This window comes from Hetaerina americana, unplaced genomic scaffold (assembly GCF_022747635.1).
Source record: "Hetaerina americana unplaced genomic scaffold, ioHetAmer1.1.p SCAF_8, whole genome shotgun sequence".
In the NCBI taxonomy this organism is placed as follows: domain Eukaryota; kingdom Metazoa; phylum Arthropoda; class Insecta; order Odonata; family Calopterygidae; genus Hetaerina; species Hetaerina americana.
In genome coordinates, this window is record NW_027287427.1 from 82,243,529 (window position 1) to 82,315,617 (window position 72,089).

A 72,089-nucleotide genomic window follows, 5' to 3' on the forward strand; every position below is an offset into this window, starting at 1 on the left:
AAGCATGGAATGAATAACAGCATGAAAGTATTATCTATCAACTTTAAAAAAAAAGGTTCACATCTCTGCAAATTAAATTTTATAAAGATTTTCCTAAAATAAAGGTGTTAGATGAAATGCGATCTCTCACTTAAAATTTATATATGTATACTGAATGCAACAAAGTAAGTGAATTGAAAATGGCTATCAAAGGAATGAATTTGAATGAAAAAATAATAATGTCCATTTAGCTTATAATCAAAGTTTAGGATATTTCTTTAAGAAATAATACCACTGGAATCAAAGTCATTTTACAATCCCTCAAATGTTTAGCATTATAGGTACAAGGAGATCCCGGGCATGACCTGTTTTGCTAACTGTTGTATTATTGAGGGCCCTGGAAGCAATTAAATTGAATCAACTAAAGAGGGAGAAGTTTACAGTTGAGTATCCCTTTTATACTGATAACTAATGAACAAACTGAAGGTTTAAATACAAAACAGCATTTAAAATGCATAAAATATTATTATTAAAATAGAGAACAATGTCAATAAGTAATGATTATAGTTTAAGTATTCACCATAAATCATTCTGAAGATTTTCAGCATAGACAAATTTGGGGAAAAACTTAAGGGTGACACAGGAACAAATAGAAAGGTGTGAGGTAGTAGGAAAACCAAAAGATTTACAGATTTGCTGCAGGTTTCTCAAACCACCCAATTTTCTCTAGAAGTAGGTATTGAGGACTTGAAGGCCCCTGCCTACTTTTTTATGATCTACTTTGCCAATAGATCATGTCTCTGAGAAATAGAATTTTGCTACATCTGAAAAGAATATTGTCATACACTGATTTCTTGTTTGTTATGATATCTCATTTGGGAGCAGTAGTTGTCCCTAGATCCACAACCATCCAATTTTGACCTTGCCTGAATCTCCTTTTTTTTTAACTTACTTCATCAGATGTTATGATACCTTTAAGGTAAGTGAACTCCCCTTATTTGAATTTCTCTCTTCATAGCCCATCATCTACATTCAGCTTCTTTAGTATTTTTAGTATATGAACTAATATTTTAGCTTTCTCCTTCTCAATTATGTCTGAGGAGCACAGAAAGCATTGTTTTCAAGAGTGCATGCTGGATTAATCACTACTCTCCTCTGAATTTCATTTCATCTACAAAACTCACCTCCTATTAAAACCATTCTCACAGAATTCTCCATTAATCAATAACTGAAGTTTTAAAAGTTATTTATACATAAACCTCAAAGACCCCAGTGGACATATTCTTGAAGAAATCCAATAATTTCTAGAAGAGGTAGAGAGAGGGAAAAACATTAGAAATTTTCATATTTTTCCAATTGACATTCTGTCTGACTCTACTCTAATTTATATTGATTGAATCCTATGAGTGGGTCTCAAGTTGAGGTGAAAGACACTCTGTAATAACATATGTGACAACAGTTTTTACACCCTGGTCTTGTGAGAATTGGTCATTAAATGTGATGCTAATTAACATATTCCATTTGTTTTTTTTTTTTTGAGGTCTACATACTTATGCAAGCTGTGCTGGTACTTTAATTATTGAGTAAAATTTACAAAATACCTTTTTCAATGAAGCAAAAATCATTTTGATCAGTTGGTAACTGTCCAATCAATGGCTTGGATTTATCTAGCATCTTGAGGGTTGAAATCATTAGAGCAAATCATTAAAGTAGGTAATCATTTGGGGATAAAACTAAATTGAGATCCTAATCCTTCTTCAGAATGAGATTCATAGGTGGCTAACCCAATCAAACATTGTATGAAAACCCTCAGGTGAGTATGCAGAGGATGGAGGCAAGAAGTCTGGCTTCCACGAGAATGGTGACTTCTTTGGAGACCACCACGAAGGGCACAAGGGCAAGAAGGAAGCGGGCTTTGAGGAAGAGGGGGCCTTCAAGAAGGGACACAGCACCAAGGGAACCCACGAGGTGCACCGCAAGGATGAGTACTCAAAGAAGCATGAGTTCTTCGATGAGGATGGAGAGGAAGGGCACCATGAGAAGGAAGGTGGGCATAAGGAGGAGTACGGAGGGAAGAAGGGAGGCCACCACAAAGGCGAGCATCACAAGTCAGGGTTGCACCATGACCACTATGGGAAGAAGGGTCACCATGCCAAGGGGAACTACTACAATGAGGAGGAGGGTCATGACCACCACGATGGCCACGAGAAACACCATGGGCACAAAGAGGAGTATGGGAAGAAGGGTGGCAAGGCAGGTCACAAGAAGCATGGATACAGTGAGGGAGGAGGTGGGGGCGGTGGAGGAGGTCACGGGGGCGGTGGAGGAGGTCACGGGGGCGGTGGAGGAGGTCACGGGGGCGGTGGAGGAGGTCACGGGGGCGGTGGAGGAGGTCACGGGGGTGGTGGAGGAGGTCACGTGGGCGGTGGAGGAGGTCACGGGGGCGGTGGTGGTCATGGGCATGGTAGAAGGAGATAAAGGGAATGCCTGATAAGAGAAAATTGAATTTTTTCATGGGGCTCTACAAATGCGTCTCTATTTCTGCCACGAGTTGTGTCGCATACTGTCCAAGCTGAATCTTATCATTCCAAGAATGAGCACCATTTGTCATTTTTGGGAGCATTTCCAAATAAACTGCTGTGAAGAGAAAGACTGTATAATGAATTATGAATAATAATGGCATGGATATAAGGTAGTAAAAGGCTGTATAGTTATTCAAGCTCTGTGGTCAGCTATGGCTTTGTATGATATCTATTTTAGCCATGTAATATAGGTAATAAGTCACTTGCACCCCAGCCCAACGTGACTCGATCCAAATACATTACCACATTATTGACATGAAGTTCATGTATCCCTTTCTTTAATTTGTGGCTGAGGTCCATTGTTCATGGTGTATGCCATAGGTGGATAATCTCATTCTTATTTCCTGTCGTGTTGCATGGTATCATTGCTCTACATCAATAATATGTCCCTATACTTTATTTTTTTGATTAATTTTACATGTAATTCAATATTTAGCAATAGTTGACCTCGCAAGAGTTTTCCCACTTCTCTTGAATTGCTTGGCCATGGTATTAGTCAGGAGAGATATTTTAATGCTGAACTAGAGAAATAAATGTAGAATTTATTTAAAATTTTGATTCTCAAACAAACATATTTAAAACAGTGATACCCAAAAACTACCATTCTTCTAATTCTATTTCTGCCATGTTTCCCAAGAGCCCATTATAATGCTTTGTGAAAGCTCTAAGTAACCTTCTAAAGATGACTTCATTTTTTATCCTGGAAAATTGACTGTAAAAAATTAAAAATATTAACTGGCATATTTAGACAAACCCTAGTGTAGCAGTTTAGGAAAGAATTGAAAATTGGGTGGGAAATAAATAACATAAATATTATATTGTCAAATGACAATATGCTTGTATGAGTTTATTTACATTTAGGTTATGCATTCTCTTAATCAAGGTACGGCAAAACAAACTGTTTTGGGGTGCTCTGTAATAAGAAACATTCTCTGTTCTATTAATATCTATTTCTTTCATCCCTATCAATATTTCTTTGAAATATAATGGGATTATGGGGTTAAAAATAATGGGAATGTAGATTTGATGCAATATTCACCAATGATGAATGGAATATTTTTTATTTAGAATTGTTACTAATATTAAATGTGAGTCTATTTCCTTTATCCTTTTATTTTGCTCGCTATGAATGTTTTATGGCACATTATATTTTTATAATTTCCATAATAATATATGCTGTTTTAAAAATGTATGGTGATCCCTTCCTCCATGTTGCATTGTTGTCCTACATTGTTCATGGAAAATTCCATTGCAGCTCTTGATTCTTTTGTCATATGATATAAAGATTTTTTTTGACCATATGATAAAAAGTATTGTTCAGGTAGTACCTCATTATTTCATTGTTGATTTTTTTGCTAAGGTATTACGACATGATTTAACTATGAAAATGTCTGTAAATAAGATAATATTAGCAGAAAGTTGAAAAAGCATTCTGTATTTTTTAAAGTTAATAAACATTTTGATTACATTCTTGCTATAACAATTGATAAAAAAACTTTGGGCCGCGCCTTCAGTTTTCATAATGATGAAGCCAGCCACATTATAATTAATGAACAAAAAATAATCTCTGTAATTATCCCTTTGCTTGACTTCATAAGTTAAGGCAGAGCTCAATATTTAAATGTTACACATAAAGGCAGGAGGACCAGTTGCTGTCCCTATGCTGCCCGTTGTTTCCTAGAAAGATATGCTATCAAGAAATAATACAACTTGCATAGAACTAAAGATGCCCAGAGAGGTTGCCCAGAATCAAATTCAGGCCCTTGCCAGAAGCCAAGCATTCTATCCCCTTGGTTACATGATCCAATTTGTTGACAGCAAAGAAAATAACTTTTCTCTCCATCTACAATATTAAATTTCAAAAAAATGGTACGCAAACTAGGGTTGCTTTCAACATCCTACATCTCTTCCAGATGAAAGGATATAATGCAGTGTAATAAATTACAATATATTAGGAAGCAAGAGTTGCAGAAAATCTGACATCATACAAAGAATGTGCAAAATTTGCAAGTTAGGCTTGACAGCAATCAAAAATTAGTTTACTTCAACCCTTCAGTGCATAGAAGGACAAAAGTCAACTTTATATTTGATAACATTCATTCAAATTTGGAAAATTCCTGCGACTATGTGGAGAAACAAATGGGTACTTTTGGTCATTATCATATATCCTCTCAGTTGAAGAAGAGGAAAAGGAGAGAACACCTCTGCGACCAGAGTAGGAACCAATTATAGCACAATATGTAGGGACTAATCTACGATAATTCAGTCTTTTGGACATGTCTGTTCACATTGAGATTCTGTGAGCCCCCTTAACAAGTAAATATACTGCTTTATACAAAGACTTGATTGGGTGACATTGAGACCTTACAGTCCCTTCTTCTACCTAACCCTAACACCCAAGACCTGGGTGGTGGAAAAGCCACTTCGGACCCACGGCCTCTGAGTTGGGAGGTGAGGACATTACCCTGCCACCAATGGAGCCCTACTTTAGAGAATGGAGAGAGACTGAGGCGGTGAGGCTTCTTGGTGTTCTACTCAACCTCATGGCTACATTTAGGTAGTGGGTCACGGTAGTCCAGGGGTAGGGGGTTTGACTACTGACCAGAGGACACAGGTTCGATTCCCCACCGAGATTTTTTGAGCACCCTCAGCTCAACCCAAGCTGTGTGATTTTTCAGATACCAGCTCTTCTGGGGAAACCATAACCAGCATAGGGAAAGGAACTGACCCCCCTACCCTGATGTGCAAATTTTCGCATGCCGTTGGGCTTAGAAATGCATGAACTCCAAAGCAAACCAAACTGACCTTCGGGTTGACTACTGTGTTTATGGTTTATATTCAGGTGCTGTGTATGTGTAAACAGCCAATCAGTCTTAACTTGAAGGAAAGAATGAAGATCAAATATTAAACTGGCAAAGAAATCATGCAAATTTGAATAGGACACAGGGAGTTTAGATCGTACTTCAAGAGAATAGGGGAAAAAAAGGAAGGGACTTGTGGGTGCATGATGGAGGAGGACACAGCAATTCACAGAGTCCTTTATTGCCTAATTTATGCCAAAGAAAGATGCAAACTGGAAGCTATCCTTGGATATCTGCATAACGTCCAACAAATTGGGAATTATCTACACGAGTAACCGATTAGGAATTGGATATTGGATAGATTTATCAACAAAAGATGAAGTGGAAACAGGGAGACTGACAGAAAGGAATGGTATGTAACTCATATTTTAACTCATATTTAACTCATAATGAAATTGTATTGGTTTAAATATAAGGTACCCCAAAAATATTGATTAAAAAATTGCCCAATTCTTATCGAACTGGCCAAATTATTGCTGGGTGTATCAGCTGGGCTGGCAGCTTAAAAGTTTTTTCACTCCACCCTTAGAATTTTATTTTTATCCCATTTGGAGTACACCAAAGAACTGTTGGAGGGACAATAGATCAAGGCAAATGTCGCTTACCTTTTGTAATTAATGCAAATTTTATTCCAGTACACTGACCCCTGCAGTTGTCTTAAATAACTCCCAATCTATACTAATGAACTTTTATTGTTTCCTGATCTGAACCTTACAAAAGTTTATGAGCACCATGTGGATTTTGGTGAGTGTATGGATTATTTTAAGGATTTAGTTTTGTTATCTCTCTGATGCCTAAGACAAGCCTGCTTCTGGTTCTGCCTGCTTGATCTTTTTGGCAGAATTAAAAGAATCAGCTCCAAAATGTGGGCTTCTAAGTTGATACATCTGATAATGAATTTATTTAATACAATGCTTTTCTGGGATCAAAATAGAGGTTGTGACAATTTCCATATTCAGAGAATATTTTGGAGGAAAATTGGATGTTGGTAGATTAGGAGAAGCATATGCATTAGTGGAACAAAGATGAGCATGGGACAGAGAGTTTTGATGACAGGAATTTAATATCAAGATGCAATAAAAGGATTAATTCTTAGCAATCAGCCTGAAGGTTGGCTTGATAGATGATGGCACAGCTCACCTAACATTTAGCTCTACGACATGTGAAATTCACCCTTCATGGTATAGGGCCATTCCTTTGCTTTGCTCTTGGTGGTTTCCTTGAAGATCAAGTACCTGAAACATCACACAACTCTGGTGAAGCTGAGGGTGCCGAGAGGTATCCCCCAGAATCAAACTCAGGTCAGCAGTTGAACATCCCATCCATGGGGCTCCTATATCCCTAAGAGAAAAAATCATACATATGCCTTCCCCATAGAATATGGTTCTGCATGGATCTGAAATTTGGTGTTTAGGGCAAGATTATGGGCATAGATTAGAGACTTTTGAGATGTAAGTATATAGAGGGATGAGGAAAATAAATTGGCTAAAGAAGGAGGCTAATAACAAAGTTTCAACTGTGGCAAGAGAGGAGAGGGAGTTGTTACATGGAATATCCAAGGAGAAAATGCTGTTTGACATGTTATTAAGAGGGAATCAAGATGATCAGTGCCTATGATAACCAGAGGAAGAACATTGAGTGAGTTAGGAAGAATAAGGGAGAGATCACAGGCTTCTCAAATGGCAATAATGGAATAGTAAATATGAGAAACTCTAATGAAGTAAATAATATGCAATAAGCAAGAGTTAAGGCCAATAGAAATCTACCTGATGTTATATAGTTTTTAGGGATGTCCAACACCTCCTGAGTGGGACGTATTTTGATGATGAATGGATACTTCTCTTTCATTGCATTTCAATAAATCATTGGCCCAGCTTTGATCACCACTCTTTCAATGGTTCCAAAACACTCGGTTGATTATTCAATATCTTAATCCCTTTTATTGATAAATTATTACTAATATAAAGTCAGGTGTGGGTATCATAGTTCAGTGGGTCAAGTAATGGGTTTCTGACCAGAGGTTCCAGATTCAATTCTAGGTGATACCTCTGGGTACCCTCAACTTCACTTGAGCTGTTGATTTTGCTGACACCACATCTTTATGGGAAATTTGCGACACAGAGGAATGAACTGTCTCCTTGCACTGATGCGCAAAATTCACATGCCATATGGAGCTCAGTATGTGGTGAGCTCTGCCTTCTCCTATCAAACCTACCTTAACATTGATTATTGTGATTGAAATAATAAGGGATCATTGCCATCCATATTTATTGATCCTTGGGCTTACAAGCATATCATCAGTTTATCATCGATTAGTCTTGGCTTTTGATGGTGGAATGCAAATAATAGTCTGTTCAACTTTTCTATGGGAGATCATGCCTTAATTATTCTAGTTAAAACTGAGCCTTTCTCATTTTTCTGCTGCTTCCATCATGTGAACTGGCAAGGCAGTGCAGAGTAGGGAGAGCATATGGATACCAACCATAGAATCCCTGGTTCTAATCCATGTGTTATATCCCTGGGCATGAACATCTTCACCCAAATCGTATGTTTTCTGGATACCATACCATCCTTGGAAACTGAAAGCAACAAAGAAAAATTGTCCAATACCTTAAAGCATGAATTTAAAATGTGGTTGAAGTTAATGAGAGGGTTAAGTTACAGAGCCAGCAAAGAATTCTATTTGGGTTCTCTGTTGGGTCAAGTTCTCCATTGCTGCTGATGGTCAAGTCATCCATCATCTTCAGGGCTGCAAATCATGACAATGGTATTTGGTTAGTTTATATGCAGCCGGGATGGGTCCAGTCGTTATTCATGGACTTCGATTTTGATGGTTTCCTTTGTTAATCTCTCCCAGAACCTATCCTCAGGACTTAGAATTGCAGTCTCATCCCTGAAAATGGTGTGGATCATGGAACATTGGAGACACTACAGGCTTTGTAAGCCTGAGAAATCAGTTGTGGCTGAACATAGTATCACATTCAGTCATGCCATTCCCTTGCATGAGACCAACATTCTGAGCCATGAGGATATTTTCTGGGAGAGATTTAAAAAGGAATCCATTGAAATCGATATCTAGGAGAAAACCATAAATCAAGACACTCTTAGCAACTCATGAATACCCATGCTGAGCACGATCCAAAGCAAGATAAAAAGGTGTGAAACAGCAGACCAATCACAAGTCACCTGGACAGAGCCCAATAGCATGCAAACCAGGCGAATTCCATTGTCATGACATGCAGCCCTGAAGATGATGGATGACTTGGCCATTGAAACGTTGGTAGATATAGAGAGCTTGACCCAGCTGAGAATAGAATTCATGAATAGCATACCAGGGAACACATTAGATATTTCTTCTGTAAAGCCTCCCAATGGATGGACAACTGAAGCCATCATATGCATCTAAAATTATCACAACTATAGAAACTTAACTTCAATCATATACCCTCCTGACTAGTTTTATGATAATGAGATTAATTTAATATTATTTGATGCTTGTATTTAATAGCCTCTTCTGGTAGAAAACCTTCTGCAACTTAGATGGGAACATTTGGTCCCTAAAAGAAGCATCTGGGGTCTATTAATGTTATTTAAATCTTAAATCAGTTATTTGTATTTTTTAATTGATTAGTAACTTTTATAAAAAGATATCAGTTACTTTTCATAAAATTTCAAAAGCAAACATGAGTGAAATGAGTACGTATTGTTATGCTCTTTGTTTACATGATGTTACTATTTTAGCTGCAGTTAATTCATTTTAATACCGATTACCATAAATCAAGCTAAATGACAAATGAATCCGCATGTACGTATTCAAAAATGTCATTAAAATTCACTAGAATATTACATGTTATGATAACTCAACGTTTTCTTGTAAGTAGGTTTTTAAACTTCTGCCTTTGATATTAATAGTGCTCGCCCGCCAGAAGTAGTGAATAATTGCGACAAAACTGTGAATAAATTAACCATGCGATATTGAAATAAAAAATTATCCGGCGCTTGGAAGTATAGTTCGCTGTCCTTACGCGACAGTTGAGTCGCCGGCGTCATACATTCTTACAAAAGGAACGACGTAAAAATGAAGAAAAACTATTTCGTGGCAAGATGTCTGAGGCGTCTAAAACGAAGTCGTGCGTGTTAATACCTGTAGCAATTCGTTTCAAAACCTCTCTCCCTAAAATCTCCAGCAACTGTTGGGTCGCAAAAAAGAAACCAGGCCAATAAAGAGCGCGTGCAATTTGTGCCTTCGTTCTCTCTGTAACAGACCGTGCGGTAAAGTTCGGAGTTCCTCCCACGCTCTCCTCCGATGCAATTAATCCAAAAGCTTCCTTGCTGCTTTCTCTGCGCGCGATTTCTTCTTCGCAGTCGACTAAGTGCACGTGACCGACTTATACATGGCTTGTATAACAAGTATCGGGAAAAGTTTCGGAAAAATAGATTTTTTACAGATAATGCTACAATGCCTCAAATTCTTCCAAGTACATCCCTTGAGTTGTAAGTGGACTACACACTTTTACCAGTTGCTTTCCGCCGCTCGAAGGCTCCCTAGTAGGCGGATTCCGGAAGGTCCTTAAGGATACACGTGCAAGCTTCTTTGTTGGCACTAAGGGTCCCATGGTGGTGTCCTTTGAGGAAGGATTTCACTGTTGGGAATAGGAAATAGTCTGCTGGTGCCAAGTCGGAACTGTAAGGGGAGTGGGGAATCGTCACAATGTCGTTGCAGAAGGTCTTCGCAAGCAGACACTCGACTCTGCTTCTGCCAGTCCGGAAGATATTCGGGACGAGTTTAGTGAAGATCTTTCGCATCGCCAAATTTTCAGTGATAATGGTGTGCACTGTCATCATATCAATGCCAATACGCTCTGCAATCATGCGTACACTTAACTGACGGTCTGAATTCAATACTTCACGCTTACGTCAGGAAAAAAGTGTTGCGGGCACTATTTATGCAAATCTTGTAGTTGCTAGGAGAATCACTTCGGTACGCACCAACGCTTTCCGTCCCTGAGAATTAGTGGCATTTAGAGTGAGAACTTTTGTCTGTCGTTCATACTCTCTCCCTCACAAGCAATCTTCAGAAATTTCATCGACTACTGAAATCTTAAAGTCATTTAAATGGAAAGGTTTTAGACAACCGAGTTTTTTTTAATTTTTTGGATAAAAGAATAAGAGTGTGGACTTAAGCTTTTAAAATATGAGGATGGTACGTAAGAAGGTTTTCTCTTTCGACTTCGTGTTTGTGGGTCTGGAGAAGAATGGATTTAATAAATAATATATACGATACAATTGATGAGAGGGAAAACAAACAAAGAAGCATGGGGAATGATAGGGGAAGTGAGATGGTTATTGAGAGATATTCTAAGGAGGCAGGAAATGAGGATGCAGAGGATTTTGGGAGACAATGATTCGTTGAATACTGATAGAGAATGTTGAAACTGGCATTGTAGTACAAGCGAGGTAGTAAGAGATGAAGACCATGTATTTCATGCGGCGTGCAGGGAGATACAAAGTATGTGGCGCTGAAGAGTGGTTCATTTTAATGCATTTGGTGACGGCGTTCATTGTAATTTGAAGAAGTCCTCATAAATGATTAGATCCTAAGAGAACCGTGGCCTGACGTGACAGTTCTTCTGAGTCCATCACAAACTTACCGATCATCAGTGGTAATACGAGTGTATTAATATGTAATTTCCTCACCATTTAATACAAGCTTTTGTTGCTTGCATATCACAGCTAGATAACTCTGTTGAAACATTAGCTAAAATTATTTGTGTAGTTATTTAGTCCAAATTAAAGTCGTCATTCAGACTTCCCCATTAATAATGGTTTAAAAACACTTTCGAGTAGGTTGTCCAGTGAAGCCGAATGACGGCTATCAGCCTCTTATTCTACAATCGCAGGAAAGGAATATGTTTGGAAGCCCTTATTTGGGGAATTTGGAGGCAGGAAAGTCGCGTGGAGGATCATTTGGGACTCGTGATACGTTATATGCCGAGTAGTTCGGAGAGAGTGTGGGATATCCAATCCTCTCTCACCGAGAGAGGATTGTTTGTCATTATTGATTGGAAAGTTGTCATTATTTCCAAGTTTAATAATATTCTAAGCTATCATAGCAATGGACTGACCCCTCGTTGCGTACTCCTATGAATGTTATCAGAATTATATCTTCTATTCGTCTTACATTGTCAAACAAATATCCTTTTGAGGTGTGGATGTAAATCTACATCTCAAGGTCCTCCAAACTACCAATCTACGACTTCCCTTTCGACTCATTGACTAAATTTCCGCGCCGTACGAAACCGCACTTCATGCGTTTATTATACATAGATTAAACGAGTATTTTCTAAGAAATCCTTATTCGATGCCCCCTGTAGCGTTCGTTTCTGGTGATCAAAGTTAGGCCAGAGAAAGAGGCGCGCCACTCACCGAAGGATTTCAATAAGGGCCGAAAATATCTTCTCCATCATGACGTACGTATATTTGAAGTCATCTTTCAAATTTTCCATATGAGTAGTAAACTTTATGCTACTACATAATAACTTTTCTTATAATATGTCCGGTGGAGATTTTCTAATTTTTCAGTGAATCGATAATTTTCTGCATTATTTTTGACATGTGACAGCTTTCCCCCGACTGTCCTGTCTCCTAAAACTTCGATCATTTCGAGTTAATGACGTTCAGCACGTGGTATGAGAAATGGATACGCTGAAGCCAAGGACTTGGGTAAAAAAAAGAATAACAGCAAGAACTGTCACGCGTGTCTTCTTACACTTCCTTGCAGATACTTGGTTGACGCGATTTCTAGGAACCTGGTTTCTTCCCACATATTTTTTCTTTGTATTTATCAGCTCTTTGTCTTCGTAGATCTATTTTCGTATCCACCAAGTATGAACAATCGCACTAGTTCATAGAAAATGTATTGGACTAATCTAACATCTCCATCTGGAGAAACGCGTGGTGTGACTAAATTTTCTTTGGAAGAGTTAATTGTTATTTTTAATGGGTATTCATAATTTCTACGAAGCGCTATATTTTCTTTTTTTTGCAAATTCTACCTTCAACCTTGTCTGAATTAATCAATTTGGCTAAGTCATTTCTAATGTTTATGGCCTGAGTTTGTAGAATAAAGGTTTGGCTATGAAAGATTAAATTAACCTAGGGTGCGGTTTCATCTCATCAACGCCTACATTGAGGCATGTAAGTAAAATCTATTCGAGGCAAACCCATAATTACCTAGATTGACAGGAGGTGGCAAAGGAAAACGGAAGTACTACAGAGGGATGAAAATAAGATTAACAGGAAGGGAATCGCGCGATGGAAGAATAACGGTGAGGGGATTTAGGGATGACGATGTTTGAAAGCCCAAGCAAGACTCGAGTAAAAGTTTTAGCCAGATGTGTAAAACAATAGAGTTCCAAAAAAGTGGCAAATTTAACTCGTATTTTCAAAGTTCTTTTTTTTAACTGCAATCAACATGATTTTAACCTTTAATGTTTTACATATTGCTGAAAAATGTAGGGGGTGAACTTTTATAGCATTTATAAAAGGGAACGTCCTATTCGTGTCTCTAATAAATGATTACTTTTAAATGTTACCCTTCGGTCTTTAATTATGTTTCTACTCACCATCACCATTTCGCCATTGTACTTATTTGACATGCCACAGATACCCTCTTGACACCCTCCAAACCTTTATCCTTGTTTGACCCTTCATCCCTTGTTGCCCCGACTCAAATCCTTCCTCCCATCAGGAAACCCTAAACCATTTACACCTCATCTTCACCTACCTAATTCTCAGAATTTCCCTGTTTTCCTTAACCTCCCTCCTTTTACTTAAAGTATGGGAGATTACCTCGTACATATTCTGCACTTGTTATGCAATGATACTTAAATGCCCGAGTGGAAGGTTAATGAAACTGTGTGACAAGTGCAATGGATATGATTCTTGAGCAGCAATTATTTTATTAGCCACTGTAGTTTTACCAAACATTATTTTATAAAGACAGCAAAGCTGATGCACACAACACTTACACCTTACTATGACTTTTATAACTAATCTTCCCAGTGAATGTGATTTATAAATTATTTTTTGGTTTTGTATTGCTTTTGATACTCTTTTTGAAGCACTTTTAAATAGAACTGAATCTTTGACAAATAGGCCGCAGTAATAAAAGCCGCCTGCAAATCAACTAGTAGTAGTAGATTACTCTTTAAGGATTAAGAAGGTTTAATTCATCTGGCGTGTCTCATTTAGCTTTTTCCTTCCTGGGTGATCTAACATTTCTCTCCGTGATTAACGATAAATTTCGCTTGGACATAAAGTTAATGCCAATGGCAAGGGAAGACACAACAGTATGAAATTAGATACGTCATTGATTCCACTTGAAGTTATTACATGCCTCTTCATACCGAGGTAATGTTGCTCATTTATCCGGTGAAGTATGGCTGTCAATAAAAAACGATTTTCTTCCGAGTCTTAGAATAGGCATTGGTTTCCTTTCTTTCTACAGCACTGCCTGGCTATCGATTAAGACCCGCGGGTTCCACGCCTGCTGCAAGCCTCAAAGGCTTTATGCAAGTTGGAAAGAGGTCGTGGCGACCTTCCCGCGGGACTGTTTACACGTTGCTAAGGCAGGTCAAATGGCCGTACCGGCACCGACTTGCACGGCCGTCTTCATTGGGCTCCACCGTTTCTGAGTGCTGGCCGTTCTTTCCGGCGAAGTGTCGAGATGACGGTTGATTCACAAAATTTAACCTAAAGGCAGTATAGTGACCGTTTGAAATTCATCTTAGGCATTCGAAGTGAAGAACTTCTCCGGAAGAGTTATGTGCAGCATTGAAGGAATAAATCATACTTAATCTTTAACTCAAGATTTTGGTGCGCAAATAGAGGTAAGTAATGGTCTTTTTTAAATGTAGGATCATAAGTGTTAATAAGATTTAAAATTCCAGAAAATTTTACTGCTTATTGACGATTGGAAGAAGGCTCAGCCGCAAACTGCTTTTACTGCGTGGGATCTGGTAAGCCATAGCGATAGCCCTGCTAGATAGAAAGATTAATAATAGTTGGCACAGGTGAATTTTGTGAAGTTGAATTGGACTTTGGAGTTTATTTACTCCTTGACAAATAATAATTTTTTTCTACCTCAATTGATCTGATTTCCTTCCATTTATGCGACAAATAAGCCTAAAATTAATAACTTTCTTGCAATGATCATCCACTGTAACCATCCCCGAACTAAGCCATGGAGCGTTTTAAATATACGAACCCAGGAATTATTGGAGAGGTTCATTTTCCTACGCCACATTTGTTTTTCCACGATTTTTTATTAAGCATACGTAAATTCACACCGTTCTGGCTAAAGATGGTGTTATCCAAAGGTACCTCCCAGGAATGGAACCCAAAACGTAATCTATCTTCCCACTAGGCTATCACTACGGTCCACGTAACGATAGTGTATCGAAATATTCACCACCAGCCAATTAAATACAGGCGGAAAAGTTTGATGAGCCTTTTAATATTTTGGAGACAGATTTTCTCAAAATACCTGTATAGTTGGAAAATCAGTAAGAATTGGGATCCCAATTAGGTGGGATATTTCGTAAAATATTTGAGAACTTAATAACTATTTTATTCCGCTATGAAAGATTGATCAAAAAAGGAAATACATTCTGAATTTGGGAGAAAAGTAGTTTTTATCGAACAGGTAACCTATGCGCAGATTATTTGAAACCACCTTCAAAGACTTACGAAAATTAATAGATATCGACAATGTGCGTTTATTCCTGGCGTGTGAGTTATATAAGAGGATCCATTCGCATTTAATTTTTCAGCAAGAATTTAGGATAAGTGTAAACGTAATAAAAGATTGGAAATACTCCAAAGCATTGATTAAAGTGTGAATGAACTGTAACCGTTTGAGTCCCTTCCGAAGCGTGAAAATGGTATACCTCCGTTCATAACATTGACAGATGTCCGGATCCATGCAAATGAGTGGGAGGGGTAAAGAACCCTAAAATGGCCTCATGTAATGGCTCTTCGTGGGTTTGAATTATTCTCTGTGTCTTGAGGAACCATAGGAAGATCTGGAGGCTGAACAATCGCACGGTTCATTTGAACCTAGGGGTGCCCTGAGGCGTCATATCGAGCACTGGAAACCCGGTCAGTAGCCCAGCGCTCAAACGGATATCCGCGCAGTCACGACCCTCCCTAATGTATTAAGGGGCCGTTAATTATTAAAATATGTTCAAAGTTTGAAAATAAGGGATGTTATTTACTAAACGTCCAGCGCCATTCTTTGTTCCTTCACAGGTCCCGCCCGACAAGGGAGTCGCAGGGCCGTCCCTGATGGCACCCCACGCGTCATTCTCGCGCCACCCTCAGAGCCAGCGGCCCACATCGCCCCACGAGAACACGGCGATGGGCTCGGTGCCCGAGGGAGCCAGCGGCGTCGCAGATCGCAGTCACCAAATGCTCAACCCATCGCCCCTCCTGCCCACCTCCGACTGGCTGCCCATGGAGCTCACGATGCCCGAGTACCTCGTGAGTGAAGGGTGATGGTGTCCCGTGCGGTAGCGAATCGTGCCACATGATTACTTGGCACGCTCTGATACCGTGGTGCCACAGTGTTCAAAATGGTCGGAATGAAAATGTTCTATTCTTCTTGATTGTATTCAACAATTAGCAATTATATGATTCCATATAGTAATGTGCAGCCTTACCTACGAACATGAATATTTGGCAACGATATTTTTGCTTTAAAATCGAGAAATAAATATCGAAAATAAATAAAATTATTTCTGTCCCTCGAGAACACAGTTTCAATATTTCCGAACGATTTCGCTTCACTCTAGCATCGTCAATTCAATGCCTTCACTACATGATACACTGTAGTTTCTCACGTCAGTCCAAAGATTCTACACTATAGCGTTACATGTTGAATGTAAAACTGCTTATTCAGTGGAAATGAAATTAATTTTATTTATTGTTAATCATGAATTTCCAGAGAAGCTTCGGCTTTCAAATCAACTATACTCGGATAAGGTCTGGCTCAAAAGTGGTACGCCTGAGTCGATAACAAAAAATGTTCTGCGTAATTGAAACATTCACTCACGTCTCGTACGCCTTCTGAGAGGCGGCGTTCGGAATGCTGCTGAGTTCCCTCGTCGCGGCCTGTTTTAACGCTTCCACCAAGCCGTGGTGACGTCCTTCCAGCACGGATTTGAGACGGGGGAAGAGGAAGAAATCTCGTGGGGCATCGTCTAAAAAATTTGAATCCTCACTCACATGGTCGAGTAGCTCTTGGCAGATCCCCCTGCGAGTTTGCTTTTGTTCGTCCGAGAGCATTCGCATTAACAACTTCACACACACCTTAGTCATCCCCTTCTTTTCGGTCACAAGTCGATGAACATCGCTTCTAGGGATGCCAAGTTCATCAGAAGCCATGCGAACACTTAATCTGCAAACCAACAAAGCCATCAGTCTTGCAATATTTTCGTCACTTGTTTGAGGTCAAAGGGCGTCCTGAACGTTCGGTTTCTTCAACAACTTCTCTAACACCCCTGGAACGACTTGTGCTACTCAAAAACACCAAATCTACCCATGGCGTTATCATCATAAGCTGCCTTGAGCATGCCATGAAGGTCTTTCCCGGGTTTTTCACGTGCCACGCAAAATTTGTTGGCATAGCGTTGTTCTAATAACCGGTTGATGACGGAGCGTTACGAGGTAACGTTATAGAGGTTTCGCAGACGAACGATCTGCACTTCCCAAAGGCTGGGAGTCAGCTGCCACCGGTCTCCAGCCTTTCCTGAAACTCCTCTCCCTCAAACTCAGCCAGAGAAACCACTACCTGTCCATCCGTCTATCCGGGAAAAAATAAGTCATACTACTTTGGGGGCAGACCTTGTATGTGAAATTTAAAGTATTGCTTTCGGTGACAGTCCAAAGGGTCGCGAGTTGCATGCGCTTCCACTTACGTTTTTCTCAATCTTTACCTTAGAGGAGCGTGACTGGCGTGGAGGACCTCCGGCTACTAAAGCACTTGAAGATCCGCGTGATCGCCCGGGAAGCCAGCATCCAAAGAATCGGCATCTACGCACCGAACCTCCTGCGGCTCGACCTCCAAGGGAGCTTCCTCGGATCCCTAAGGTAGGCTCGATCGTGATTCCCCAAGCGTGCGGAGAAATTTCTCGCCGGATCAATATCTATCTAACTATTAATATCGCATTCCTCTAGGCCAAAACTGTATCCAGGCTGCAGCTATTTCATTTTTATTTTAACCTAATGTCCTACGCAGGAGATAAGTGATGTAAATGGGCAGATAAGGTATATAATACACTAAAACATAGTTCGCCATCGCGGAGACTTTAAAAGTATACATAACCATCTACTGTGGTACATGAAACCCTGCAAAGCCTCCGCTAAGGTGGGAGTAATGGGGTGATGTCTGAATCAATATAAATAAATAAATATCAGTTCTTCAATTGTGTATATTTCCTCCCTCTCTTCATCCCGTCCAACTTCCCTATCTTACTTTCACCCCTTCCTCGCATGCTTAACATTCTCCCCTCCATCACAGACTTAAGCATCCCATTGCCAATCAAAATGCTCTGCGTCCAACTTGCATGCACCCTCTGATTTTCTCGCAGCAACCGCCTCCCCTCCCCCGCATTGCCTATCACTTCCTCTTTGGTTTCCCTTTCTTTCATTTCATCTTTCCCATCCTTCTCTTCCAGACTCTCCGAACTATGCTTATCACCTTACTTCAATGGCCAATGTTTCCGCGCCGTACAATATCACGTCAAAGTTTCGGCGGGCCTTTTCTTAACATTCTTAGTCAGCATCTCTTTCATCAATTCCCTCCCCCTTGTGGAAGCTTCCATGCCCAAAGAAATTCTTCTTATGTCTCTACTACTTTGATCATTGAATTGCTTGCGTCAGCCCTCCAAACTATCCTTTTCCCTACCTATCTCATATTTCCCTCCTTCGCACCAACATTCGCCATAACCTCCTTCTTTTAGTGAGTCCTTGGCATTCCAGTCTTAACTATTTCCTTCAGTTATGGTCTTCAGTAACCTGTCATGCATTGGGTTGTATCCGACTAGTTTCCCCCTTTTTTGGGTTCATCCTTCGCATTATTTCTATCGTTCCTCTCCTTTCGCGCCATACTTGAAACTTCGTCGTTATCCTTACCCTCTGTCCATATTATTGCCTCAATCCTTCGCCATGTGAACATCTTGAAGGCCTCCATTTACGATTATCTTACTGCCTCAAAGATTAGGTTTCGAATTCGATTCCGACCTCCAAACCCCATTTTCTTCCTCGACGTATGCCACGACTCCTCCGCCCTCTCCCCTTCATTTTTTTCCTTCCCACTCACCTCCTTCCTGTCCACCTCGCTGTCCGTCGACGATACGAGGAATGTCCAGGGAGTAACCTCCACTATGCTATAAAAAGTACACTGGAATAGATACAGAAAATTCATTATTGTCATCTCAAAACTACGAGGGTCATCCGGAAAGTAGTACCCGTTCGTGCCGCATGAAGTGCTGACGACGCGAGTAGCCGCTGGACGAGGTCAGATAGCTTCAGTGGCTTGTCTGCCTTCTCTGAGCCAAGTTGCGTGACGCTAGCATTGCCTGTGTTGTTTCTGTGATTGTTTACAATGTTTAAAAAAATTGAGAACGCCGCCAGTTGTGAAGTGAGGGCAGTGATTAAATTCCTCAATGCAAGAAACGTTCGCCCATGTGATATTCATCGCCAATTAAAGGAGGTGTATGGAGACAATGTAATGGACGAGTCGTCTGTTCGGCGGTGGTGTCGCAACTTCAACATGGGGAGGGGGAACACACACGACGATGAGCGCTCGGGGAGACCGTCTGTCATTACAGACCAACTGGTGAGCTCAGTTGACGAATTCGTGAGGAACGATCGGCGCGTCACAATTGATGACATCTGTGAGCATTTTCCCAATGTTTCTCGAACAATTGTTCATGAAATTGTTAAACACCATCTGCATTATGCAAAAATTTGTGCAAGATGGGTCCCTCGCGTATCTCAATGAGCTGGCGGCGAAGGACTATGCAGCAGGAATACAGAAACTTGTCACACGTTATGACAAATGCCTTAATTTGCTTGGAGATTATGTTGAGAAGTAGTTTAAAGTATCCTCTTTCAAATAAAATTTTTTATGTTTGTTAATATTTACTTTTGTGTCTTTATTTCACGAACGGGTACTACTTTCCGGATGACCCTCGTACATATCTCAACTGCTTTATACATATTCCCAAAACATATTTAAACATTTGTCATATCTCTGAACTAGTTTTCAAATTCATTCAGCATAAAATTCTGCCGCCTGAGATCGCAGCCAAACGATGACGGCATCTTGAATTTCCTCGTCAAGATGAGTACAAAACATGTAGTAGCCTAACTTTTCAGTCGTGTTTCCATACAACAGAGTCGTAGACATCTGTGGAAAATTTTCTTAAGATTACAAATATAGAAAAACGTCGGGTATCACGAACTTTTCGTCGATGTTCAAGTGCAGTCCAATTCACCACAGACGAGCGACTACTTCTGTCATCATCACGGACATTCGTGTTCACTCTTAAACGAACGACAACACTGGAACACAACTCTTGTCACTCATCCCCATACTGAGGACAAATTTCCCGATGAATGTCAGCAGCTTTGAAGTTTTTTTATGAATAAAACCCTTATCACTGAAAGAAATTCACATTTGACGTGAATTTCAATTGGATCGTTCATTTTGACTCGCTGTTGTAAACAAACGACACGCGGCACGATCTTCCAACCACTGCATCTCGAGGCACACTGACCAGCAACCATTTGGCCCCCCCCTCCACTAATTCTCACGCCCTGCGAAAACGTAGACTACTTTCTGGACAGCCCTCGTCATTACTATGGACATGCATTCGTACCCCGTAAGAGGCTGCGACCACGAGGTGGAAGAAAAGGGCGAAGTTGATGAAAGCGGGGCGTTAAGAGGAAAGGGAAACGGTCCAACGAGCGTCTCCCGTCCGCCGCGATACCCCGTTACCTCCATTCGTCGAGATGAGTGGGCAAAACTGGGCGATATTCATTTCCCAGTGGCGACCTCCAATTCGAATAAAACACCGAGGTGGAGACGAGATATCGATGCATATAATCGACGGGTATTTCAGGTTAACTTAAATTAACCTCCATTCGTTTTTGTTTCCTTACAATCATGTCGTCGGCATCATCCGTGTATCGAGGAGGATGTGATGCCAACGTCACAGGGATGTAATTACCATTGTCATGGTGAACGTTGTCCCAACAATCTTCTCAACTTTGGCATTCCGAACATTGCGTTAATTGTCTTCATTTGTCTATTGTTCATGACGTCCATATCTTCGTGGCGGTATTATGTACCACGTCATCGTATAGATGACAATTTTATACTCTCGACACACATGTTCCATTAACCTAGAGACATCGATCAGTCAATATAATCTCGTTTCGATGCATCGATTCGCATCGTTCGGCCCCAGATGGGTGATGCGTAGAAGGGTCTTCCCGTTTCGGGTTCTCGCCCGTTACGCGACCACTACAGGGGAGGTAGGGTTTGGGGGGCAAGGAGGATGAGCTTCCGCCTTTCTCCACGCATGACCGCGTAGTTCCTTTCCACGCTCCGCCGCGCGATCGCGTCTCCCGATATTGCCCTCTCCTTCTTGCAGTCGAGACTTTGGAAAGTCGTGGGCGACTTTCGGCGATGCGTTTTTCAAGATTTTACTTGGTCCGGGGCAGGCGGGAGATATTTCCCTCCATGCAAGCAAACGTCATTACAGAGGTACAGAGACAAATGATGCAAATTTCCCGGAATAATTTTTGATTTTTATGTAAACTAATGACTCCTGTTGCATTCACTTGATATACGACGCATCTCAATACTTGAATCGTAATTGCAAGCCATAAATTCAGAAATACTTTTGAAAAGTTCATCTACAGCTACATCAATACCCTGCGAGCCACCAAAAAGGTGTGTGGCAGGGGGTACAGCACCAGGAGGAAAGGGTAAGGGATGAGGGGGTTAGAGTTTTTCAAATGGATGGGGAAAGGAGGGGGAACCAGCAAAAAATTATACATAAATACACTCGTATAACCACGCGCAGTCCCAACCTTGTAGGTTATTGTGTCGTACTTACTCCCGGGGGATTTCGACTACAAGCATTCTGGTCTTTTATTGTTCGTGGAAGAAATTGTATTTTAAACCTGTCATTCTTGCAGTCTATCTCTCTAATCTTATATTCAAATATCTAAAGTTATGTTTATCTCCCCTCCTCGGACTACAATCTTGACGTGGTGGAAGGGCTTGTGCGTTCCGATGACCCCTAGAGCTGTGCTGGCGGGAGTAATAATTATTGCTCCTGGTAGGGTCACCCATGCCAGATACGTCGAAGGTTAGGAGCCAGACGAAAGGTAGTCCACGCAGCGTCTGTTCCTCAGTGAGGCGGCTGCAATGGCGTCTGACCCCAGTGGGGCAGCCAGTAAGTGATGGTGTCACGTTAAAAACCCTATTGAGGAAGGCAACGGGAAACCACCTCAATGATCATTCCCAAGATTAACATGATGGACTATACAGAGATTTTGATTCCTGGCAACTACGGAACTCAGCCCAATCGGCCGTGTGTCGTGCCCGGCAGCAGGGGAGGCAAGGCTTCCGCGATCGTCATCCCACGAAACCCTTGCAAGGGAAAACCAGCAGCAGCAGGACAGAAGACGCAGGAGAAGAAGACCAAATTAGTTAGAATAGGAACGTGGAATGTTAGGACAATGATGAGGACAGGGAAATTGGAGAACGTTAAGCGAGAGATGGAAAGGGGAAATATAAATATTTTAGGTCGATGCGAGGTGAGATGGAAAGATAGTGGGGATTACTGGAGTGATAAGTAGAGAATAATATACAGCGGTGGGGACGAGAGCCAACGAGGGGTTGCCATAGTATTAAATGAAGAGGTAGGAAGAAGCGTAGTAAACATAGAGCAGGTAACGGATAGATTATTACTAATAGAGATAAAAGCGAACCGACGAACTTGGTTATTATTCAGGCATACATACACCGAGCAACCATAAGGAAGAAGAGGTCGATAGGATATACCATCAGTAAGAGGACATAAGGATCCTTGACCTGAGGACGCCAGCAGGATAGCTGGCGAAACTGTTGTGCATTTAAACGACATACGCGGACGCAGCCCGAAAAATGTGGAAATCACCTACTCATCGCCGCGGAAACCTGCGAACGAACATGTATAATTAACATCATCACACTACGGTAGGAGAGAACATATCAATATCATTAGAGAGATTAAGTGTAGAACAGATAGTTTTAAGATATATTTTTTCCACGAATGATGAGGGATCAGAATAACCTTGTCCGATCGCGATAGGGTCATATTCAGGTCAAATTATTCGTCGGGTGTGTATTCATCCCCTGCCACACACCTAAGTGGTGGCTTGAATTATCAATACCGATTCCAATTTGTCTCGAAGTGTGCCCTTATCCGCTTCTTCTCCTTCCTATCGCTTTTGATAATGTTTATCCCAGCTGCAGTTCCGTGAACTAACTTTCCATTTCTTACTTTACTTTGCAACTTGACCCTCAGTATCAGCCGTCAGTGCTAGGGTTCGAAGGCGTCTTTTCTTCTCTGTTCTGATTTCCCGAAGTGTCACGCTTCAGATCAATCGAGTGCAATACTCCGACTGAACGCTTTCTAGTGGATTTTTTAAAGTCTATCTTCATTGTGCATTGTAGTTCTATCTTCGCGGCAAACGTTTTTCTTAGTTCGAACTAAATCTTCTTTCATCTCATGCTACTCTACTTCCAAAATAGGGGAACGATTCCACCTGTTCTAATTGCTTTCGTCCCAGGCGCAACAGTTGCCAGCAATTCCGCTCTTTCCTTCCTTCAGTTGGATTCTTCACTTTTCCAGCTATGTCATCTGAGAAAACGGAGCTAGCTTATTTCTTCCCCGTTCACCTTAATCCCAATCCTTCAACTACTTTTATTGCCTCTTCCAGGTGCACATTGAAAAATGCTGGTTAGAGTTTAGAGAGGGAGCATTAATTAATTCTATCGAAAAATAGAACATTTTTAATTTAGATAGCTAAAGCCTGAAACTTTAGAGTACATAGACTAAGAGATAATTTTTTTAATTAAATCTTGATATATGGGAAAAACATTGTTCCTTTAAAACCTAATCATATCATTATTTTGATGCTTACGTGTCTTTGCACATACAAAATAGTAACGCCAAACAGACGTACACTTGTATACGACATATCTGCGCACAAATATTTATTTTTCTTGTTGGAACCCCTAAAGTTATATTTTATGGTTGATACTGCATTTCTTATCATTGTAGAGAAGACACTATTTTCGAATTTCATGCATATTTCTATTAACAAAGCAGACATGTATGCATCCAAATTTGAAACGAAGGTATTATGAAGAAATAATGCAGTTGAATTTTTCGATTGTGGCGCCAAAGAAAAACAGGAGAAATATAAGCTATAGCATATATTTTGAGAGGCTTATACGTGCGTAGAAAACCCATATAGTGAGGAGATACGCAATATATGTCTGCGACAAAAGATTTTGCGATATTTTCTAACAATTCCAATAATTATTCTCTCGAGCTAATACCCAATGTCTTACAATGTTACCAAATCTGTTTCTATTCCTTATTCTTTTCATAATATCTGGAAATACATTAAGTGCTTTCATTCCTTCAAAATGATCTTTTATGTGACAAAAAAATTGGTTTGGAAGCATAGTATTGCACCCCTTACGTTAATTACAGGTTAATTTTCAACAATTGCGAGAGCATTTTTGCTTCGCACGTAAAAAATGTTTTAAAAAATGTGCATGTGTTTCAATACTTTACAATAAAACACAACTTAAAGGATATACATATTTCGAGGAAAAACACGTTAAGAATAATCGTAAAAACTTGAATATTGAAATCGTAATTAATTTCATTTAGAAGTAATTTAATGTTGTGCTTGCTAAAACGTACAATTTTTTTTTGAAAGAAGAGAAATCGCTTATTTTGCATAAACTAGGTTTTATACGCAAGATCCTGAGAACATGGTTAGATATTATTAATTCAAGTTATTGTCTAAAATAACTCCTAAATACAGGTATGTTCTCCCACTAATCTGCTCTGTCGTTCGACAGCCACGTTTCTGTTTCCCACCATCCCCAGAATAATGTAACAGATTGACATAGAGTAGATGTAGAATGGCAGATAACACAGGAGTGCTCCATCCTCCAGGGACCTGGGCTGCGACCTCGTTTGCCTCGAGGTGCTGAGCGTCAGCCGCTGCGGCCTCGTCTCCCTCGACGGCACGCTCGGATTCCCCGCCCTCAAGGACCTCACCGCGTCCTACAACAGGATAAGGGACGTCGGGCCATGCGCAGCCATCGAGCATCTGAGGTTCTTGGATTTGAAGGGGTAAGTGAAGACTTCTCCCTCCCCCGCCCCCCTTCCCTCCCCACCATCCGAAATGTTTGCCCATTGTTCACGTCATGCTTCGCGACGTTGGAGAGGCGGAACACATTCATGCATGCGGTTGCCATATATTTAGAAACACATTCAGATGTCTTCAAAACAACAGTACTTTTACACCTTTCATGGTATATGAGTCGAGTGACTCGGTGCAAGCGCAAAATGCAGCAAACGATTGAACAGCGGTACGCCATCAAATTTTGTCTTGGACTGGTGAAATCGGGTACGGACACGTTGGGCATGATTTGACAAGTATTGAAAAACGGAATCATGTCTCAATCTGAAGTTTTTAAGTGGCACAACCTCTTCAAAGATGGCCGAGAGAGTGTGGAGGACGAGCCCCGCGCTGGACGACCGTCGACGTCAAGAACCGACGATAATATGCAACGTGAACGTGAGGTGATGAATTCAGACCGCCGGTCCAGTGTGCGCTTGATCGCAGGTCGGATTGACATTGATAGGATGACAGTGCACATCATTATCACTGAAATTTCGGAGATTCGAAAGGTCCTTGCCACAAACCCGTCCCGCAGGTCTAGACGGACGACCAAGAGCAGAGTCGATTGTCTGCTTGCGAAGACTTTCTGCAACGTCATCGTGGCAATTTCACAACCCCCTTACAACCCCGACTTGGCACCAGCGGACTATTTTCTGTTCCTAAAAGCGAAATCTTCCCTCAAAGGACACCACCATGCGACCCTAAGTGCCGTCAAAGAAGCTCTGGCCGGAATGATTTTATTTCTTTATACTTGATGCGCCTTTTTTTGGGTGGTCGTTTCATTTTGGACGAAAATTCTCGCCAGAATTAGCTTGCGTTTTAAAAAACTTCTGTTTTTTTCGGAAATTTATTACCCACAATAAATGTCACATTTCAGCAGGACAGAAAATATGCACTCATTCTCGCACGTCAGACATCTTATGCTGTTGGACAGGGAGCAATAGACAATTGGGAAAATTATTTCAATACCTAAACACAGTGCTTAAATCTTTAAAGTTCACCATGGAGCCAGGAGTCGATGGGAGAATAAATTTCCTTGACCTGACCATCGATTTTCGAGAGAGTAAACACGTGTTTGGAATCTACAGGAAACCCTCTCATACTGACTTGGTGATTCCCGCAGATTCATGCCACCCCATTTCCCATAAACTAGCCAGCTTCCACTCCATGATAAATAGGTTGATCAAAAGCCCCATGCCTAAAGCACATTATGACCACGAACTAAATATAATTAAACGGATCGCCGTCAACAATGGCTACAAGGAGGTTTTGATGAACTCCTTACTCCGGAGGAAAAGGACCAAGCTTGTCACTAACATAACAACCTCCCTATAAATAGAATGGACCACGGAAACTCGAAAGTGGTGCAAAATCCCCTTAATCAACAACTCATCATACCATTTAGCGAATGCACTCCCGAAGGACAAATTTAGTCTCTTTTTACACCCCCTTCAACATATCGAAACTGCTCTGCAAATACAAGGATACATCGACAATACAAGGAAGAGTGGTGTGTATGCCATACAGTGCGGGTGTGGTGCCATATATGTGGGCCAAACGGGTCGGAATTTCTCCAGCCGAATCAAAGAACACTAGAAGCGCACGATCTTAGGCAACACCACATCAATGATCGCCAAACACTTACACGAGACTAACCACACCTGTGATTTTAAATTAAAAGTGCTTCATGTGTCAAATAAATGCAGAAAGTTAGACGCGTTGGAACAATTAGAAATTGTCCAACGAGTTCAGAAGAAAGCCCCTCCTCTCAATGACTTGCAGTTCACTTCCTCCTCCCCCCTCCTGTCCATCAACTTTCGTCAGTAAACTTTGACCACGCGTGACACACAACCACCTCCTTCCTTGAGTGCTTTCTCCTCCCCCCCCCAGTGAGTGAGTTAAGGGGGGTATTCCACCACCACTCTTCCAGAAGGGCCTAATCCTTGGCCTCCAAACCCAGCCCGTCTACTGGTTTCGTCCCGGCCACCAATGGTTTATTGGCGACTGCCGCCATCCACCCAATAGGACCACTTCGAACCCTAAAGACTATATACTGTGTGTTTTTTAACAAGGTCAATACGCTGTTTCCGCTATTTCTTGTAAATGTCTCCCTTGTCTTTCCCTTCCCCCTCCATTCCCCCCCTCCCCCTCTCCAACCCCCCTCGTTTCCTACCACGTCCTCTCCACCCCTTCCGGAATGTATATAAGCTTGAACACAACTTCAGTTGGTTACCTGATGATGATGTAATACATCGAAACCCGGTCGTAAAATAAAAAATTTTATCAAGTGGAAAAGTGCTTCAATCAGTTATTCATTATGTTCGAATTCCACCACATCACGCCTGAAGCTACCCCGTTTTCTTATATTTAAATATTGGAAGCTAATAGTAATGCTTTACGTATACTGCACCATCTGCTGGCCTTTCCGAAGTCACTGAAGCAATCGTTTGCCTGAATGTGAATGTAAATGATAATGTCCTGTCCGCGGAAATCGTTACTCCCGCAAGTTGCGAAGTGCGTGCTGTGATCCGTATTTAGTTTGCAGTGGGATCATCTGCGGCCCAAATGTATCGGAAGTTGTGCCTTGTTTATGGACCTACAGTGAAGATTGAAGGAATGGTTAGGCATTTCAAATATGGCGTGCACAAATGTTCATGATGAAGAGCAGGATGGCAGGCCCAGAATCCAGACCGATGAAATCATTCAACTAGTGGACCAAGAACTGTGACCTGAGAGAAAATTGATGATTATGGTTCTGGCAGATAAATTTCCTTTCGTTATATACACCACTATTATTACGGAAAAGCTCGAATATCACACATTTTATGCAAGGTGCAATTCAAGCAATGACAACGCTCTTTCTCCTGAATACTCCAAATACTCAGCGCACGAACCTTGGGCTTTCTAATCGTCAATTTGATTACCGTTCGCCCTTAGCTGACAGAACAAGGCCTTCCAACTGACCAATGGCAGGGTCCTCGAAAACCTTCCCCTTTTAATCCTCGACCATGTGTTTCCATGCAAAAGTATCTTATTGGTTACGAAATGTTAAATTAGATGAACAGAATAGATTATGCTGAAATGAAGCAGTACTCCATTCTCTTAAGTAATACCTCTCTGACACAGGAATCTAATAGGCGACGTGGAGCGCATTGGATTCCTCAGCATCTGCCCAAAATTGGAAGAACTGATCTTGGCGGAATGTCCGGTGGCCGGTGTGCGCAACTACCGCCGCGCGATCCTCAAGATGCTGCCGACGCTGCGCCTCTTGGACGGCATTCTGAGCGAGCACGCCACTTCCTCGAATGAAGGTCAGTTGAGCCCCCACATAGAAACCATGACCAAGATGTGCAGTCCCGGTCACATCACGCGCTACTCTCCGTTGCTCAATGAATATTGTAAAACGGAAATGTTGAAAATGCATTCGAATGCGTCTGCCGCAAAAAACGGGAAGGCACTTTCGGGTTTATTTCTAAAATATTGTAAGATTTCAAAACGTAAAATTTGAAAATAAATTCCTAAATCGACCAGATGTCTAATTCGCTTATGATTGGTCAAGTTTAATTCCTACCTTATGGCGCAAGGTCTGTCCCAAAAGTAGTATGACTTATTTTTTCCCGGATGGACGGGTAGTGGTTTCTCTGGCTGAGTTTGAGAGAGAGAGGAGTTTCAGGAAAGGCTGGAGACCGGTGGCAGCTGACTCCCAGCCTTTGGGAAGTGCAGATCTTTCGTTTGCAAAACCTCGTTTTGCAAACGAAAGATCTGCACGTTCCTCGTTACGCTCCGTCATAAACCATTTACTATAGTAGCGCTACGCCAAAAATTTTTGTGTGATACTTGAAAAACCCGAGAAATGCACTCGTGACATGCTCAAGGTAGCTTATGATGATAGCGCTATGATCGGGTGTTTTTGCGTGGCAAAAGTTGTCCCGGAATTTTGAAGACGGCGAACGCTCAGGACGCCCTTCGACCTCAAAAGTTGACAACAATCTTGCAAGAGTGAAGGATTATTTGGACAGGGATCGTTGATTAAGGGTTCTCATGGTTTCTGATGAACTTGGCATCCCTAAAAGTGATTTACATCGACTTGTTGCCAAAAACGTGAGAATGAGAAAGGTGTGGGCGAAGTTGGTATTACGAATGCTCTCGGACGAACAAAAGGAAACTCGCAGGCGGATCTGCCAAGAGCTACTCGACCATGTGAGTGACGATTGAAATTTTTTAGACGATGCCCCACTAGATTTCTTTCTCTCCGCCGTCTCAAATTCGTGCTGAAAGGACGTTACCATGGCTTGGTGGAAGCGTTACAACAGGCCGCGACGAGGGAACTCAGCAGCATTCCGGACGCCGCCTCTCAGAAGGCGTACGAGACGTGGATGTGACAATTCTCCCTATATTTTTTTTAAATTGACTCAGTCCTACTACTTTTGAGACAAACCTTATATCTGCACGTACCCAATTGTTAGAACGAATCAAGCGCTAAGCACAATAAATAATTTCTTTCGAAACGCTGTTTTCGTATATAAGGTTTATGTAACCGTATCCTTGGGTGAGTTCTGGTTTCCATCGATCTATAGCATTTTACTGACTATGATCCCAGCTAAAACCAAAGGTCCTGCGTCTGTAAATAAGGAGTATCTCTATGAAGGACCACGTTTGCCATCTAAATGGTTAATGGCATTCGATTGACCGTGTCTCTTATTTTCATTTTTCATCAATTAAGGATGACTTCTGTTTTTTTAGAAGGACCAAATTTTAACAGAATAAGATATCCTACCGACATTTCAATGATTACTAATAAAAGAACAGAAGTAGAGAAGGCAATATATAATATTTATAGTATTTATAGTATTTGAGAGGCCTATAGCATGAAATGTGATACAGAGTAAAAGTATGGCCACGGTGATTCGATGGGGAATTAATTTAAAATGTGAAATTAGAATGAAATGTACGATAATTAAATAAGACATGTATTTAGACATTTAGGATTTCTCACCTTTGAAGACGAAAGGAGTAAAAGAGTTCATTTTTAATGATATTTCATGCAACCCCGCTCTTAGCGCCTTAGTTTGTGCTATTTGCCGACATCTACACCAATCGAAATCAAAAAACTTTCCGACGCGTCTTGAAGTCAGGCATGCTTGTGTGTCATAATAATTATTCCTCGGAGTACTCCTTTATAAGATTAAAAATACACCAGAGCAATATTTCTGAAAGAGAAATTAAAAATTCCATCCGAATGAATCGAAGGATATCGACTTGATTACGCATTCCGTTTTGCAGGACAGGGAGTTTTTTTAAAAACTATTTCGATGAATTATGTCATGGTTAAAAAGCACCTCATGAGGCAACCGTTCAGCTAAATGTGGGAAAAAGGAATTTCGACCATTAGCCTCTGTAATGAGCGCCTCTCTCTCCGCTTCCGCAGCTCTGATGGTCTCCGAAGAGGACGGCGAGGATTCGGGGTTGTCCAGCTGGGAGGAAAGCGAGTTGTCGGGAGGGGGTGCCAGCGGGGAAGTGCCCGGAGCCGGGAGGCCGAGGAGGGCGGCGAGCGCGGTCGCCCGGCTGCAGGGTGGCGCGGCGGCCGTCTCAACGGGGGCGAGGACCAAGCGGCCCCAGACGGCGAGGCTCTGGAAGCCTCCTGCGGCAGGTGAGAGCGGACATCTGAGCGGGCGGGGAAACGGTACTCCCCGGGAAAACTGAGGACTCCCGTTTGAACCCGTGACATCCGAATACGTAAGAGTGGCACGTGATTGAGGTGAATGTCGTCACCACCCGCCTTGCTTTATGCACTGATCGTTGTAAATGTCAGTTTTTTTAAACCAGGTCTACGTGCACAGCTGGAGCACCGCCGCCGCGGCGCGCAGCATAATGTGGTGAGACATTGTAAATATTTTGAAGGGTTTCAGACCGACAGTCACAAATATATAGAAGAAGAAGCCCGTACAACTAATTATTTGGTAGTGTTTTTATATGGACACAGACTGGACTGCCCTACATTTCTTAGCCTCGCCTAACCAGACACAACCTTGTCAAATATCCTGTCATGAAGATTGGGTATCATATCGAATGACTTAATTATAATTCAAACGTAGTGCGAGACCTGGGAGCCGGAATTAAATTTGAAGCAGTGTGTTTCAATCGATTTTTTGAAGGAAAAGTATTTCACCCGAAAACACACACCATACAGGGAACCAATATAACAAATGCAGAATCGATGAAAAGCCTGGGTGTAAAGATATGCACCGGGGAAAGCACATTCGTGAAAAATACGGAATAGCAAGTAAAAAGTTCGGTTTCATGAAAAGGATACTTGGGAAATGTAATGGAACAATTGTTAAACTTTGCTATTTCACGTTTGTTAGGCCCCACCTAGAGTATGCTGCGGGTGCTTGGGATCCTCACGAGGTAGGCTTTGTTTTCGAACTAGAACGAGTGCAAGGTAGAGTAGCTAGGATTTTGAACGTTGTTATGGACAAGGTAGCAGTGTCACGACACTGTCGGAAGATTGAGAATGGGGGTCACTAGTTGACTGAAGGTTGACCGGTTAAATGTACTGAATAAATATGAGGCTGGATCCATATCTGAGGATGTGAAAAACATACCACACTTACTAAGGTAATAGATCAGATCACGTACGTAAAATTAGAGAGATGGACAGTAGAACGGATAGATTTAAAATGTCATTTTTTACTCGTGACGTTAGGGATATAAATATAGTATGACCGCAGGAGGAGATAATTAATATTGGTAGTGTATGTATGTATTTTTTCGATATCCTGCATGTTTTTTAATGGACCCATCTTACCCCAGCGCAATTTTCAACATTGGAGTGTTAAATATCACACCTTAATTTCTGTCTATATGTGGTAGAGGAGACTACATACTAGTAGTCTCAATCTCGCCCCAAAATAAAGACAGCTATGCATTTCTCCGCCCTGCTCTCCATATGAACCTTGTCTCATGGTCGTTGGCAGGAGGAGAGGACCTCAGCGACCCCGGGTCCTTCGCGCTGCCCGACGAGGCGCCTAGCTCCTTGACCTCCGGCATCACGCTCTGCGGGAACATTGCGGCGGCCCTCCTATCCGGTCGGATGATTGCCCGGAAGAGCCAGGAGAAACGGCGGGCCGCCCAGGTAGCGTCCTCCGCCGCCGACGCTGCCTGGCGCGGAGGGTTGTCACAAGGGGCGGTGACGGCTGCGTGCCGCACCCATGCTCCCGGCGCCCCTCCCCGAAGCGACATCCTGGAAGCGTCGAGGAAGTGGCGGGAGGCCTACGCCAGCTTCCGAGAGAGGAACAGGTGAAATCCCGTCCCTCAGATAGATGAGGCACCTCTCGACTATTTCGCTCAAAGAGAAGATTATGCTTGCGTATTTCTTCTATTCAACTTTTGTCATTAATTATTTTCAGGCGTCGTTTCGTGAGCCTGGCCGGTCACGTGACGCGAGATGTCAAATAAGGGCAGGAGAAGGTTAAACTTAAGTTGTCGTCTGATGTTCTTTTACATGCGTTCTCCAGAAGTAGAGAGGATAAGTTTACCATTCAAATTATGACTGATACTATTATAATTGTTTCCATTTTGAATTATGCTGTAATAATTGGTGATACTCACGCAAGTGACGAGACGGTACTATAATTAATGCTCGATCACCGTTATTTCCTGATCTCACTATTTTTTTAGTTTCACCACTGTCAATAGAAGCTGGTCCATTTTTATGTTGTCGGTCAATGGCCAACAAAATGCCTACATAACTGCTTATCGATTCATTTCAATTATGACAGTCTTGCAAAATGACCTAAGCGGCCGACGTACCGTAGATATAACTACTGCAATAACTACAATCACTAGTTAATTCTTTATAATTCATTTAATATAAAAATTACCTTTTGACCAAGTAATTCCAAATCAACCAAGGGTGGCTGGTGGAACGCCGCCTGCGTTGCAATCTAATTCATCGGCGGGCGATGCTTGCGGTGCGTCTCAGCTCGAAGCCTTCATTTGTCAGGTGGTGCACTGCCCCCCCCCCGTGTGTCCTCTTGCCCCATTTCCAGGGAGAAGTGGGCGCGTGAGGACGAGGAGGACGACGAGGAGGAGGACAAAGAGAAGAATCAGCCGGCGGAGAGGGGACCAAGAGGCGGGGCGGACCCCACACCACGGAGCCTGGTTCCCCCCCATGGCCTCCGGGCAGTTGACGGAGACCACAACTTGGACCTGGAGTGGAAGCAATTGTAAGGTTGATCGGGAAAACACCGAGTGAACGTCCTCTTTGATTGATTCCATTTGGCATCAACGTGGATTGAGTCGCTCGCATGTTCATCGGTGCATTTGACTGAGTCCCTAAAGTTCGATTCAAGTGATGCTACCCTAGAGTGCCAGCTATTGAGAAATGGATTGCTGATATTTAAACTACCATCACCATGGACTTTTTGCGGCATTTTTATTTGAGTGTTCGCGTCTAAATAGTGTGATGTACCTATAATAATGTTGACTTATGTTTTTTGTCCGGGGAAATTTATTTATACTGGAGGAGTAATGGCAATGTGTGTTTTAATAGCATCTAATGCGTAAAATCGTGCTAGGGATAAATTAGGAATGGGGATGCTTTAGAATATTTCACTCTTGGGACCTTCACAGAGTACCCCGGAGTTCGGCGTGGTCGTATGACGATTGGTTTTTAAAACGCGGGTCCGGTGCCGCAGGGCGGTTGGGAGGAGACAGGTGAGGGACGAGTTATGGAGGACCAATATAGGGGGGTGATACTGGCATGAATTTTAACTTTCCTTCTTGTTAGGAGAAAGGACACGGCGTAGTCAAGCATCGCTTGGGATGGGAGATGATTTTTGGAATTGATGGTGAAGTTCCAAAGGGAAGAGGAGGGAGGATTTTTGAATGAGGTGAAGAATCTTTTCTCCTGAAGAGCAAGGAGTCCATTAATCACGTAAACGCCCACTTGTCGAGAAGTTGGTTGTTTTTGTGACAACGGTGCGCTGAGATGGTTTGCCGAATAATTTCATTTTTGCCTCCGTGGTTGTTTTATACGAGTCATAAATAACGAAGGTGCTCAGATCCCGCGAATTTCTGTGGGACGAATGATTGGCACATATATATTAATTTTATTTTTGGTGTATACTAATGGTACTTTCACGGCTCAATATAGAGTAAGAAAAATTGCTGCATAGAAGTAGATATTGAAGCCAGTTTACTTTTGATTTGAAGGTTGTTTGAATATTTATTTTGGAGTCTAAAATAATACTCTGGAATAATGCGTGCTCTCTAGTGGGAGTGAGAGAGTTATTAAAATGAAGCGGGGGATGAGTCTTGGTTTTCCATTGAGATGACTGAAGGGAATTTCTGTGCCTTTGTCTTGCTTGGTGGAAGTATTTCCATATTTTTATGCTGACGTTGGGTTTGCGTGCTCTGTTTCGCGAATGTGTAATTGAAGTTCAGAAGAGAGTAGTTCGGGAGAGCTGTTTGGGCTGAATTCGGACATAGAGTGGGCGTTGGTTATGCACGAGTTGATTTGCGAGATGACTTGACCGAAAGAGGCGCATAGCGGATTGATTATCATAATCGTGGAATGTTGGTGCTTCGGGTTGCTTTCAGCAACGGTTGTCTATTTTCCCCTTTTCTTGCGTTTGAGGTTGAATGACGGGGTGAAAATTTGGTTTCGGTCTAAAAAAGAGAAAACATGTATTATTAAAGGAACCCTTATCTGACTCTACCAGCGAAATCGGGTTGCACAGAGGATGCAAGGGAACTGTCGGGAAGCTCTTGAGTAATCTAGTGAACGTGAGTGGATGGTTTGCTTGAGGTGAGTTGATGGAGGCAAAATGGGGTAACTACGTATGTATTGGCAAAGTACGCCTTCAATCCTACATACAGGTATGTCGTGTGTTTGGCGTTCGCCGAGTGTAAGGACAGTGGTATTGTGTAGAAAAAGTACGTAAACGAGACGGATGGACACGATATTAATGGCAGTGTCTTTGAAGAGCATTTTTACGCCGAAGTTTCTGTATCAGTTAATGGAAGACGTGGAAGTATAGGTCGGGTGATATGGGGTTTTTAATGAGAATAGCCGCTCCACCACTCCGAATTTTGGAAGATGGATTCAGTAAAGCCTGTGTGCACAGTATCCTTGGTTTCGACTGAGCATAAAAGAGTGATCGGCAAGAATGAGGGAAATGATCATTCTGCATTGCTATGTAATATCGACTGAGGTATGTCGTCCACTGAAAGAGATACGTCAACTGTGCGGAACCAAATGGATTCTGTAGCGTGCTAAAAGTAGTCTATCTCTAAGAGTCATTTTGGCGGGCGTGATGGATGGAGCACTCAATTTGCGATCATCTTCAGCGCTGGTTAGTCTAAGATTCGCGCAAAAGACTCTCATTTCCGGGTCAACATTAGTCGCTCGTATGTTGACTGGTTGAGAGACTTCAACTACACTGCTTGGATGCTACTAACTGAGGAGTGCATAGTGCATTCATTCAATGCATGTATTTTTTAAATAATTGGTGGTCCATCCTCCTACGTGGTCTCCCCTTGTTAGTAAAGTGCGGTTGAACAAAAGACGGCATAGCTTTCGGTGAATACAAATCATTTAAAAGAATATGTTGTGAGAGATGAGTGTCGTTGGAAACGTGCGATCGTTAAGTTTTCCGTCACGAAAATTTTGTCATTCCTGTGAGTTAAACGTCTGGACATTGTACACTACCCCAAAGCGAGCGCATCAGATATATTTTCGTTTTGTTTATTCTTAAAGTAAACTACCCTATTTTGTTCCAGGAAGTATTATATTTGAGTTGTATTTAATTGAACAGTTGGGACTTCCCTGTTCGTATATTATTGGTCACCCAAAACGCATGGAACAAAATGGCGTGATTCAACTGTTATGTTCGAACAGTTTTAACATGTTGAATTTTGGTCGACTTCTTGAGAAACAAACGATTTGCATTGTGCGTAAGAGAAAATCCTAGCTCTGTCACGTCGGCACCAAATTGTTTGTAACGTCGCGACACCAATTCATCAACACATACTTTCAGAGACTCAGACAATCCATTAGTAACTTGTTGCGACTGAGGAGATTCTAAATGTGCGCATGTTATCTTCACCTTTGATAACGGGATGGACAACGAAGACTTTATCGACATTATTTACATTTCGACTTAAGGAACCCAGAACAGCTCAATTCCAAGTGTTACCGTGAATCATCGGAGCTGGGTTGCCAGAGCCATGATCGCGCGCAACACAGGTTTTGTTTGAGGCCGCTTCAATGACTGCTGCTGACTTGAGTTCATAATGCCAGCCTCAATTCAATTCTTCGTTTTCTGAATTCTGCAGATGGGAGTTTCTCGCCTAAAAAGTCCGCGAGAGGTATCGGGCGAAGGGTAATGCCCTGGAGCCATACCCTAAATGTAGATGCAGTGAATCTATATGAAGCTGTAGTGAAGTAATATCTGGAATCGGACTGGATTTTGTTGCCTGGAGGAATGACCTAGAAGCTTCCTGTAAGCGGGCGAAAAATGGAGGTTCACCTGACAGCCCCTCGTAGCATGTGTAGTTTATGCCAGACCACGTCGGCGAGGCGTATATCATTCTCGGACAGATGAAGGCTCGTAACAGGGGAGTGTGTTCGGATATAGGCACCTTCACTAACGAGGCCACCCGCTGGCGAAGCGCCGACATAATCAATGCAAGTCACTGCATGGCACGATTTAATCATTGGTTGGTTTTCGATATGCAGTCGGATGAGAAGGAAAACGAAATAAAATGAAGCAATAGATAGTACGAGGAAAATTAAGGGTTCATTTCTTGTAGGCTGAAAGTATTAAAAAAAGGTCTGTTCCATGCGTCTTTTTCAGGACGACAAGGAATTTTTCACAAATTCTGATTATCTAAAAGACCCTATGACAAATCACTTTTGGTGGTTCACGACTTGAATGGGAGAAAATTTAAGATTGGGCTTATAAAGATTATAATTTAATTAACACATAAGAATTATTGCATTGATCAAAAACTTTGTTTTTACGAAAATACATTTAAAAAATTGTGGTACTAAGTATTATTCGAAAATTTTCATTTTTCTGGCCGTGGATGATGGGGCTGTAATCGCATGTTGCCTACCTTCCCCTCGCCGCCATCGGTGGTCTATTCAGTGCGCAGCGAAGGTCCATTCAGTCCAGGAAATTGGTATTCTGCAGGGCGCGTCACTGACAGTGACATTGTCTAGTAGCGCGGGATGCAGCGTGACTCTCCGCTCCCACGGCGATTCTAATTAATAGTATCCGCCACTCGTGTGAGCACCACCATTTGAGTGCATCGCCTGCTACAAGTGATGTCACTCGAAAGCGCCAACGGGTGGCACCACTCGTGTGAGGATTCCATCGACTTTCCTCGAGTGGGCCGAGGGGGAGGGCATGCGACAGAACCCTGATACAGGTTTCAGGCGAGAATTCCTTGCCAAAAACAAGGCTTCTTTTCCACTTCCCGCATGTTAGTGAAGGACAGTTCCCCTGCCGACACGGTTGTACTACTCTCTACCCCAGCCCCTTCTTATAGGATATAACGACCCTCGGGGTTCAGTTGACCATCAGGTCGGTGGAAGTGGCTATGATAATTGAAGGGTGAGAGATTAGATCACTTTTTCCGCATGCGAAATGAAATAATTGATCAAATAGCAAGAGGCTCGTGGTAAGTGGTACAACGCTCGTGATTACAGGGCTGGGCTACTGACTTCAAGGCCCAGTTTCGATTCTGGGCTCTATAGACTCCTCAGGTTTACCCAAACGGTGTCATTTTGCGGGTACCAGATCTTCTTGGTCCCAACGTGTTGTGTTATTATGTGAGATTTTTTCTCGTTTATCGAACCAACCTTTTACTTGATGACTGTGGTTGGAATTATCAAGTATGATATTCGATCAATGAAATCTAAATTATTTGTTTACCTCCCACTTGGGGAAACCGAGTTTTTTTTCTATATCGCGGGCTTGGTCTTTTCTAAGTTACAAAAAGAACGAATTACTCGCAGACGAGCCCACTGAAATCGTGCTGTAAGTAATGTATTGGAGTAATTACGCTTTTATTTCGGCAAGGCAATGCTCTGTTTTTTTGCAAAGTTCCTCGACCGAATGGAACACCCCCTGCCACACACCTTTTTGGTGGCTCGCAAGGTATTAATGTAGATGTAGAAATAGAAAAGAAATGCCAGACGTTTCCTCCCGGGGATGAAATTAAAGTTATTTTTGTACATCATACGCACCGCTTCAGATATCTGCTCAAATTAAGCATATTATTAATGTCCAGTAATGCATGTTGATGCCTTCATTAGGTAGTTAAGTTGTCTCTTAAAACTGAGTCACTTTCTATTGAGGTGTGCTTATCCACTTAAATGAAACCACGAAATTAAACTCACAATTCATATCGGACTGTGAATCATAATCCGAACAAAGTAATTTAATGTAAATAATATTTTTTAGTATTCTATAATGCATTGTTGTTTAGATATGTTAAATGAAGTATCGCTCAATCACCAACAGTATCGGCTTGATGTTTTGAGACTTATATGCAGTTGTCATGTTTCTTGTGAACAATTAAACAAAATTCGCAACACAATAGACCCTTTTTTTACTCTACCCTTTGAAGTTTAACCTACTCTCTGCTCGTGTGTTGGCATTGATTTTACAGTGCCCTTACAGTGTATCTTTTATCGGTGTGTTGCAGGATGAGATTCATTGACCTTTAAGCTGGGGCCGGATTCCATTAACGCAGAATTAAAAAATATACTGTTTATCATAGGTTCCACACTAAATGTAGGTTTGAGCGGTAGGTAGGGGAGATATTATTCCAACTACTCATTTCGAGGCTCGGGTGACACACTGACCCGATGTGCTCCCAAGCCCACGTGCTTCCCCAGTTTGACTTATTTCCAGTATGTATTAGAAGACTGATCGCACTCTATATAAGTTCAACCAGCGCCATTGCGATAAACGAAACTAATGTTTCATGCTCATTACTAATTTGAAAATGGATTAAATGCAGCAATAACGATCATTTTTCAATTGCAATTTACAGATATGCATACATACAAGGATTGCATAAAAAGTATCGGTAACTTTTTCCTGACGTGACTGCACGTCGCAGCCGGCTCGCACCACGCAGGTTCGGAGGGCGGGGAGGTCTTACTAGATCGTGTTTTTAGTGGACCCTTGTCGAGTGACTCCGTGCAAGCGCAAAATGCAGCAAACGATTGAACAGCGGTACGCCATCAAATTTTGTCTTGGACTGGTGAAATCGGGTACGGACACGTTGGGCATGATTTGACAAGTATTGAAAAACGGAATCATGTCTCAATCTGAAGTTTTTAAGTGGCACAACCTCTTCAAAGATGGCCGAGAGAGTGTGGAGGACGAGCCCCGCGCTGGACGACCGTCGACGTCAAGAACCGACGATAAAATGCAACGTGAACGTGAAGTGCTGAATTCAGACCGTCGGTCAAGTGTGCGCTTGATCGCAGGTCGGATTGACATTGATAGGATGACAGTGCACATCATTATCACTGAAATTTCGGAGATTCGAAAGGTCCTTGCCACAAACCCGTCCCGCAGGTCTAGACGGACGACCAAGAGCAGAGTCGATTGTCTGCTTACGAAGACCTTCTGTAACGTCATCGCGGCAATTCCACAACCCCCTAACAGCCCCGACTCGGCACCAGCGGACTATTTTCTGTTCCTAAAGGTGAAATCCTCCATTAAAGGACACCACCATGGAGGGACGTAGCTAAGTGCCATCAAAGAAGCTTGCGTACCCTTAAGGACCTTCCGGAATCCGCCTACCAGGGAGCTTTCGAGTCGTGGAAAAGCCGCTGGCAAAAGTGTGTCGACGTTCAAGGGATGTACTTTGAAAAATTTTGGGGCATCGTAGCAATATCTGAAATAAATATATTTTTCCGAAACCTTTCCCGATACTTTTTATGCAAACCTTGCACGTAGAGTGTAAAATGATCTCTGTGTATTACGGGAGGAAATGGGTCGTGCGGAGGAAATATGAAAAAATCCAAGATGTCGACATTTAATTCTAAAATAGCTCATGAATAAGGATAGAGTTACATCATGATGCTGCAATAATCAGTGACAAAAACAATTATCAGTGTATTTCGCGGTTTTTTTACGATTCTTTATATTTATCCTTTACCTAGTTTATGCCTACCCTTGCGTTTTGATAGATTATTTTAGTGTGTAATTCTGCTCACGGGTAACAAAATATGTGTATTTTAACCAATAAATTTTAAAAAGAAGAAATGCCTTTTTAATACGTTTTATTTTCTTGACTTACTGGGTATCGACAGATAAGGCATTCAAGATTATCAGCCTTTGTAACTCCAAACATAATCGGTGACAGCCCAATCACTAATCAGATCTTTGAAAGGAGAGTAAACTGTGTGTGAGGGGAAGTGCTGATCGAGAATTTATGGGTGAAATATCGGTCAAATACCCTGAAGAGTAGATGTATTGTATTCGTATATGTTGACTGCCGAAGGAAACTTCCAGGGAATCACTCTGATGTACACCCGTGCGAGAGCTACGCATAATAGAGAGTTGAAATTTTAAGCATGCTGTCGCTGTGTGTGTGGGTCGCGTTAGTCCAGAGGTAGACCATTTGACTATCGACTCGAAGGCCCGGGTTCCCGGGAAAGTCTCTCTGACCACCCTCAGCTCCACCCAAGCTGCGATTGTGATTCTTCGAGGACCAAATCTTCCTGGGAAACAAACCATAGCCAGCACAGAGAAAGGAATTGAGTGAATTTCATACGCTGTCGGACTTAGCACTGGGTGAATTCTACCATCACATATCAAACCGACCTTCGAATCGATTAGCCTGTTATGTCATCTCATTTTATTTTATCTGTATACAAAATGGGAACACTTGAAGAAGAAATAGAGGGAATGATTTCTCTAAGAACACGTTTCATTTGCTAATTTTTTGCGAGGTCTGTCCATTAAGTAACTTACGTTTCGGTCTAGCGTGACAGTGGGTGGGGGTAGAGTCACTATCTTGATATCTAAACGTCCCTAAACTTAGTACGCATCCTCATGTGGTAGTCTGCAGACTGTGGTTCTTCCAATTTGCTCAATTCGAACTGTTAAAATAGAAAATCCCACGAGTTGTGAAGTGCTATCTGTTTAGGTTTTTACTGGCAAAAAAACGCAAGCCAATTGAAATTCATGGGCAATTTCGAGAAGTGTACGCAGACGGAATAATAAGTGAAGGCAGAGTGAGAGAATGTTGCATTCAGTTTTAAAATGGCTGCAGCACCAATATCAACGACGTGGACCGCAGTGCTAGATGAACTGACGCGAAAAAAGTCGCGAAAATCGCTGGATTAAGATTACGAATCTCTCGCTAGACCTGTCTTACAACACAGCCCTTTGAAAATGACGCAGCATTGAATGTCGATGTAAACAAGTAGTTAAAATGTAAGGCGGCAGGTTTCTTCAGAGACCGAATTGAAAAGCTTGTGTATCGTGATGATAAATACCTAAATTTGAATAGAGACTGTGTAGAAAAATAGTTTGAGAATGTACCTTTAAAATCTATACAATAAAAATTTGTCTTGTCACTAGGTACATATTTTACTTCAAAACGTAAGTTACTTTCTGGACCGCCGTCGCTCACAACTCGGTGGATTTTCTATTGCAGCGCACATTTTAACAGTTCGTAATATGAGCAATATAGAAGAGCCACTGTCTGCACACTACTACAGCAGGATGGCCATTGAGTGTAGGAACGTTTAGACACCAACGTAAGATATTTTCTTGACAGCCATCGTATAATTATAGGTAAACGTGAGGCGAGTTTTTTTCCTAAACCTGAGAACAGCTTCATAACCCAAGAGTTAAGTTTAATTTTTACCATACAGTGCCATGAACAATCTTGAATTTCTACAACCGCGGGCACTCTCCCGAACCTGTCCTAGTGTTTGTGTTATAATCTGAAAGTAAACTGAGAAGTTTCATGTTCGTGGTCTTTCAAAATTTTTATGAGACTTTCCCCGATTTTTCGACATTGATTACGGAACTCATCACACCTCGCAATAGGGTAGTCGATTACAGATTTTTGGAAATTAGTCTTGAATGTCAGATCCTTAATTACTTCTCAAAAATGATTTTTCAATGCGTTGATTCGCGTAAATGCCAACATTGCATGAAGGTTCCCGGAAGTTTTTTCCCCCGCACGGCTCTTATCGGCCTTGCTCGATGTCGTTCCATTCGGTGGCGGCCGCTATCTCGTCTCAACGGTCAACAACCGCGGGGCAAGCACCGCTCCCCGACGGCGGCCGACCTTTGGCAACGCATAGGCACTTAATTATCGTTGCGAAAAAATCAGGGAGTGTAGCATCGAGTTCTTCTGGAAAACGAAAGCGTTGTTAAAATTAACTGTTGGCTGTGTTGGAGGGAATGATGGGAAGGGAAGAGAGAACGAGGGAGAAAGAGGTATATCATATCGGACATGGTTAAGATTGGGGGAAAGTATGAAGAAAGCAAAAGAGTTGACTCAGGACGGAAAAAATGGAGGTCAACCATGAGAGGACCTGCCACACAGCAGAACAACCGATAATTATGAGATATCTGAGCCACTAGAACTCATTCTTCGATGGGTTAACTTATTGGTACATAATAGACTCCTCATTCTCGGGATGTCACCGCGTAGGTTGTTTTTCTGGCAACAGACTTCGACCTGAAGACGGGCGGAACTGTTTTCAGAAAAACAACCTACGCGGTGACATCCAGAGAATGGAGTCTTTCATCTGAACGCCGCGAAAATCTACGATTCCATATAGGTACATAATTATTATTATTATTATAGGTATTCTACCGGTTAAGGTAGGTTTCGGATGAACACAGTCTTCACAAAGGTACAACGTCGCATTTACTTGCCTCTCCCAAAAGAACACAATCTGACATCTGACACGACAATCAGCCCCTCTTCAATTCCGCCTGCTTCCTTGTTCCCTTCATCCCATCCAGCATGCCTGCTCTATTCTTCTTACACTTCCATCGTTTTCCCAATGTTCTCGCCTCTATCACTATCTTCAATATGCCATCGCCAATTAAAATATGTGCCTACATTGGAATCACAATAAAGTTTGGGGCACTCTTCCGCTCAGATTACTTAAATCCCAATTTTCATAGTAATACCACATATTCGATTTCATTAACTATTCGAAACAAACTAGAATCGCTCTTAAAAGAAGTAGCTTGATTTCCCTTAGAACACCTTAGGCCTCTGGGATATACATGCATGCAGACGTCGACCAGGACATCGGTTGATAGATAAATACTGACATGCTGTACTTAATTGATTTTTAGACACTAATTTATTTGTACATATGCCGCCCAAAACGCTTTTCAATATCGATTTTGTTATCTTGTAATCAAATACTCCTAGTAAATTCGACACGAGAGATTGATATTTATTGTGGTCGTTAACAAATGATGCTTCCATTTTCCCGCATACTGCGTCTACTTTGCACTTATTCAAGCACACTTCAGATGCATTTTATAATGAATTTACGAACCACGTCCTTTAGAAAGTCTCAAACCAAGTTCAATTCCTTTAAAGGCACATCCTTAAATTTGTTTCTTTTCATGGCAACTTAACAAACGAAAATTACTATTATGGACTCGAAGACCATTTATTTTTTGCTAAATAAGTAAAATAATGCTGTAAATATTATCATTTGAAAAAGCGTAATACGCAATTAGCAAAATATAATAGACGGTTTCACGCATAAATTTGACTATCAGAGCGTATTCAGGTATTCTGATTGTTTGAAACATTTTCTATAAATGATTCTCACATTAAAAGGAATAAAATCAAGAACGAGCATTCAAAGAATTTTAACATTATATTTACAACCACACTTGTCCGTGTCGGAGCATGTTGCCCGCTGGAAGAAGAATGGACGTCATTTATGTAAACTCACGCACTTGTCGAACACCCCTTGAATGCAGGGCCTGAGCGCCTATATGTGACGTCACCGCCATTAGGCCGATGGATGCCTGGAACGAGTACGGAACGGATACGTCCGGTTTCGGAGGACTACATTTCTAAAACAATAGAAGTGATTTTGTTCCAGTTATTATTACCACGGTAGTTATTCGCTGTTTTTTCTTCAAATGCGGTCGTTCTTTTCCAAAATCTGCCTTCAGCTTGTCAAGTAATGATGCGTGATACTCGCCCGTTATTTTTTACCTATTTGAATATAATCGAAGAACATAGAGGGGAAGTGATTTTCACGAGTCTTAATCTATGACGATTCAAAGGCCCCAAGCATGAGAAACTAATTGAGATATCGGCAAGTCTGCACCATGGTACTAATTACTATTAGGCACAAAAACCTTGTCCTATTTCTGAGTGAGCCTGGCCTTTCCCCAAGTGGTTGATGACCTAGCTCCTTCGTGGATGTCCTTGAACTTGAACTTCGCCTCGAAAGAACACAGCGCTGCGACTTATTTTCGAACTAGCTACGGCAACCTGTTGAATACGTTGAGTCTCACGTGAATCGGCTTAGAGCGCTGCCAGCAGCTGGTCGGTTGGACGTGGAGTGGGTTGGGTAAATGATGGAAAGCCGGTGAGCAAAAGAGCATTCAGATTGGGTGAAGGACCGGCGAAAGGTGGTGTTCAACTTGTATTATTTCAGAAGAGAAGACTCATTTCACATGACAGTGCCTACCTAATGTATGTTGTGTGAACTTTGAAATGCCTTTCCCTATTAGTCTTCCGCATTAATGTTGCACGTACGTATTATTCGGCACCTCAGTTCTTTGTTTTGACTACTTTGTAGGTACTTGGAGCTGCATATTATTGCATTATAGGTTTGGGAATAGATTAGGTCAAACTAGGAAGAATCTACTTCCAACTAAGATGAAGGCTATTTTGCTGAAGGCATTCACGTTGTCATTGGCATGTTTTTATGGATTTTGGGTAGTGGTGTATATCATCTTCTCTTGGCTACGAAACCCAAAGCAGAACATTTTAAAAGTGAAGGAACGGCCTACGCCCCCGGAATGTTTGACGGATTCAAGTCTTGGAGAGCATCATTACATTCAATTAAAGGTAAATACGCAGGTTATTTTGCTTAATTTAATATGCAGTTAATTTTACTTAATTGCTCACGCGAAGTTCCTACTCACAACTTATTCATTATATTTCAGAATGTGAAACTACATTACGTTGAAAAAGGCGATAAAAAGAAGCCACTTATGCTGTTTGCCCATGGATTTCCAGAATTCTGGTACTCTTGGCGTCATCAAATCAAAGAATTTTCGAAAGACTATTGGTGAGTTTTGCAAAAAAATTGGTCAATTTTTTTCAGCCAAGAAATATTTTTTTTAATTGTTTGCCATTTGGATTTGTCTATTTGTATGATGTTTTTTCTTTTTGTGCAAAATTTTTTAAAGGACTGTTGCTGTTGATTTGAGAGGCTATGGGGATTCCGAGAAACCGAAGAGGATAGGAGACTATACCAAAGCATGCATTATAGAAGATCTTAAGGAGCTTGTGGTGGCTCTTGGTAAGCGGCTGCTCTAACAATCCACAGTTTACCGAAATATTAGTCTTCATTGCTGCCACCTGACAATGTACACTTCAAATATTTCATTGCGCATGTGTAAGTGGGGAAGTTTTTGTACAACAGGCATTGATGTGCGTCTCATGATCAAACAACAAAAGTGAATAGAAATTTCACTAATCTCCCAAGTATGTATATTTCCATCGCAACATGCGGACAAAATACGGATAGCATTTGTGTAATGTTCTGAGGAGGTTCCACACATTAATTTGCTTAACTTGAAAGATTTGATGGAATTGAAAAGAATTGATTGATTCAGATGTTATTTCGGTGATTCATTAACTTTCATGGAATCAAGAACCATCCAGGTAGATACAGGTTGAGTGCCTTTATAATGCTTTTTTTTATCATTTTCCATAAGTTGTTTCCTTTTCATCGTCTTAGATAAACCGCCCAATTTAAAGAATTTTGAATTTGATTGGTTCAGTCTAATTATTCACGTTTGAGGTGGGTGTTTCGTCGGGTTCCTTAAATTCAATTTCAAGCAAGAATAATATAAAATCTTTGGTATTCTCCATTCCCCTCTGTCATTGCCTCTTTGTGTTGTTTTTAGCTTCCCATATTGGTGTATCTTAGTGTGTGATTGACGTACACAATGATTTCCAAGGTAAGGTTAATGAATTTTCAATCTTGAAAGTTGGAAAAAATGTGCGCTAAACAAAAGCTGTATATCGATTTCGTGCATGTTGCATCTGCTCGAGTATGAGGTGGAAATTAGTCACAAGAAAATGAAAGTATGGGTATTATCAAGAAAGCTTTCCTTTGAAGTATGAAGAGTCAAAATAAGTGTGTATCAAAGAAGTTAATGTTTTGACAGCACGATGGAAGGAAATGGACACGGTAACTGGGGCATAGAAGCATTGATGGGTTAAATTTCTTCTCTACATTTGATAAGATGGCATTGATGAACCACACTCACGGTGAAGATGCAAATAAGACTTAAGTAGAAAATAATACACAGTATTGTTCAGAAACCTGATTTATGAGGCCAGAAATAAGATTAGCTGTGTTATTTTGAGGCTTATGGTTGTGGGTGCACATAAAATCGGGTGCATAGGGAGTTAAAAGAGAATTTGAATTAACAAATTTAAGTTTAACTTTATAAGCACTCGACCGGATATTGAGGGATCTGGGTTCATATCCCAGTCAAGGCGAATGATGTTTACTCTCTGAAATTGTTGCATTGAAATTTAAGTGAGTTCAATCAAAGTCCTTTGTCAGCAGGGCAATACCCTCACCTCATAACCGAGGGAACATTTTGTCCAGTTCATGCTTAGGTTGGTTTTCCTCCACCAAGGGATTGGGTGTTTCTGATTGTCATAGTTATTATATATTTTTGATCCAATTTGAAAGGCAAAACCTTTGCTGTTTTTGGATTTTTATATATAAGGAAATATTATTGATAAAAAGAAAGTGATTATTATGGAGCGGGTATGATTGAGAATTAATTATACTCAAGAAGTTCTCTCGGGTTTCCCACTGGGTCAGGTTGCAGTACACCGACGTTTCGAAGGCTGACTCTGCCATCGTCTTCAGGGTGAAGTGACTTCACCCTGAAGACGATGGCAGCGTCAGCCTTCGAAACGTCGGTGTACTGCAACCTGACCCGGTGGGAAACCCGAGAGAACTTCTTGAATACCATACGCCGGGAAAACCTGAGATCCTTAATTAATTATACTGTTATCTCTAATCTACCGGTTGAGGTACATTTTGGGTTGACAGGCTATTGAATGGTACAGCAACAATTCCTTTATCTCTTTTTAACAAATCACAACCTGACATCCAATATTTCAATAAACATTTCTTCAATTCTGCATATTTCTCCCTTCCTTCCCTTCAAAATCGCAATCCTATTCCCCCCAAATTACTTGCCAAACATTATCCCCTCTATCACAGAATTCAATATACATCTTTCCTGCCTGATTTATTTTCCTTTCATTCCACTTTGCCTTTTCCATCCTTCTCTGCACCCACATTTCAAATACCTCCAATCCATACCTATCATCCTGTTTCAGTGACCGTGTTTCCTTACCATACCAAACCATGCTCCACATTAAATTATTGAAAAGCTTTTTCCTAAGCCTAATCCATACTAAATCATTTATGATCAATTTACTGTACACCATAAGAAATGAAAATTTTGGTGACTCTAAGAAAAATATTTGATGTTTCAATAATTTTACCCTATCCTATTCTTACAGTTTCTTCACCTAAGCAAGGAAGGGTATAAATAGGATTGGAATATTTGATGTAATGAAGGGAGAAAGAAAGTATACGGAGATAAAGAGGGGCTGGTTGCAGAGTAGGATATCAAGTTTTGTTTTATTAAGAGAGATAAGAGAATCATCGTTTTGCCAGGTAATGTGGCCACCCAAAACCTACCTGAACTGGTAGATTACCAATAATAATATTATCCTGTTATAAATTTTGAATATATAGAATTTTGGTTTGATAAAGAAGAGTAAGGAAGAAGATATACTTGGTTAGCCACTTGGAGACTAATATAAAATGTTGCTAGAAATAATCGAGGGCAGGCAGGAGTTAAATATGGAGGAAGTCAACATGGTGTTGTATGCAATGAATATTTGGGACTATCCATACCCTTAATATGTCGACTTCCTGTGTTAATAAATCTGAAAGTAAAACAAGTAAGATGCTTGTAATTAATAAATTATTTAAAAATCTATGGTTTTTCCATCCACTTATATGGTATAAAATCGATATTTTTATATTATTAATTAAGCTACCGGTTAACATAGGTTTTGTGGATTTTCTTCACAGTTACACAAGTTGTCACCTCATTTGGTCGACCAATGTGATGCTCATATTTACAACTCGTATGGCCTTGTTAAACTCTTCTGCCCAATATTTTACGGTTGTAGACGGAGCAGACTCTCCCAGAGTAGAATCCAGTTCTGCTTTTATATTGCTTGGGCTGAGGCTTTTCAAATAAAAGTATTCTGTCTCGTAATAATCACCAATTTTCTCCATTTTCACAAATTCACTGAAAAGGTTCACTGTTGATGGCTGCCAAACAATTACTTAACAATTTAGTGCTTACAAACTGGAAACATATGCTTTATAGATTGAATACTTTCTAATAAAGTGATATTTTTCAAACAACTACCACCATCTCTAGGTCAGTCTGGGTACTTCCGGGACCACCTTTGTATGCCTGGACCTGAACTATCTTCCTCTACTTCATGTTCCTTTTCCATGTCCAACCTTGTTGGCCAAAGTTCTTCATCATAGAGTGCCTCTATATATTCCTTTCATCTCTTGGATCTTTTCTGCTTAAACTATTGACTTACCTGACTTACCTCTAACTGTCAGCACAGATCTTCCCTTCTTACTTTCTGATGGTGATTTAACCTTGCTGTATAGCGCACCTATTTCACTTCCTTCCTCTGCAAACTTTCCATGTCCTCGCACTGTCTTCCATCATGCTGCTTTCGCTTTATTTGTTGCCCATCTCAATTTATTATTTATCTCTTTGTATTACCTTTTCCCTACCTCTTGTGTTTACATTTTTCCATTTTCTTCTCTATCTGTCTTTTTATCCGCCGAATTCATTAAAAATTGTTATATTAAGAACACAAGTGTAACAGGTCTCTCAGGGGATTTAAGCTGGGAGGCACTTGAAATATGAAGAGAACAAGTGAGGCTTAGACTTTTAGAAAGATTCTGAACAAACAGGTTTAACAAGGACACTAAAGGAATTATAATGACACCACAATACTTGGGTAGATCAGACCACAAAGGTAATAGTAGGGAGATAGATTCCGGTACAGATAGATACAAATACTCATTCTTTCCCATAACAATCAGAAATCATAATAGTGAAAAACCAAAGTCACTTTAGACTTATTAAAAACATTTGATTTAATAGTTGGAACAAAATTAAACATTGCAAAGATATCAGGTAAAATCATAGGTGCATGTGTATGTTAGTTGGAAGTTGGTGTGTTTGCATGTGTGGGGTGTAAGGGTTTTTGCATGGTTGTATTCCATGTTTCATTTGTGGACTGTATAAATTTGTGGCTTTTGCAAGCGGTTTGTTTTTCTTTGTCACGGATGGTGCCCTAACACCCCCCGCCACACAACCCTGCGGCGGCTGGCGGGGTATCAAGTAGATGTAGATGAATTACACCCTTCCTTTGTAGACTTTGCAAATCCTGGCAATGCGTCTTCCACCACACTTCTTTCGCTCTATTTGTTTCCAGACCCAGTTTATCATTTGACAGTTTATAATTCCTTCTCCTTAACTTTGTGTTCTCATTCTTCGATTTCCTTCTGTTATATTTTTATGATTATTATCTCTGTAATCCATGGTTTCCTTGTCTTTTTCCTATTTACTGTCTAACACCCACTGCCACACGCCCTTGTGGCAGCTTATGGGGTTTTATGTAGATGTAATCATCTCATCCTTGAGCCATGGTTTCCTTGTCCTTTTCCCATTAACGGTTCCTTTAGGTCCTCATGGGCTTTCGATATCCCTTTCTTGATACATTCCCATTTTTTTCAATAGTACTCGGCTCTTTACTGTCCTCCATGATTTTCTCGACAGCCTGCTTGTATCTCCCAAAATTATTGGCAATGATGCAAAAATGTCTGTTTTTAAGTTCATTGATTTTTATTTCTTCAGGAAAAGAAAAGTGCATATTGGTGGCTCATGACTGGGGTGGAGTGATTGCTTGGAGTATGGTGATGAAATATCCTGAAATGATTGAGAGGTACATCATAATGAATGGACCTCTTGCCATTGCTTACAAAGATGCTGTGATGAAGAACAAAAAGCAACTGTTTTTGTCTTGGTGAGAACCTCTCTCTTTGCTGGTGCCATTTCACTGTGTTGCAAATATACATGTCATGGTCTTTCCCATACAGTGTCGATATTAAATCTATTTCAACATTAGTCTTTCATTTGATTTTTCACATCTGATCCATACCACACAACAGTGAGGAAATGTGTGGCAGATGGAATCCATTCTCTGTGTTGACATTCTTCTAGGCGTCTAGTAATGTTTATTGATTCATGAATCAGCCATGGGAAATAGAATTCTTTCTTAGCTGGAAATATTCCTATAGTTTAATTCCATTTTGTGTTCAAGTTACGGCATAATGTGTTGAGTAGGGATGTGAAGAAAAGGCTCGTGAAAACTTTGATATGGAGCATAGTTATGTCCAGCATGGAAACTTGGTAATTGAAGCAGGATGGTAGGGATAGATTGGGTGCTTTTAAAATGCAGTTGTGTGGAAGGATGGAGAACGTGAAGTGGACAGAGAGGAAAAGAGATGAGGAGGTGCTGGGTAAAGTGGAGGAGAAGAGGGGATTGTTGGGAGAAATCATAAGGAGACAGAAAAAATGGATGCCAAGATGTTGATAGTCCGTGGGATGCTGAAGACTGTGATGGAGGGGAAATGTTAAGCAAACGAGGGAGAGGCAGAAATAGGACAAGGTTATTGGATGGAATGAAGGGAGGAAGGAATTGTATGGAGATGAAGAGGGACTTTGTTGTAGATAAGGATGTTGGGTTGTAATTTGTTAGGAGAGACAAGAGAATTATTTAGTAGTTATGTCCATCCTAAACCTACTTTTACTGGTAGTTTACCTATAATAATAATAATAGGAAGTTTCTTAATTCTGTGGTGAAGCCATATGTTTTGAATGGATTTAGCTTCTTAAAGTCTTGAGTTGATATGATTTAAATTGTGAATATTTTCATTTGCCGAAGTTTTTTTGTCTATGTTAAATGAGTTTGTAATTTTCCATTGACTTTATTTTATGGTACAAGGTGTTTCACTGGCTCTCAGCGGTATCATCAGGTACAAGTTACATGTACAGCTGTGGAATACATACAGGATATATGTAATGTGTATATATCCTTCGGAGAGAGAGTAGAGGGGGGATAAGGTGAAGGTGGGGGATCAGGTTTTTTGGGACCTCAAAGTTGGTGTTCGTGGTTTTTTGGTTAAGGAAAGAAGAGGTGGTGAAAACTTGCCTATGACTAAGCATTGGGTCTGGTCTGGGAATATTGGAGGGTGGGGGTTATATAGAATGGATACATAGAACCGTTAGATTTGTTTGCCCTCAAGGCAAAGGGTGGCAATGTAGGAGGGAGAGTCGGAAGTTGAGGGTGGGTTGGGAAATTTTCAGGAAGTGAGTGTCGGTGGTCAAGGTCAATTTGGGTAAAGGCAAAATAAAACAATATGGAAAAATGGTAGTGCTCTGATAGTGGCATTGGGTCTGGCCGTGGATGGGGCAACTGGGTATGTTGAACCGTTGGATTGGGTTATTTACCCTCAAGTGGAGCTTGAAAGTGTGAAGTATATGTTACTTATATTTTCATCAAGCAATAATTATGCCCTTTACATGCGAAGCAACTTAAATATGCTATTATTATTATGAGGTAATCTACTGTTTAAGGTAGATTTTGGATGGACACAACTACCAAATTAATATTTTTTGTCTCCTAACAAAACGTAATCCAGCAACCTACTCTACGTCAAGTGTAGGTTGCTGTATCCCTTCATCTCTGTGTTCTTCATTCCTCCCTTCATCCCATCCAATATCCCAATTCTGTTCCTTCCCTTTCCTCGTTTGCCTAACATTCCCCCCTCTATTACAGTCTTCAACATCCCACTGGTGATCAATATGCCCTTCATCCATCTTTCCTGCCTCCATAAGATTTCTCCCAACAAATTCCTCTCTTCGCCCACCATACCAAGTACTTCCTCTTTTGTTTTCTTCTCGGTCCATTTCACCTTCTCCATTCTTCTCCACACCCACATTTCAAAAGCCTCCAGTCTACGTCTATCCTCCTGCTTCAGTGACCTGGGCTGCGCATAACTATGCTCCATATCAAAGTTTTAGCGAGCCTTTTCTTAACAACCTTACCCAATGTCCCTGTCAACAATTCAATCCTCCTTGTGGAAGCCTCTTTCCCAAGTGCAATTCTTCTTAAGTCCCTGCTACTTTGTCCAATGTGGTGTAAAATACTTCTAACATACATATACTGTTCCACCTGCTCTAGTTTTTGCTCTCCTATTTCAATGTTTAGCTGAGCCTTTTTCTTTTGCAAATTGGCATGACCTTTGTTTTTTTAATTTTGATTCTTATCCCTTATCTTTCAGTCAGCAATGCTTACAACCCCTTGGCTGACTGACAAACTAGGGCAATCCTAACTGATTTTTTGAATTTCCCGCCTCCTTTCATACCATCTCTGGTTTTTCCATGCCTCTTCAACCATTTCCTCCACATATACATTGAAATCTACAAACAGACAAATACGTCCCGATTGTATTCTACATTCCTCTTGATTAGTGATTTCGTAACTCCAATGGCATCATGCGTGCCTCTCCCCTTCCTAAACCTAAACTTATCGTCCCCTAAGTAATCATCTGCCCTACTCTCTTTCCTTTTGTTGATGATCCTGAGAACAATTCCCCTGCCGACCCCAGTGGCGGTGGGGTAACGTCCTCGTCTGCCATTCCAAGGGTCGCGGGTTCGATTCCCGCCTGGGTGATTTTCCCTCCATCTAGTGCTTGGGTGTTTGTAAATGTGACCATTGTTATCGTTTTTAATAGTTCGTTGTAAAGGCCAAAATGTGCTGTTTTTGGACTAATACTGGATAAATAAATTAAGCTGCTTGGGAATTCAAACTTGTTGTTCTGTATTCCTCATATGTTGTACCCTTCACCTTTTTCGGAATAGGAACTAACACTGATCTCACTGTCTTCTGGCCAGATTTCTTCCTCATAGTTGCTGCGAATCAGTTCATATAGACTCCTCCTACCACATTTTCCTTAATCTTCCATTAGTTAAATATGCCCTAATACTAAAGAAAAATTCTATGCCTATTGTTAAAGTCAAAATAGTGTCTCCTGTTGGCCACTTTTTGTGTCTTAATAGTTAATTTATTTTTAAAAGATAAAGTCAAACTGATGTTTATATTCATGTGCAACCTCTAGGACTTATCTGAATATAGCAGACAAGTGTAATATTTCATATCAAAACACCTCCTTTGTATGGGAATCTTAAATCTTCATAATATTAAACATTACTTATCAGTAATAAAAACCTATAGCATGTTATGTAAAAATAGTCATATTTCAGATAATACAAATGGAGTTTGTGCTCATTAATTCACTAGAAAATGCCTTTACCTTTCAGGTATATGTTTTTCTATCAGCTTCCATTTTTACCAGAGATATGGGCGAGATTCCAAGACATGAAAATATTTGAAGTGCTCACAATGGGTAGTGAGTCCAATGCCATAACAGCGGAGGACATTGAAGCATACAAGTACACATTTGGAAAGCCAGGTCAGTAGTGACTGCGTGGTTTTATGCTTGGAATGTTTTTGATGTCATATTAAACCAAAGTTAGTTTTGATGTTACAGGCATGCATAGTGATGAATAACTAGTAGAATTAGACTCAATTGTATGATATTTTATTCTGAAAGAAGGTTGCTCAAGTGCTTGGCATGAGGCATGTTTTCAATTTTGTTTCATTTTCCGCATAGTCCCTTTTCTGGATCACATTGAGTGGTGGAAGGAACTATCTTGGAATACATTCCACTTGTAACACAGGTTTTAAAATTTCACAATTGATGTTAATGTATTCCATTTAGTTTGGTTCAATAAGAAATGTTATCTCTAATCTTTCAATGATGATTGAAATTGTCTCAGTTCTCTGTTCTGGTGCTCTATTAGAGAAAAGTAATGCACAGATATGGGAAACTAATAGCTTGATAGAATTCAAAGTGCAAGGATATGGACAGTTTGCATATGAAGGGAGGTGGACTCCACAGAAAAGTGAAAGCACCATCAGGAAGGAAAAAGGGATAAACATGCACGCTATTAGAGAAATGTCAAAAAATATTGTACCAAGAAAAAAATTAGGCTAAGTAAAAAAGTAGTTGAAGGAACAAACTATACGGTAAAGATATAAGGTCACAAAGCTTAGGCATGGAAAGATAATATAAGATAGATGAGGATAACTCATTAGGTCCAGGCATACTAGATAGCAAGGTAGAAAAGGTATGAAAGGAACTGAAATCAAATGAGGCTGTTGGGGTTGAAAATATTCCCAAGGAACTGTTTAACGATTTAGGAAACCATGGAAGAAAGAGTTGCCAAGAGGTAATCCATAGCATTTGTTAGGGAGGACTTGGATGGAAGATTCATCAGCTCAGTTCTTATCCCAGAGAGAAGCAGGCAATATATATGCAAGGGCCGTAGAGCGATGTTTGAGTTTGCTTGCAGACAAGACACATGCAGACTGAGGATTAGAGATCCTTAGTCTGCATGTGTGTTATCAATCGTCATTTCTAAGAGGAGTAAATCAAATGATTAATAAGGGATGATAATGTTTTTTTCAGGATAGGAAGAGTCATACATGATGCCATAGCAGTAATGAGGTCTCTAATAGAAAGGAACGGAGTAAAATTGCAGATTGATAGTTTGTTTAGTAGATTTCCGAAAGGCATTTGATACAGTAAATTAAGTAAAATTAATGAATGTATTACAGGTAAGGAGCATGGCTTTACTTTGTGAGGAAACATGTTTATAAAAGCAAGAAGATATGGTTAGGTTGAAAGCTTTTGATATATGTGTGTGTGTGTGTATGGGATGGAAAAGGTGTCATGGTTGACAACGACAACAAGTGAAGAAGTACAAGGCATTTTGTGAGAGATAGGGTTTTTGGGAGAAATCCAAAGGAGGCACAAAACATTCTAATTTTAACTAATTACAAACAGCATTTTAATTGAGTGCCCAACATTTAAAATAGGCGAGGTAGGTTGACCTGATGTATGGAATGGATGAAGGTGGAAAATATGTAGAATAGGAGAACACGTAAATGTAGTTTGGGTTGTCCATGTGTTTCTTCTTAGGTGAAACTAAGAAATATAGTGAGTGCAGTTTTATCCATCCATAACCTATAATAAAGAGTAGAATACGTTTAATAATCATGACATGATCCTGTTTTTCACTAATTTGACAATTTTATGTTGACTTGGCAACTGAAACCTGGCTGGACACTGGTATCCATTTTTAACATTAATTGTAGAAGAAACTACTCTAGATAGACTTTCCCTTCCATAGAAAAACATTCCTTTGCATTGAGGTAGAAATGATATTCATGTCGGCAATGATCACAGCATTGTTTTTTTTGGGCATTCCTTCTCTTTTCAGCTGTAGTTAAGGTCGAAATTAGAAATGTTCAAAGCAGGATTTATTTCCTTTATACAAACCATGAATCTAATATTTAACGATTCTCAACTAGTAAATCATTAATTAATCATGGAAAGAAAAATTGCAACTTTGTTGATTCCGCTAAAGTTCCACAAGGGCAAGCCTGAAATTACCATTTTTACTAATTAGCAAATCAGTTCCACTTTTTCCCAAATAAACTTATTAGTCTGAAGGTTAAAATGCATAAATATCACAGGGTAAAAGTCTCTGCTTGGCTGGGACTCAAACCTGGTTCCTTAGATTTCTGGCTTAGTGCTTTATCCAAGTAAACCACCAATGCATCTTCTAACAGTGGGAATTTCTAGGGATCCGGGTTCTAGTCCCAGTCAAGGTGAATGATATTTACACTGTCTAATTTGTACATTTTGATGGTCATTAGAGGACTCAGTTAAAGTATCCTTTGTGACAGCTCGCACAGATCTGTGAACCTGAAGGTAGTTTTGATTGGCAAGGGCAAAACTCGCTCCACAATAAGCTACAATCTGTATGTGAAGTTCACACATCAGTGAAGGTAGGAAAAGTGTCCTGCCTACATATTTTGTGTAAAAAGTATGGGGAAGTTTTTCCGAAAAATAGAAATATTTCGTATATTACTACAATACCTCAAAATAATTCCAAGTGCATCCCTTGAGCATGGACATACTTTTGCCAGTGGCTCTTCCATGATTCCAAGCCTCCCTGGTATGTGGGTTCTAGAAGGTCCTCAAGGATACATGTGCAAGCTTCTTTGATGACACTAAGGGTCCAATGGTGGTGTCTTTTAAGGTAGGGAGGATCTCACTTTTGGGAATAGGAAATAGTCTGCTGGTGCCAAGTCAGGACTGTATGGGAGTTGGGGAATCGTCGCGATGCCTTTGTAGAAGGTCGTTGCAAGCCGACAGTCAACTCGGCACTTGGTCATCCATCCAGACCTTTGGGACGAGTTTGTAGCACAGATCTTTCGTGTCACCAAAATTTCAGGGATAATGTCGTGCACTGTCATCTCATCAATGTCAATACAATTTGCGATGAAGCGCTCACTCAACGGGCGGTCTTAATTCAGCACTTTATGCACACGTCAGGAAAATAATGTTACTGATACTTTTCATACAAACCTTGTATAGCTATGAGTGAGTGTACATTTGTATGAAATTGCAAGTGTGAAGTAAATTTCAATGAAGCAACTGTGAAGTAAATTTCATTGAGACTGATGTGTACGTGTGAGGAGAGAGCTGTTTACAATGAAAACATCAAAGTTTCATTTATTCATGATTATTGTTAACAATTAGTATGTGGTCAAGGTTGATGATGTGATTGCCACTAATTGCAAATCCCAATAATCTTATTCCATTATTTGTTTGAAAAAATGATGAATAAAATTGTTCTCAATCTTCAGGAGCATTTTCGGGGCCTGTGAATTACTACCGAGCCAACTTCTTTGGATCACTGAAAAAGGATAGTCCTCGACAATTGAAAAAAATTACTGTGCCTGGCATGTTGTTGTGGGGTGAAAAGGACTTCTTTCTGGATATACGTATTGTGGAATATACGAAGAAATACGCTGACAACCTGCACACTGAAATTATTAAAGGAGCAAATCACTTTGTCCAACAAGATGAACCAGTCAAGACAAATGATGCAATGAGAAAATATCTTGCAACCTAATGATGTTGACTTTTGGTAATGTTACTTATTGAATTTTAATATATTTATATTTTGAATTTATTGATTTTAATGTTACTAATGTTAATTTTTTAGTCAAACAAAAAGCATGGGAAGAAGAGAAAGTATAAGTGCCTGTGAGTATAATGGTGTATGGGTTGCGGTGGATATTTTTTCTAACGACAAAAAACTAGCAGTGCATATCTGCTGGTTTTAAAATAAATTTTTTTGGGTCTTCCACATCCTCTTGCATCCTTTTCTTTTTGTTTTTGTGTGATATCAAATTGAAATTAGCCTGTACGAAACAGGCTTCACTGTAACCCAATGTTCATGGTTGAATTGGTCATAATTTACCCATGTTTGATGAAAAATGTATTTGATTGTGTTGAATAAAAATTAATATTTCATTAAACCTTAAATCATTCTCAGAATGTTATTTTCAATGATAAAAATCAGGATTTAATCACGACTGGAAAACCATGCACACATACCGTGTGGCAGGTTTGTGTGATATGGTAAAGAAAACCATCCGGCTTCGCTTCTGCTGTATGTTTGTGTAAGTGTGTCATATTGTTGGAAGTTTGAATATTTTAATCCCATAATAGGGGCTTATAGTGAATGAAAATAATGCTCACAGTGTTGGATATTATCATATGGTTGCACCATTTGCATCCTTGTGGCCTTTGCATTATTTCAGTACTGCTTCTGATGAACCAACTTTTCCTCTATTCAGGCTTAAGCCATCTTAAACAAATTTCATTACATATATTAATATGACTATGAACTAAAGTCCCTGTGTATTTTTTATTCGCAACGTAACTATTCAATTGTATCTGGCTCAACTAGTCATATAAAATGTAATCTTAAGTGCATGCAAATGGTGTAACTTCAACACTTTATTGCATGAAATTTATCATGATAGTTGAGGCCTGCTAGCTGAGAAATGTATTGCACATTTCATAAATGTCCCATCTCCCCATCAGTGTTTGTACTAAAACTTTATTTACCATTGCTGTGTACTTGTGGCATGTAAGACGGGGATGCATGTGGGATAATTTTCTTATTATCAGTGGGATTATCTTGAAATGGGAGAACTATCTAGAGCAAATATTATGGAAACTTATTGCAATGCTTGAGCGAATAAATCAAGCAAATGTGGCCGCATTTGGCTAAGAAGAAAGTGTTCTTTCATCAAGACCAACTCACAAATCCATTATTGCAATGGCCAAAATTCATGAATTAAAGTTTGAAATGCTACCTCATGCACCCTATTTGCCAGATTTAGCCCCTCGAATAATTTTATGTGTGCAAACTTGAAAAAATGCCTCGTTGTTCAAAGATTTTCCTACCATGAAGAAGTGATGTTGGCAGTTAATGGCTATTTTGAGGATCAAGACAGTTCTTATGATAAAAAGGTATCAAACTTATTGAATATCCTGGGGAAAAGTGTATAGAAATAAATAAATTTTTTCCCAAGTTTTTGTGATTTCTTTGTCGGGTCGGGTACTTATGGGACCACCCTCGTACATTGACTACATTTACCATTAAATTGGAAATTTTTCTAAGAAATGCTTTCAATGAAATGAGTAATCTCTGTTGCTTAGCACAGTCTCAAAACAGTGATATTATAGTATTGAAATTTGTAATCAAGGTAACCGTTTTCAGTGCCTGTTGTGAGATGAAATACTTAAAAGCTTAGCTCATTTGAAAGCTGCGCAGCCCATGTGCCGCAAGGAGGTTTGGGCCTAGAAGGCATTCTTTCCAAGGAGGGGAAATTGTAGGAGGGGGGTGTAGGTGAAAGTTTCATTTTCTCTCGAGGGCTCACTGTGACCACGTGCATTCGTTGCCAACCTCAACCTTTTTTTAAAATACCAAGTATGTATCGATGAACAAATTACAGTTTATTTTTTAACATTAAAAAAATTGAAGTCTTTTTCAGTTGATTCATGCCATTTTTGGATTTACTTTCCATGTACCAAAATTTATTTTTTTTTTACTAAAATCTATATGTGCAGATAGACAGTGTCAGGTGGCACACAAGTCCCAAGTAATCACAAAAGATAATAGGTAAAATCAGTCATTAAACAAAAGTATATTTGAAGGGAACTTCAAAACATAAATCTTCACAAAGCAAGATAATCATTCATTTCAGCCCACACATCAATCAAATTATTAAGTATATTCCTTGCGTCTTTTTGTAAAAGTATGCACTCTGTTAGGAAAGGGTTCTAATAGCTTTGCAGGTAAGTGTTCCAATTAACAATTGTTTTATTTAGAAAAGGAAATTTTTTTTTATTTTTTCTCTGTGCCCGTCATTTTACATTACATTTGTGGTCATTTCTCCCTATAAAATTTGGGTTCCCCGCCTCTTTCCTAAGATCTGCCCAAGCTTTCTCCCCCTTCAGAATTCGGAACATTCCACAAAGTCTGCTTACTTTCCTTCTAGTTTCTCGAGGTTCCCAACCCAGCGTTTTAAACATGTCAGACACACTCTCAATCCTCTTGTGCTTCCCTAGTACATATCGGGCAGCCTTTCTTTGTATCTTTTCCAGTTTTTTGATATGTCCTTCTTCATGAGGGTCCCATAAAAGAGATGCATACTCTAAAACTGGTCTTACCAGGGTCTAATACGCCGTTTCCTTAGTTGCTCACCCTTTGAGGTTTCTCATCACCCAATGAAGAGTTTTGAAAGCTTTCTTAAGTTCCCACCACCAAAGGTTAGGCTCAATGACTACAAAACGCTTGCATATTAAACCTAAATGGTAGTAGCATAATTGTTTATAGTGGGAAAATGTTGCCAAGTCAAGAGTCTAGCATTTAAATTTATCAATCTTTGTGAAGAATGCAGAAATTAGTATCACGTACAGAGTCACTGCCTGATTCAGTAGGACTTCTAACTTGACCGGTAGAGTTTGTGGGTGGCATGCATGAACTTTTTGTAAGGAGTTATCTGGCTATGCCAGTTCTTTCACATTCAAGTGCAAATACATTTGTTTTTACCATCCACAAATTTCATTCTAGGTCACTTTCTTTTTTTAATGCTTCTAATCTTTCCTAATTAGATTTACATGCAATCTTAATGCCTTATCAGGTGTCCTTCCAGCCTGGCGCTCCTACTTCTGTCAACTGGTACTTTTTCTTCACTCTGTTTAGGAATTCTTTACTGCTTGTTGATGCAGAGTATCATAAACATAGTCACAGGAACATTTAAGCAATCAAATTACCACTCCTTTTGTAAGATAGATTACCTCATAACCCGGTACAATTCTACAATTTGCATAAAATATTTCAAATTGTGTCAAATCAAGTGCCCTTACTGGCCAATTTATTCTTTTTTTGGTTGCTTCTGTCAATGGATACTTAGGTTTCACTCAGTCCAGAACTTCTTCAATGCTTGTTTGTGCAGGTTATTGTCAATATAGGCACCAGCACATTGAAAAATTTGAATTTTCTCTTTGTCTCAAAGATAACTTTGCTTTCTACCCTGTGCAATGTCACAATCTATGAATAGGTTCACATAAACTGTTTTATACCTGTCTCCATACCTTCACATGTTGAGAGTCTACTTTTGATATGAAGTGCTTATTTTAGATATGGCCCTGGTGCTTTACTGTACTTTTACTCCTAGGGCTTGGTCGAGTTCTGCTTAATTTGAACTCATGCTCATGATTTGTGTAATTTCTTCACCTGGAACCTGTGAGATCTCGGAGCAATACGTCTAATTTGATCTCCATATATTTCTTCCTGATGCAATTCTTTCCATTTTAATGCAAATTACTCTTCACCAATTATTACTACTTCTATTTTCCTCCAGGTAAGGGAGTGAGCTTTTTCAGTGTTTCTCATAGACAATGTCCTCAGTTCACTTTCCTTTTCATTTCTTATTTTTGCTATTTACTGGTCAGTATATTATTACAATCATCTGTTTCCTTTAAAATTTTACTATTTTTTGCATTATTCCAAGGTTACCTTGAATCCCTCTTAAGATCTGTGTGTGACCTTTTTGCTGTATTAGGCCTTAAATATCTGTTTTTGGATCTCTGTTTGTGTTCTTATTTCCGTCTACTGTTTCATTAATTTAACCTTTCTTGATTTCTCGTTAGCAAGTTTTTTGTGACCTTGGACCTGGACTGTGGGTAGAATGCTTGATCTCTTTGTTAGGAGTTATCTGGCTATGCCAGTTCTTTCACATTCTAGTGCAAATATTTTTGTTTTTGCCATTTATAAATGGTTATAATGGTTACCTTTACGTGGATGTCAACGAAATCAAGAGAGAAATGTTCTCTCAGGGAGTGACTGATTGTTGTTGACTCAATCTCAAGTTTTTTCCCTCCTATTTAACGTTAAGCTCAGCCTTTCTTTTTCTGGAAAATTGTTTAACCTTTGTTTATTAATATTGATTGTCCTCCCAGATCTTCGATACTAAATTTCCAATATGCTCAGCGATACCTGCATTCCCTTGGTTGGCTGAAGAACAAGAGCTTGGTCATCAGCGAACCTGATTTTACAAGTTCTTTTTCAGCTTTTTCAGCTTTTCAGCAACAAGTTTTTTACAAGCTTTAGTTTCTCAATCAGCCTAGGGATCACAAGCTAGGGTTCAGTATATAGAGAAGACAAAGTGAAATATTAAAATAGGAGAGGTCAAATACTTTCAAGATATGTGTCAACTGTTCCACCTAGAGTGGAACCTAGAGTTCCACTCAGAGTAGAAGTTGATGAAGAAGTGCGCAAGGAGAGAGGCAGTAGATGAGGAAGTTGATGAGGAAGTTGGAATAGTTGTAGAATGTTTGGAGTATGCCAAATCAGTTGAAGATGTCGCTCCTTAGGTTTCCATTGGAGAGGGATATGTGAGGAAATTTCATGATGATGAAAAGTCATTGGCTCTCTGCACCAGCCGGAAACTGAATGGTCCTGGCACAAAATATGCAAACAATCTGATAAGAACATATTATTGGATGTTCTGCTGAGGGAAGGCATAAAGGACCACAGGTAAAAAATCACATCCCTTTAAAATCCTCAATTGGAGAGGAGGCCTTGGGACTGGCTGGAATCACTTTGCTGAAATTCGACGGATCAAGGCCTGAATCTTTGTCTAGGTGATTTACTTTTTTGGCTGTAAACATTTCCTGTATTTTACCGTGCACTCAATCAGTTGATTCAGGTGAATTTACTCATCAAACATTTCTCAATGCTTTTTATGAACTCAAAAAGAAATTAATTCTCTAAGCCACTATGTTTTTCTTTTTAACATTACCTTATTCTCCTTTTCTATCGTTGAACTCTGAATAAGATGAATCATTCTGAGAACTAAACAGGCTTGGTGAGTGGTATCAAATGTGATATCAGATATATTACTTATTATTCTGCTGTTACTTGTTTTCAAAGATTACCCTTGGAAATGTGTTTCTTTGCCATTTACTATATTTTTAATCAATTTCTCCTAACAAATTAGTATTCATTTCAATGTTTTTAGTGCATTAGGTCACTTCATCATCAGTGCGAATTCGTTTCATAATGTGATATTTATTCATGTGTTCTATTCTCACAAACACATGCATTGATGCACAATTTGGATAAAAGTATTACCTTCGTGTTGGTATGATGCATGCCAACACACACTGCTTTCTGTAAGCTTTTGTGCCAAGGTTTGCCACTCGTTCTGTGAATATCATGAGATTGGGGATTGCAGGGCAAGACTTCATCAGCCCAAATCCCTAAGTGCATCCTTATTATCAGTAATCTATCAGTTAAGGTAGGTTTTGGATGAATACAAGCTACCAAACAGCACAGAAACAATCCTGCTTGTAAAACTATGAATCAAGTGACATACAATAAGGCCAAAGTTGCCAATGAAATTCAAACCGAAGAAAAGATAATTGTTCTCCCTACAGTTTTAATTGACTAAATATGCATGTAAATTCAGTTTCAAATTAGAAAAATGACTGTGTAGTGAAATTTTTAGAACCCATACAAACCAACTACATAACAAGGCAAACATTTTTCAAAGTGGTCTTGGCCTGTATGATTCCATTAAAAGTTTCTGTTGTGGCATTTCCTGCAGTTTTTTAATTAACCCTAATAACATATTCCATAACCAAACTTTCACCATTCGTTCTATAACCGGGTCTACTACTGTCAGGAATGACAGCAAAAGATGGCACTCAGTGGGCAGAGGCAGCAACAAGGGAACATCAAGTTGCAAGGCATAATGCTATGCAACCGAGATATGGACATAATAAGAACAACTTCATGTTGTCATTTCGCGACACAATCACATTATTTTTCACTCTGCAAGTGGGCGATATCATTATTCATACGTTATGCAAATAAAAAATCTAGCTCAAAATATGCAGCATATAATGAAAAAAAATCCATGGAAAAAAACACTTGTATGGAAAGGTTTTGAGCTTTAGGAATTTTTGCATTCCTGGCTATTCTGATGAACTCTGACACCAATAACTCAAATACTAACAATGCAAGGGAAATGTTGAAGTTGTGCTCACATCCATTGTATTGTGCAGCAATTGGGACCAATGCCTCTGAACACTACGGATCTTCTGGAAAACTTTTTTTTATCCGATTTTATGATGCCAATACTCGTACTGAGTGCACGGAGAGTGATAAGGCTTCTCCAATGCGAGACCTTCGGACATTGTAAGTCAACAGAGCACCTTTTAGCATACCAGGGTCGAACTAAATTCACTCAATATTTTCCATCAAAGCCAGCCAAGTATGGTGGATATGTGATACTGAAAATTCGTGTACACTCGCTGTACAGCTTTACACTGGAAAATCAAGTGCCATTGGTGGCCACAGAATGTACATTCATGATTTGGTTCATGGGTGAATGCAATATGTATGATTCATTGCTGCATTCCAATTGAATTTATTTTACACAAAAATGTCAATTCAAAATAAATCAGAGCTCCTGATGTATGGTTATGGTGGATTTGATTCTAGGGTGTAAAAAGAAATAATCGAGCATTGTTTAAATTTTCTATCTAAGTGGCTTTTTTTTAAGGAGCAAATGGTTCATTTTCATTAAGGTTATGCAGATCGTTATAGAGGGAAGCGTGTACATTTGTTGTTTATACTGTTTATTCTGCGTGGAAAGAGAAAACGGGAATGGAAATTTAACATTTTCAATGGCAATTAGTGTGTGAGAATATGATAGGCTTATTTAATATAACTACACAGATATGCTTGTTAATCATAATCCATCAAGTACTATTTGTATTCTTATTTTGATGATCAATGCAGTCAAAATTGCCTGTTAGTGTGAAAAATGAATGGAAATATTGACTGTAATAGCATTGACATTCCATATAAATTTTGTGATTTTGCCTTAAAATTTACCAGAATACAATTTCTAAATTATTATGTTGATTAATTGTATGAAATAATGCCTCTGAACACTACGGAAATATCCGTAGTGTTCTTAATTTAAGACCAGTGGAAATATACGTAGTGTTCTTAATTTAATGCCCATATTATTCATTCCCATTTAACCTAGCCGCAAAGGCGGTCGATGTCATTTTGAATTATTACGCCAGGTCATTTACATGCCCTACCCATTATTCCATATATGGGTAGAGCATTTATTACTTATTGTCTTACTAACTTACAATCTGTTTGTATTACAAAACAATGTATTTCCATTTTGAATGTATTGCATTTCAATGCATTACAAAATTATGTATTTCCCCTACAAAACTCATTTGTATCGGAGGAAGCTTCAATTAAAAAATACATTTTTTGTTTTATAAAATATAAAACGGGTAAACAAGATCACATTCATTTTTTGTAATTTCTGAACTTTATTTTAGGCATTCTTTTGTTGACAGATATTACCTAAAATTCATCCAAAGTTTAATTTTTATGTCATGGAAAAGAAAATTTCAAGACTAATTTATTTCCAATTTTACTTAATTTTTCTTACGGGAGTGGCATTTAGCCTGGCATTCGCCCGGGGTGAAGGTAACCCCGTAAAAACCATCACGGGCCGCCTTACAATCCAAATCGAATGACATTCATTGCATTAATAATGGGTTTTTGTTTTATATGGTGACAATGAACATTAATTAACGTTGAATGTGAAAACCTCTTTTCCTCCAAAAAAAGTATTGACTATAAAACAAAGGAATGACTTTTTAATTTATTAAAAGTTAATAATTTATGGAAATATCAAGACATTTAGATTCGAAAAAAAGGAAGGAAGTTTAGGGAAAGGTGGTTAACGTGTTGGATTAAACATGCAAAGGTGCTTGTTTCGCTTTCGGTGCTATATATTAATTTTATTTAATAAAATTTAAAATATAAATAAGTATTTGTAGGAGCGGTAATTTAAGGTGGTTATGGTGTTGGATTAAAATTCCGATGGTGTTTGGTTCGCTCTTATTTACCGAGCACTTTATCTTTAGATGGAGTAGTTGCATTTTAGCTGTAAGCAACTTCATTTACAATCAGTTCGCTTCTATATAACAAACACTTTAATTTTCAATTTTTTCCTTACATATTTTGAGGATCTTTTCATATTGAAAACTTTACCCAAGAAAAAATATTGGTTTCCTAAAAAAATGATGTTACTCAAATGTACATCGATGTTAACTTGGATGTATGGTTTTAAAAAATTTAAATTTGCTACAATATTTTTAACAAAATATTTATTGCCTTAAATTTGGACTACAGGGTACAACAACGCTTTATCGTGAAATACAATTAGATGAAGCCTAGGCCAAGCCAGTTTTTTTATCCAAAGAGCCAATAAGTTAATTCCTCCTAAAAAATTCAACTAAACTTTTTTCAAAAGAATATAAATATCAGTACATATGGATGAGTCACTAAAGAATTTGGGACAGGAACACCTCATTAGAAGAAAAATAAGTACAATAAAGCTGTTATTATAAATAATTTATTGCAATCCAAAAAAATTATATCAAAACAAAATATCACAAGTTGTTTGAAAAAGGTTTCCTTGAAAATTTTGGATGAAATAAAACATCAATCACTTTTATTAGCAATTTATTAGTAACAAATAATTTCAAAAATTGAATTCTAAAAGCAAAAGTCGTTTTTTCTCATCAAATTCTAGAATCATTGGAAACCTATATTTGCACATTCCATGCCGAGCCCAGGAGGCCGTGCAATCGGCTCGTTATCCTTTATTTTACGTGGCGATTCCCCTTGGGTCCCCTTCAGGCTCCCTTCAGGCCTATACTCCACGAAATTGCATGACCTGTGGAAAGACGGGTTAAAAACAATAAAATAACACTACCCCATACATAAATATATCGCGTAAAATCCCACGGCGGGATGCTATCTCGGAAAACTTTGCACCCTGGGTGCCTATCTAAAAAACGACCTAAGCGTCGCCACATTTCCTTTTTCCAGGGTAGGAAGTCTTCTCTTTTTCTTTCTTCTCTCTTCTTTCTTCTGTCTTCTTTCTTCTCTCTTCTTTCTTCAGGGTACCTGGAGAGAAAACGGATTAGTACACAAATAAAAAAACACTTCCCCAAAATATAAATCGCGTAAAATCCCACGGCGGGAGCCTGAAGGGCCCTAACTACGCAACGTTTTGCACCACTAGGTGCCTATCTAAAAAACGCGCCCTAAGCTTTCCTCCAACTTCTTTCTTCATCGGAGGAAGTCTTCTCTTTTCTTTCTTCACTCTTGACATCCATGATCTTTTCTTGAAGTTACCTGTGGAGAGAGGGGATTAGCACATATACATGCAACACTCCCCACCAAAACCGCGAAAACACCCACGGCGGGTTGCCTTAAGGGCCCTTTCTACGCACAGTACTGCACCTCTAAGTGCCTAACTAAAACACGCACCCTAAGCTTTCTTCCTTCTTCTTTCTTCATTGGAGGAAGTCTTCTCTTTTCTTTCTTCATTCTTGACAACCATGATCTTCTGTTCTTGAAGTCACCTGTGGAGAGAGGGGATTAGCACACATATACATGCAACACTCCCCACCAAAACCGCGAAAACACCCACGGCGGGTTGCCTTAAGGGCCCTTTCTACGCACAGTATTGCACCTCTAAGTGCCTAACTAAAACACGCACCCTAAGCTTTCTTCCTTCTTCTTTCTTCATTGGAGGAAGTCTTCTCTTTTCTTTCTTCATTCTTGACAACCATGATCTTCTGTTCTTGAAGTCACCTGTGGAGAGAGGGGATTAGCACATATACAAGCAACACTCCCCACCAAAACCGCGAAAAAACCCACGGCGGGTTGCCTTAAGGGCCCTAACTACGCAACTTTTTGCACCGCTAAGTGCCTAACTAAAACACGAGCCCTAAGCTTTCTTCCAACTTCTTTCTTCATTGGAGGAAGTCTTCTCTTTTCTTTCTTCATTCTTGACATCCATGATCTTCTGTTTCTGAAGTCACCTGTTGAGAGAGGGGATTAGCACACATATACATGCAACACTCCCCACCAAAACCACGATATAACCCACGGCGGGTTGCCTTAAGGGCCCTAACTACGCGAAGTATTGCACAACTAAGTGCCTAACTAAAACACGCGCCCTAAGCTTTCTTCCAACTTCTTTCTTCATTGGAGGAAGTCTTCTCTTTTCTTTCTTCATTCTTGACATCCATGATCTTGAAACCGTTTCATCAAGGAGTGAGTGAAAGTGATGGAAATTTCCATCCTTCAGGTTTTTTCCGGTAAGTTCCACATAATATCTTAAGTATCCGCAAATTATCTGTAAAGAAAGTAATTCAGCAGTATAACATAGGTCACAGCAGATAATGATTTTTGCATTTCTCTATTTTTTCTGATGAATAAACACAAACCACAAACATGGACAACGGTAAATGTCCGTAAAAGTGAATCTTACAAAAGCCTTGCTCCAACTCCTTTCTCCAACGGAGGTAGTGTTCCTTGTTCATTCTTCCCGCTCATAATAGTCATATTTTCATCCAGGAAGGAGTTGAAGTGATGATAAAATCCATCTTTTAGGTTTTTTCCTGGTACCGTTATTGTCCTATTAGGATCCATTAATTATCTGTGAAGAGAATGGATTTTACAATTACTTACCTATTTTTACTATAAATTTATGCAATTATTCGCTATACTATTACACTGTTCACAGCAATTCATGCTTTTTGCGTTTCCACTACTTTTTACCATCATTAAACACATGATTAACAGATTATGTCTTGAATACTGGTTATGGAAAGATCAGCCCAAAAATTGATTTAAAAAAACAAAACTTGTATTGCATATGTGCCTTCATGAGGCAAGGCTACTGTTATCACCATATTACGTAGCATTTGACAATATCAGAAAGTCATTTAAGGGGAGAGAAAAAACCTTTAAGCTACATATAAATAGAATTTGAGTACCAAGGTGACTGCCAGAAATTTATCCACTCAAACTATTATCCCACACGGTTACTAACTAAAATATGCGCCTTATTCATTACTTTGATTTCGTACTCCATTGGTGAAGTCTTTCTCTTTCTTTTTGACATATGTGATCTTGACATTTCTTCTAGGAGGGAGTGAGAGTGATGTTAAATTGCATCCTTATGGCTTTCTCCGGCAAGTACTGTGTTATGCCTTCAGTCTCTAGAACACACTGCAATGAAAGTGGATTTTACAATTAATTCATTTATTTATTATATTTATAATTATTCTGATTATGTAGATTTTTATTGGTGAAAGGAGATTACACTTTTTTCATTTTTCTATTTTGTCTCATAATTAAGACAAATTACCAGCTTGAACAACGGAAAACGTCCTAAAAAGTGAATCATCCAAATTGGTAAATAAGAAAATGCTAAATAGCTAAATATGTAAAACATAAAAAATAACTTGGCTGTTACTGTTGTTAAAAAGGTATCTTTTCTGATTTACTGTATTGGAATTGGTTTGTCGGATTTACACATTTGCAATAGAGGCAACAAATGTGTTGTAGCCAAACGATCTACTGAGACAGGACAATGTGGAGAAAAATGTTAGAAATGCAAACAGAAATCTCTTAATTTGAAAATCAGAGTATTGGAAAAGAATTATTTGAAGAAATTAAGGATTAAAATGAGACCTTTATTTTATTTTCGAAAGTCAGAGCTACCTTCTATCGAAGGGAGTGTTTTCTTCTCTCTTGTTTCCTTATTCTTGACATCCATGATCTTCTTTTCTTAAAGTTACCTGTGGAGAGAATGGATTAGCACACACACATGCCACACTCCCCACCAAAATCGCGTAAAATCCCATGGCGGGTTGCCTGAAGGGCCCTTTCTACGCAATGTTTTTCACTGCGAAGTGCCTAACTAAAACACGCGCCCTAAGCTTTCTTCCTTCTTCTTTCTTCATTGGAGGAAGTCTTCTCTTTTCTTTCTTCATTCTTGACAACCATGATCTTCTGTTCTTGAAGTCACCTGTGGAGAGAGGGGATTAGCACACATATACATGCAACACTCCCCACCAAAACCGCGAAAACACCCACGGCGGGTTGCCTTAAGGGCCCTTTCTACGCACAGTATTGCACAACTAAGTGCCTAATTAAACACGCACCCTAAGCTTTCTTCCTTCTTCTTTCTTCATTGGAGGATTTCTTCTATCTTCTTTCTTCACTCTTGACATCCATGATCTTCTGTTCTTGAAGTCACCTGTGGAGAGAGGGGATTAGCACATATACATGCAACACTCCCCACCAAAACCGCGAAAACACCCACGGCGGGTTGCCTTAAGGGCCCTTTCTACGCACAGTATTGCACCTCTAAGTGCCTAACTAAAACACGCACCCTAAGCTTTCTTCCTTCTTCTTTCTTCATTGGAGGAAGTCTTCTCTTTTCTTTCTTCATTCTTGACAACCATGATCTTCTGTTCTTGAAGTCACCTGTGGAGAGAGGGGATTAGCACACATATACATGCAACACTCCCCACCAAAACCGCGAAAAAACCCACGGCGGGTTGCCTGAAGGGCCCTAACTACGCGAAGTATTGCACAACTAAGTGCCTAATTAAACACGCACCCTAAGCTTTCTTCCTACTTCTTTCTTCATTGGAGGATTTCTTCTATCTTCTTTCTTCACTCTTGACATCCATGATCTTCTGTTCTTGAAGTCACCTGTGGAGAGAGGGGATTAGCACACATATACATGCAACACTCCCCACCAAAACCGCGAAAACACCCACGGCGGGTTGCCTTAAGGGCCCTTTCTACGCACAGTATTGCACCTCTAAGTGCCTAACTAAAACACGCACCCTAAGCTTTCTTCCTTCTTCTTTCTTCATTGGTGGAAGTCTTCTCTTTTCTTTCTTCATTCTTGACAACCATGATCTTCTGTTCTTGAAGTCACCTGTGGAGAGAGGGGATTAGCACACATATACATGCAACACTCCCCACCAAAACCGCGAAAAAACCCACGGCGGGTTGCCTGAAGGGCCCTAACTACGCAAAGTATTGCACAACTAAGTGCCTAATTAAACACGCACCCTAAGCTTTCTTCCTACTTCTTTCTTCATTGGAGGATTTCTTCTATCTTCTTTCTTCACTCTTGACATCCATGATCTTCTTTTCTTGAAGTTACCTGTGGAGAGAGGGGATTAGCACACATATACATGCAACACTCCCCACCAAAACCGCGAAAACACCCACGGCGGGTTGCCTTAAGGGCCCTTTCTACGCACAGTATTGCACCTCTAAGTGCCAAACTAAAACACGCACACTAAGCTTTCTTCCTTCTTCTTTCTTCATTGGAGGAAGTCTTCTCTTTTCTTTCTTCATTCTTGACAACCTTGATCTTCTGTTCTTGAAGTCACCTGTGGAGAGAGGGGATTAGCACATATACATGCAACACTCCCCACCAAAACCGCGAAAAAACCCACGGCGGGTTGCCTTAAGGGCCCTAACTACGCAACGTTTTGCACCGCTAAGTGCCTAACTAAAACACGAGCCCTAAGCTTTCTTCCAACTTCTTTCTTCATTGGAGGAAGTCTTCTCTTTTCTTTCTTCATTCTTGACATCCATGATCTTCTGTTTCTGAAGTCACCTGTTGAGAGAGGGGATTAGCACACATATACATGCAACACTCCCCACCAAAACCACGATATAACCCACGGCGGGTTGCCTTAAGGGCCCTAACTACGCGAAGTATTGCACAACTAAGTGCCTAACTAAAACGCGCCCTAAGCTTTCTTCCAACTTCTTTCTTCATTGGAGGAAGTCTTCTCTTTTCTTTCTTCATTCTTGACATCCATGATCTTGAAACCGTTTCATCAAGGAGTGAGTGAAAGTGATGGAAATTTCCATCCTTCAGGTTTTTTCCGGTAAGTTCCACATAATATTTTAAGTATCCGCAAATTATCTGTAAAGAAAGTAATTCAGCAGTATAACATAGGTCACAGCAGATAATGATTTTTGCCTTTCTCTATTTTTTCTGATGAATAAACACAAACCACAAACATGGACAACGGTAAATGTCCGTAAAAGTGAATCTTACATAAGCCTTGCTCCAACTCCTTTCTCCAACGGAGGTAGTGTTCCTTGTTCATTCTTCCCGCTCATAATAGTCATATTTTCATCCAGGAAGGAGTTGAAGTGATGATAAAATCCATCTTTTAGGTTTTTTCCTG

The 72,089-nt window shown here is 40.0% G+C and overlaps 1 protein-coding gene across 3 annotated transcripts; it reads left to right on the forward strand.

Moving 5' to 3' along the window:
* Positions 1-44,563: 44,563 nt before the first annotated feature.
* LOC139697669 (epoxide hydrolase 4-like) lies at positions 44,564-57,914 on the forward strand. Of its 3 annotated transcripts, XM_071596486.1 has the most exons (8): positions 44,564-44,710; positions 44,817-45,088; positions 45,187-45,311; positions 45,433-45,545; positions 50,248-50,416; positions 53,776-53,927; positions 57,236-57,519; positions 57,598-57,914. In XM_071596486.1, the coding sequence occupies exons 2-7, from the start codon at positions 44,897-44,899 to the stop codon at positions 57,502-57,504; spliced, it is 1,020 nt and encodes a 339-aa protein (XP_071452587.1). In that variant the 5' UTR covers positions 44,564-44,710; positions 44,817-44,896; the 3' UTR covers positions 57,505-57,519; positions 57,598-57,914. The 3 variants fall into 3 exon arrangements, with proteins under 3 accessions (XP_071452587.1, XP_071452588.1, XP_071452586.1); XM_071596487.1 differs by having other exon boundaries at positions 44,564-44,769; positions 44,848-45,088; positions 57,236-57,914; XM_071596485.1 differs by having other exon boundaries at positions 57,236-57,914.
* The last annotated feature ends 14,175 nt before the right edge of the window (positions 57,915-72,089 follow it).

What these genes read in the sequence shown, in the direction of transcription:
- LOC139697669 (XM_071596487.1), top strand. Translation starts at nt 44,897, where the DNA reads ATGAAGGCTATTTTGCTGAAGGCATTCACGTTGTCATTGGCATGTTTT. An exon ending in ATCATTACATTCAATTAAAG is followed by an intron (nt 45,089 to 45,186) that starts GTAAATACGCAG and finishes ATTATATTTCAG; the next exon opens with AATGTGAAACTACATTACGT. An exon ending in GTACACATTTGGAAAGCCAG is followed by an intron (nt 53,928 to 57,235) that starts GTCAGTAGTGAC and finishes CTCAATCTTCAG; the next exon opens with GAGCATTTTCGGGGCCTGTG.